Raw genomic sequence first — 59514 nt, forward strand, 5'->3', positions numbered from 1 at the left:
CCGTACTATTAGATAATAGCAGCAGCAGCAGTCGGGTTGGCGATTACATCTATGATACCCTATTTATTGGCGTGTATCATTAAGAAACCGGCATGCAGCAACATGGGAAACGGGCCTCCGAGTTCCAGCACCCGCCCAGCCCAGTACTGTACAATTCCAACCCGCAGAATGTCGTGAGCCTCTCTCGAAATGAAAACCCATAAAAAAGTAAACGCGCTGAGAAATGCGCCCCCCTCTCCCCCAAAAGAAAAAAAGAAATAAAGAAATAAGGGGAAACAAGCGAAAAAGAACAAAAGGCTGGATGGAAAAGGGAAGAAGAAGACATTGCGGATGCATTATCGATCGGCGACGGTAGCCTTAGTAGCTGTAATACAGCCGGCCAATGCCCAACGTCCGACAAGACAATACTTGTAATAAATACAACTGGCCATCAGGACAGTTATTGAATTGTCTCTCTGCTCGATCCTCTTGGTTTCATCTTTATTTTGTTTTGTTTAAAAGCTAAAATTCTTTATTTCTTTCTCTCGTGTGTTTTATCTGCGGAGGGGAAACATTTCGGGAAAAGCAATTTCATTCAAATTTCGACGTTGATTTTATTCAATTTCATCGTCCAGGGTAACAGTTTTATTTTCGCTGACATCGACTGACTGTCGGCATATATCGGGCGAATATTTGGCCGCATGATTGGCTTCATCGCCAGTCTGATATAAGAAGATCTGATATGGCCGCAGACATCTCCATTGCGCTGGTCGCGCTTCTCTCCTCAATAATTGATAAAAGACGAACCAGGAAAAATGTTGAGACTTAATCGTCTTTCGGTGGTTAGAATAAGGAGAGTCTCTTTCACTTTTCGAGTGTTGTTCGTTACATCTCCCGCGAGAGAGCCGCGTGCGTTTAGAATTCTCCGCGGGAAAAATCTCTTACGCTGATGAGGAGAAAAGGGCACGGCCCACTAAGCATTCATCACGTCCGATTGAACTCCAAGTCGCCAGTTATATATACATATGGGAGGAATCTATTCCGTTCTTTTTATATCCTTGGTATCAAATAAAAATAAAAGTATGGGGCCACGCCTAGTGCCGGTAGCAACTTTCTTTCTACATCGTAAAGATTCACGTGGGCGCTCAAACAGCCGTACAAGCAACTGTATATGCTTATTTCTGAGAATTTGATGACCAGAACAGCAGTCAAAACTAGGATATCTTGATGGTGGCTCAGACCTCAAATCTGAACACAGAAAAAGTTAGGTTACATGGTGCAAACATATTTTAAAGTGCCATGCATCGACAGGGGGTTAATCCATGACAAAGGCTAGTCAGGAACTCACAAATTCGGTACAGGTTAAACTCTTATATTTGTACTAGGTTGGTGTTCTTAGTTTTATTCAACGACTAAATCATCAATCAGTCACGTACTTTTCCGATCGTTCAGTTTTCTTTGAAATCTTTTCTCGTCTCTTTTTTTTCAAAACTTGTAAAACGAAAAAGCAGACGACACTCATCTGAAATTAAGATATCGATACTAAGAAATTAAAAATCGACCTCCCCCTTAATCAAAATTGCGATAAAATCGGTTTTCTCACCCGCGTTCGACATCCGCTGAACGGATCGGGATTATTTTAGTATCAAAAAGTTTCTTTCAAAAGTTTTACTTAACTCCCCTAGGTACAGTCAGCAGTAAAGTTAAAAGTAAAAATATAAAACCCGTAGATACTAATTACTTTAAGACCAGAAACCCACGTCGCAATAACACTTCTCGGGAGTCGGGACCGTCTTGGAAGCCAAGAGAGAATATCATGTAATACTTATAGGTGATAATCTATTTCGACGAAGTAAATTTCTTTGAGTTTTTCCTTTTTCTGCTGATGACCGTAGAAAATGACGAGGACGGCCAAAGTCCAGTCGGTAAATAAATACCGGACAATTCTCTACAGGGAATGACCATCATCGATCAGCAGGCGGATGGAATTATGTCCATCCATCATCCGCTTAGACTCCATCCTTTATTCCCTTATGAAGGCTAGTTATTCTCTACATTTCGGCTGCTTCCCTTTTCTTCCCAGCAGCAGTGATCAAATCTGCTGATGTATACGGGATCCAACTGCATTTTGTATGGTGACATCAGAGTCAATCAACGAGGTTACGTTGAGATATGCATACTACATCACTTGATCTTCAAGTTGGCTGACGTGATGGATGCAGCCCAGTCCATAGCAGCAGCAGCCCCAACAGCAGAAAACCCCCCCAAAAAGGGCAAGGAGCGTGGACAAATAGTTTGCCCAATAAATCGTTTTGGCGAGATTATAATATCCTGCTGGATGTTCTTGTTGCCATCTCGGCTGCGTATCTTTTTCTCGTACTGTATAAAATAACTATATTTCCCCTCCCGTAAAGAAAAATCAAAAATCAAAAAGCCATTCCTCATCAGTTTCACTCAACTCTCTAGAAAGTTGTTGTTGTTGGGAGATCGTGATTTCGTGAGACGACGGGGGATATAACACGCGCACGTCCTACTGCTGTAGTCCTACTGCTGTGGATAAGCTTCCTATATGTGTAAGCGCGTGTAAATATACATTCGAGAGAAGAGATATCACTATTACAACACAATGTGGAAGGACTTGTGGGTTTTGTCCCAATTATTTATTCCGCCGCTCAACCCACGTACGGGTCTCTCCTTGAGAAAATTCAAATCTCTGAGATTGATTGATTGAACCAAACAATTATAGGACCATACTTTGAATATTGATCAAATAACAACAACCACATCCAAAAAATCCAACGGAATTGAAAACAATCTATGCATTGCATATCACTTCACTTATCAAATTAAAGCAGTTCTTGGAAATGCTGTTATTTTTTGCTACAAGCACCTTTTAGCCGTTAGAGTTGGTTTTTCCCAAAAAAAAAGACGTTACCTACAACTTGTCATTACTTGTTAAAAAATATCTTCAGAAATAGTCATGTATGGTTATTGTGCATACCATTACTCGAAAGACAGTTTTGGGCAGTTGCGGGCATAGTGACCTCGAACAGTGCACTAATTACACAGTGTCCTTCACATTTTTTTATTGTTCTTTCTTCTGTTTCTCTTCTTCTTGTTGCCACCTGCTGCATTTCTTCCAGCCAAATATGCCATATTTTCATTTATATCCAAATTTTCCACACCAACTATATTTGCCGCCCTCACCCCCAACCAATGCAATCCCATGGTTATTACCCTGTCAACAGCATCCTGAATTATGCAAACCATTCCCTCCTCAGAAGCAGTGCAGCAGGTGGCAATTTGGCCTTCAAAATCGGTTATTGTACGCCGCACTTTTTCAATTCCTTCTGTTCTTATTCTAAGGGGAAGTAATCAATAGTTGAAAGCAATGTTTGCACAAATATAAGCAGGAATAACGGTATTACATACCTGGAATTGAATTCTGTAGTGGATTGCTTGAATTCCTTGCCCATATCAGAAACTTTCACCCATTCACGTTCTTCTATTCCTACCCACTTCAAAAGATAGTGGAATTTTCCGTGAAAACTTCAGTGGAGAAAAAATGAAAGATATTACTGCTAAGAACAGTACATAAATATTTAAAATTAAAAGTTTTCCAAATATTACTATTTCAAGTTTTGACAATAAGCAAAACAATCACGTTCTTTGAAAAACAGGCAGAATAAAAATGGTTTCCTTTACTTAGTTGGACTACAACACACACCATAAAATTTGTAATAATTGACGTATACTACATGTAACTTTTCAATGGCACAACAGTCATTCAAAACATAAAAACTTTTTTTCAATTACCAACCCTTTTACGCAAATGTTTTCTAACTCGTTCACTGCAGGCAACATTTTCTTGGTTGTTTATACCAAATATGGTATAAACCATATCGGTCTCCAACACCGACTGCGTTATCTTATAGCAAATAAGACGAAAGGTAAAATCGATGTAACGTTCCATTCCTTTTATGTAATTTCTGCATTATTAGGCTAGAAAATGATCTCGCGAAAGAAAAGAAGAGAGCGACAAAAGGCAAAGAAAGTTGTCGAAAGGAATTTTTTTTAAAATAATGGTAACAAAAGGGGATCGATTTTGATGGTTGAAGGTGGAGAAGAGATTGTGACATAAATGGTAGTGTAAGAGGCAGGTTCGTTAGTGGTAGAGAAAGATGCAGTTAGTGGAGTAGAGGTAGGTTCGGATGAGGAAGGATTAGGTCCAACTGAGGAAAGAAGAGGAAGGTGTAGAAGAAGAAGGAAAAAATAGAAGTAGGGTTGAAGAGGAAGAATATATCTACCTTGTGGATGAAATCGTCCTCAAACTTGAAACCATACCTTGGCTTTTCAGCGAGGGTCGAATGTTGACGCTAATTTGTACAGCGTGTTTTGTTCAAATGGGGCGAAAAGATTCTTGATAGCTTCGAGCATTTTCTTCTTCACAGAAATTAAGATAGGATGATGCTCTTGCGGGTCATCATCTTCTTCACCATCTTTTAAATGATGTTCCTCCAGCCCAAAAGGAAATTCGTCCATATCGTCGAAATCCGCGTCCATATCTCCCCTGATGTAGCAGGCCAGCTTCATGCATGCGGCCCAATGGTGGGCAGAACGCTGGAAAGGTCTGGAGTGTGGTCTCTTTGAATCAGCCCAGAGCTTTCTTTGAAAGTTTTCAGGAACTCTAGTAGCTGCTGAAGAAGTTTTCATTCTGAGTAGTTGATTTTCAGGTCGGACTTGCGGAAGTCAAGCGGCTCGTTGATGACACGAAAATTCTCTAGAATGGACTGTACCTGTATACACAGGCTATTCCATCTAGCCTTGCAGTCCGTCTTGAGCGTGGCATATTTTTATGGATGTTGGTGGTATTTCTATTTTATGGATAAACACAATAAAATAGAAAGAAAGCCGATTGGAAAACAAGTTAATAATGAGCTTTAGAAAACTGTCTTATCCTTGAAAAATCTCTCCTCTTACTTTGCCAATGTTACCTGGTCAAGCAACCATGGACACCTTGCGACTTGTACGATGTCATAGCGATTCCCTATCAGCCTCTAGTATTTCCTTATTTCCCGTGAACGACTCGGTCGTTCACGGGAACTCCAAGACCGTCAACCAAGCTGCTTTCTTCAAACCACCACACCCAAAACATGCAAAAAAAGCACATAAAACAATCAGCGTGTCGGTTTGTCGGAATGCAGTCCATCAACATTACGAACTTTTCGTGGACGTTGAGTTCCCGAAATTACGTTATCTTCAAGACAGCAAGAGAAATTTCTCCCGAACAGCATGAAATACAAGATGACGACCAAACTACAGTCGTCAGATTTTGGCGTGTAGCAACAAACGGTTCAAAAGACGGAGCAAGTATATTACGCACAATATTTTCGGACGAAAAGAAAGGAGATTAAAACATTTGGAATGGAAATGTTTAAAATCAGTCTAGATCAAATTTAAATTTCAAAACGAGTGTATTGAATTGTAATAATTAGAGACCATGCTTTTGATCAGTGTTTTGTTAAGTTTTAGGCGGAAAGTCTGCCAATACCCCCCCCCCCTGTTGTGGCCTATGAAATCGAATTCACCACAGCTTTAAGATGTGATGTGACGACAGCTGTCATCACTTATAATTTAACTACCATTAGCAATCAATTAATTGTTGCATTTCAATTGGCAACCATCAATCGCCATTGAAAAAAGCATCAATCAATAAATATTACGTTACATTGCACATGCATAATCATTAAATACTTATATTTACGGTTACCATATCAAACGAACAGAAGAGTGCAGACATATATTGAAGACACTTTATTCACCACAAAAGACAATGTCCACATAGTAATTATATAAATCCTTTAAATCAAAACGCGGTGATAGTAAAAGCAGTCAAAAGTATCCTATCAAATGGAATTGGTTCTTATAACTTAACTCATATTCTTAGTAAAACGAATAGTTTAGTGTATTTTAAGCACAGTGTATTGGAGAAAATAAACCATATAATAATCTTTGAAACAAAATATTACTTAGACCCAGATTTATCAGAGATGGTTCAAGGGATATGAGTCGTCAAACGTTGGTTCGGCCGTAGACAAAAAATTACTTTTTTTCAATTGTGATTGAGATGGAGAGTTTAGAAGATACATCGGATGGTGAGAATAAGTTACAGAGTTTGATGTCTTGACTGATTTCGGATATACATAGAAAATAAACGGCAATCAATTGATTATTCGTCGAAGGAGATTGCTCAATGAACTAGTACTAAAAGAGAAGTCTAGGGCAAAACTTCTTGTGAATGAGTTGTTGAATGAAAAATGGAAATCTGCCAGGGATTTTTGGATTCCCGACAGGAACAGTGGACGTACTGGAATGATAATCGGCAAATATGTCCCACTGATAATAGAACCCCCTGACTTCGTAGTTTAGCGAATAGGAATGAATGACTGGAATATAATTCGGCAGTTTCGGTGTTTCGAACAATTGCTGCGGTACAAGCTGCCAAAAGACGTTGTTTTCTAAATTTCTTTTAGACCGTCGCTGGTGTCGATCCCTTCGCACCTATTTTATTTCGAAAACTTGGTTAAAATTGTATAAAAAGAAGACGAAGAGGAGAGAAACTTTTCAAATGTAAAAGATCCCACCCTCTCCAATTAAATAAATAGTTTTGCAAATTGCTACAGTGATAAATCCAAGTAATGTAGTGAGAAATGAAAATATTTTAAACTTGATAACATTATGAGGATTATCAAGATAGGTCCAAATCCCAAATGATGACAAAAAAACTTTAGTTTTCAAACATAAGAAAAGCAATTGCTTTGAAAAAAGTAATGAAGACTGGTGATTACGTATTAATTCTCTGGAAAAAGATAGGTATGTTTTGTCTGCAATTTGAGATAAATATTTGTTGACTTCAATATTTGAAAATAGACAGAAACAACAATCTTTCTTGTTCAGTTCAACCCGTATTTACTGTTAAAAATCTGAACCAACTACAAAATCCACAGATCTGTGACAAAATAGAAAGCAGACTTCACAATAGGGTATCGCCTAAGGATTGTAAGTCACATATGGGTTATGTGGTTTCACGTGGTAAATTCAAAACCTATTCTCCAAAAATCAATGTGTGTTTTGTTTATAATAGGAACAAAAACTGCTTTTGAGAAGAACGCTGAAAAAACTATAGAGGATTTTCACAAATTATTAATTTCTTTGAACAATTCAGAATCCAGCAGCAATGAAGACGTCAGTGAAGAAGAAGATGACGGTGGTAAGAATCAGGGTGATGAAGAAGATCAATCCGACAAAGATGATAGTTGTATTGAAGAGAACGCAATATCAAGTTCTACTGGGAATAAACATGATCAACCAATTGAAACTTCAATTTCTAGCAGGGTAATTAAATTTAGTTGCTGGCTAATGAGATCCATTATTTAATAGTTTTTTTAGTTGATAGAAACGCTGAACAAGATTGCAGTAACCTTTCAGCAGGAGCTAAAAAACAAGTATGTTCAAACTCCCTGTTATAGCGCTATCAATTAGTTGATTTTTACTGCCAACTTTTTAAATAAATGCTTATTTATATCATATCTTTTATTTGAAATTTCAGCATCATGTTGACGGAGTCACCGATCCAAAACCTTGGCCAGTTTGAAAAGCTTTCTGGCAAAAAAGGAAGAAAAAATTGGGAAACTGGGGGATGAAAACCAGCAGTTGAAAGATGAAAACCTGTTTCTGCAAGATGGTATTAATCTTCTTTGAATTATTTTTACATGGCAGGGATAAAATACTTTGTTAAGAGCCATAGAGCAGTTCCTGATCTTTTTTAAGACTACCGCTGCTGTGTAATATTCCCTTTATTATGATTCTTATTGCGCATTCACAGGATTGCCCCAGATTATTTCCAAGTTGACGAAATCTTACAAATCTGAACAAACACCTGAAAGATGGGGAAAAGAGGAAGTGCAGAATGCATTGGTATGCAATTTATTTATTATTCATGTATATTTTTTTCAAGTATGTAATGTTTAAACTAATCTCTTTAGTCGAAGCTAGAACTGAGCTCTAGAAATGTAAAACAACTAAGAAGGAAAAAAAAATCTTCGCTCTTTGCTCGTACATGCCTGAAATTTTGTTTTGATGAAGATGTGCTCTCCTGATCTGTTGTTGTTGGGGGCAATCAGCAGAAAGATGCTGAGACCCCCAAACTGGACTCTGATGTCTTAGAGAACATATGTGGTAGGCTTTCAATTTTGAGTTATTATTAATTATTTATTCTAATGTCTTTTTTCACGCTGTAATCTATTTAGATTTGGAAATGGCACGTTTCCCTGATGCAGAGCGAAAATCTATTATGAGTACAGTATCCTGCACGGAAACTGGGACAGCCGCTAGGTGGTTCTTACGAGTATCCTACATAGAACCCCTAGCGGCTGTCCCAGTTTCCGTCCAGGATACTGTACATTTACTCTAACAACAAGAGACGGGAACAATAAATAAAAGGATAAGTGAATTAAAAGAGGTACGTGTACTCTGTATGCTGCGTATGCTATGTTTGATGTGTGTACTGCATACTGCGAAATAAAGTCAATCGAAATTGCAATAATATATGTCGATAACACTGAATAAGCATTAAGAAATATCCGAACCGTCATAGTATAATCAGCGAAAAATCAAGAGGGATACTTATTAACCATATAAATATCACAGATGTATAGGTCAAGGTATAATCACCCAAACCTCGTAACATAGATGGAGATATCAAAGATTAATCAATGAAACTTGAAGGCAACCAGTGAATAATCACGGAATAATAGTTGAGAGATCACGATTAATCACCATTTGGTCCGTTGTCGACATTCATTCCATCTTGATTTTCTGCTAAACATTTTCTTCGGTATTTATCTGGCTTTCCCTTCATCATTTTCTTGTATAATTTTCCATCTCAAATTGGTTTGGCTTACAGGAACTTGTTTGAATACCTTCTAGATAAGAAAAACGTTATTTTTTATAATTACAATTTTGAACTAACCAAATTTGGAATACATACCAAACACCGTCTAAAGTAATTATTGAATGCTGAAGAACATGTTTTTGTATCGATCCATTTTTTGGTTTTTCTTCACAGTTTACATGGGCCATAACTTTGATCGAAAAAACTGATTTCCAAGCCCGTTGTAAACAGTCACTCACAGACGTCCATCCTAGTGAACTGATCATACTGACCTATAAAGACAAGAAAATGAATTGTATCTTAAAAAATCGTATTCACTGTAATTTTAAGTACCAATTGATAATAATTGTCTTTGTCCAGTAATTTTTGTTCCAACTCTTTTATTTCTTCTATATTTTACTTTTACTTTATTTCTTCAAGGGTGCGATTTAAAAAGTGGGATTTTCTGCTGCTGGTAAAACAGCAGCCAGGGTGAGATTATTCAACTTTCCATCCATTATGTCCAGTTTGTCCATAGGATTTGTTAATGTTTCGTTTTGTTTCAATGTTTCCCTCACCAACTTTTTACAATTTTCTCAAAACCTGAAATTAAAATAAAGCATTTAATTATGAAACTATAGCATATTAGAGAAAATTACTAATAGGATATCTCGAGTATACCTTCCGTGTTAGTTAGCTGAGCAACAACAACTTGATCGATCTCACCCATTTCTCTTCTAACTACAGACGATGAACCAGCAGTTGACGATGGAAAGTTAACATTAAACAATGTAAATGTTAAATGATGGCTTTTAAGAGCATTAGCATTGGAACGTTCTACTGTAAATAGTGTGCTGTTGTCAGATATTGACGGTACAGACACGAGAGAATCGACACAATACGACTGACTGTATTCTGCGTTTTGTTGAAAGAACTGCCCGGGTATATTATAACCTTGTCTGGTTGTTCGAACAGCATTTTCAGACAATTCTGGAGGAATAGAAGGAGTTTCAAATTGAGTGGGCCCGTACTTTCCGACAGTACTTGCACCACCGCTGATATCTTGTGATTCATCAACGGTGAATCGTTTTCTTGGTCTCTTATTCCTATATGGCCTTTACCCATATTTTGTTGTGTTTGGTTTTCATATGTAGAGTTGATATCAGATTGGACAGCAGCTACATTATCTTTTGCACGAGAGGCCTGATACGAATCTGAAAAATAAATATGTTGTGAATATGAACTGCAATATAACAATAACAATAAAACAACAATAAAGCAAACCAAATGTTCCCCCGATCTTACACTGATAAAAAAACTAATCTGGTTGTGGAGTTTTACGCTTCACTGAAGCCCTCTCCCCAAGTGTCTTAGGATACCAGCACTGTGTCCCTTCGTTAACCCAAAAATCAGTGACAGTGGCAACATAAGGGTCCGTTGCAGTAGTTAAATCAACCAGAAAATATTATCCAGATTAAACCTGCCAACAGAGATGAATTTTAGTATTTGATAATGACGATGTGCAACTATGTTAAAATAAAACTGACAACTGAAGACGCCATTGAGATGCTGGTGTGTAAATGAATACTTCTTTCTTGTTGCAGAAAAAATCAGAATCTTTATTCCTTCAAATTATGGTAACCATTAGTTAGTTATCAGGTAAAAAAATGTTAATTTGTAATCATCGCGTGGTCAACAACTGAATTTCAAACATGAATAAACAAGGAATAGATACAATTATAGAAATATTTCAACTCTAAAGCTTGAATTACAAAACAAGAAATGTTAACTTTCTATTTCAGCCAAAGGCAAAAGAAAACCACGGTTTTAATAACAGAATTAAGAATTCTACAAAATTCTACATTTTTTAGAATTTACACAGTGAGTAGAAAAAAATTAACCTATAACAAATGTTTGACGTTTTGAACAAAGCGTATAACCATTGACCATGTAAACAAAACCGTTAGAGACTTTTCATCTTTCAATAAAAAAGTGATTGTTTACAACAACTTAATAGTGAATTCAGTGAACACAAAGACTATTTTCTTTTTGTATAGGACCCATTCATTGTCTGTCGATGGCACACATCAATTAATAATACATATGGAGCATCAATATATAGCTGATATTACTTGTTATATCAATCCGAAAGATGGCCGTAATAAAACTTGACTGAAATTACAAGACATCCATTGTCAACCTCTAAAATTTGAAATAGCAAGAGGAAATAGAGATTGAAAGTTCAAAGTTGTATTCTAACCACTTATCCCATTTTACTTCAAACGACTCGGAGGAATTTCCAGGATTAGAAGCGACGTCAATTTCCTTTAAAAGAATTCGTGGAAGATAACGAAGAAGACAATTCCTGCCAAAAACCAAGGAATCGTGGCAGCGAACGAAGAAGACGATTCCTGCCAAAAACCAAGGAATCGTGGCAGCGAACGAAGAAGACGATTTGTGGCAAAAATCAACAAATCGCGGCAGCTTCCAAAAAGAGACGATTTCGTGGCTAAAACCAACGAAACGTGGCAGCAATCAATGATGAATATGCGATCATAATAAACACCCATTGGAGTTAACAACATTACAACTGGAAGAATTTAAACAATAAAACTGCCAATACACCAAACCAGTAAGGATTCAGGTTTAAACCTTTGGCCACTTCGTCTAAAATAAATTCTTTAGTTGATTTAATAATTAATTTATTAGAATTGTTTCACACTTAACACAGTTATATACACTTACAATTAAAAAGTTTGATAAAAAAATTGTTTACCATAAACGTAGCCACTATAGAATCTGTGTTGTAGATGGATGGATCGCACAATGTAAAGCTGACCATAACTCAGGATTGTGTGCTTTAATGCAGCTCATAATAATTGCTTCAGGATCCAACGGGAAAATTCCATCTCAAAAGCAAAGTAGCATTGAGCTTACCACCGTTATCCACGAGATGGTAAAAAAAATTAATAAGGTATAAAAGTTAATTGGCTAAGTTCGTTTGCAGCTTGTGATTTAACTCGATATAATTGTGAACTCTAATTAATAATCTTGTACTTTAGGAAAGGGGAGAATATCAGTTAATCAGTTATGTCAATCAAGTCTTGTGATGACTTCATCTGGAACCACAGATACAATCCCCTTACAGAATCTAGTTCGGCCCTAAAGCCCCCTTTGTCAAGCAGTCTCTTGTAGTCTACTATGGCCGACGGTAACGCCTAATATAAATACAGATATTCCGTATTCTTTACATCTCGTTTAGTTCAGTTCATGACATGGCGCAGTTGGTTTGTACTCATACCTACGTTATCTGTGTTCTGTAGCTTTCTTGTTGAACAGCAGTAAATTGGCTTGCCCGGCTTTAATGTTGTGTGCCTTAGTGTGTAAAATCGACGCCTAATCGGCCGACCGCATGGCCACGCTCGACGCTACCTGTTGACTCGCGTTTTCCCGCTTTCGATCTCGACGAGTACAAAGACTCTTTTGAACTGTGGTATAAAAAATGGCAGATTTTTCTCAGTTTGTCAACGATCGCCACGGCACTTGATGAAGATGCCCGAGGTGTATACAAAACCCACGCACTGCTGTCATGTTTGATTACCGACACCCTTCAAGCTGTCCTCTCCATGGGCCTCACAGATGCTCAACTCGACGATCACACGATCTTGATCGGCTATCTTCGCTCTCGTTGCAACGCCGACCAACGCTTCCCCGCCAACCGGAACGTCATTCCTTCCGAGTTGATTGGACACAACAGCTCTGTACAAATTCCATCGTTCTGTGTCCCATCTATTTCTCTTTCCTATTCTTTGTTAAAGACGAAGTTAACACCAGTGTTCGTTATCTTTGCTCGTTGAAAGGGGCGTGTGATGACGCCATCTGGAACCACAGCTCCCATCCCCTTACAGAATCTAATTCGGCCTAAAGCCCTATTTGTCAATCAGTCTCTTGTAGTCTACTATGGCCGACGGTAACGTCTAATACAAATACAGATTCCGTATTCTCAACATCTCGTTTAGTTCAGTTCATCACAGATCTCACGAAAGAAAAGAAGAGAGCGACAAACAGGTCAAAGAAAGGAGTCGAAAGAAAAAATATGTTAAAGAATGGAAAAAAGGGGATGGAGAAGAGTAAGGGGATCGAGTTTGATGGTTGAAGGTGGAGAAGAGATTGCGACAGAAATGGTAGTGTAAGAGGCAGATTTGTTAGTGGTAGAAAAAGATGCAGTTGGTGGAGTAGAGGTAGGTTCGTATGAGGAAGGATTAGGTCGACTGGGGAAAGAAGGGGAAGGTGTAGAAGAAGAAGGAAACAATAGAAGTGAGGTTGAAGAGGAAGAAGAAGTATATGTTTTGGCAGAAAAGCAGAAAAACAAGAAAATGAAATGGCTGTGGGTGATGACTCTGCTGTTTTTCCCTCTCAAAAAAGGGAAACAGAAATAAAAATTAAAACAGAAAACGAACAATAATTCGGAATTTTAGATGTGGTAGATGTAAGCGTAAAGGGCACATCCGGAAAAAATTGTCCCCAATGAAATAAAAATTAACCAATGCCACTACATAAGCCCGTTAATCCCACGCCATCACTTGTTTCCTTATTGGAGCCTTTTTCAGTAATTTGGCAAGGAGAAGTTAATTTCAAACAACAAAAATCACTTGTTCAATTTCATTTAATGTCCGATAATCCAGCTATTGTTCACGCAATGACGTGTACCCCAATTAACATCACTCAAAAGATGAATCTGGGTGAGCAACAGATGGATTGGCCTCCACCAAAAACTGAAGAGAGCTAGTAGATTCTGCATTTTCTGTTGGGATTGCCTTGTTGGCGTGACCCTGAAGATGTTTCATAACAAAACAGGATTCTTCATTGTGGCTTTATCCGGTACCCCCATTTTAGGCGGGTTGCCGGAATTGGCAACATTTTCTTGAATGAATCATCCGAGGTATGTAATTTTTGTTTTTTACATTTTTCCAGTATCTGAATGTAACAGAGATAAAAAGATTGGTCTCAGATAGGGGGAGCCAGTGGACATACTGGACGAGAGTCTCAGGATAAGGAAGGACGGCTCAGAATTAAAAAGGCTTTTTGTCAGATTTCCTTAGAATCTGTCTGCAAAAGCCCTTGGCTTAGCAGAGCTAAAAACGGTAAACTTAGCAATGACAATAGAATCTGCTGGGCAACAAGCAGACGCGTTCTTTAAGTTGAGCACCCTCATAGAGTTGGCTAACTTCCGAAGTTGCCAAGTCGATAAAAGCAAAGAAAAAAAATTGGACACGAACTATGGGTAACTGTTCTTGCATGGCGGCTTATGGAGTTTCGCCGGTGTCATTCTAAGTTTAATGTTTACCATTTTAGTCGTCTTTAGTTTTCATTCATAATTGGATACAACTGCATTCCTTAGTTATCAGGTAATATTTTTATTTTTATTCCCCCTCGATAGTCATTGTAGTTTATTTATTATTAATTTTTTGTATACGTCCCTACCGTGTTTACAAAAAAATATCGCCATTTCCTGCCCCAAGGGAAAAATGGAAAGAAGAGACGACGGACTTTTCGGTCTGCCATTTTTGAAGGGGGAGCCCCCTTGGGGAATTCAAAAATGGAAAATCCTCCCCCTCCCATTTTGGAATAGGGAGCCCCCTTCAAAAATGGCCGACCGAAAGGGAGCGAAATAGCTCGGGGGATGAAAAAACACGCACAAAACACAACAATTTATGATTATAAACTTCTATGTATTTCACGATAAACAAAAAACACCCACCCAATTTTTTAACACATCTCTTGTTTCTCGGTAAATTATTCGATGTTTTTTTAACTTTCAGTTTATTTTATATTAATTTTTAAAGTGTGACCATTTTAGATTCTTTTTTTTTCAAATTGCGATAAAAATATTTCTTAAAAATAAAAGTGTTAAATCGGTGTAAAATTTAATTTTACGTCGATTGGGTTTTGTTTCATAAAATTATAATAACAAATAAAGTCGCAATTAAAGAAAAACCCAAAAATTAATTTTTTTCATTTCACGGCAAAATTAAATAAAAAGAAATTTAAATTTAAATATCTCCTAAACTATTAAAGCGATAATTCTGAAAATTTCAGAATCACTTTTTTTGGCCCATCTTTACCCAACCCCCAAAAATGAATCGAATCCCAATTTTGACGGTGCCATCGATCGGCAGATTTCGCGTGGAATGACCCTTTTGCAACATCTAATTGTTGTCTTTCTTTTTAGCCTGTTCTGTATGATTTCTTACTTAGTCATCCTACCACGATTTACTTTAGTTTTTTCCCGCCAAGTTTTACTTCTACCTCATTGCCAAAAAATGGGAACATGCCAAATGTTTAAGAGATAAATAGACAATGTAAGGATGCTGAGTTGCGAGGTCTGGAAAATGTCGATTAGGCTCAACATGCCTGAAATTATCACAGCCCTCTTATGGAGCTTCATTTTCGATTAAATAATACAACAAGAAAGAACAGGTTATTTTAGTGTTTAATAATTTTAAAGGATTTGTCATCATTCTGGCAAGTTACTTCTTTTTTTCTGAGTTCACTGGACATTGTAGGCGAAAAATTTTCCCTTGCTTTTCAAAATTGGCCGCTAGATGGTGCGGCAAATTGAAGTGGGGGGGGGGATCAAGGAGGTAAAAAATAACAAAATTGTAGAAAAAAATTTCAACATTCGGTTTTCCTCAAAATTCCTAAAAAAATAGTTAATTTGGGAACTGGCTGCGATACCTTGTCACCGTTTCCCTAAAAATTTAAACCCCCAAAACTCCCAAATCTGGCCTCCTTGAGTGGTGGACTCATTGTTAAAACCAAGCTATTATTTTCAAGTTAAAGTCCAATTTCGTCAAACATAACAAAAGTGTTGCAAAAGGGGTAGGTAACTAAAAAGAAAAAAGTCGCTGCTATTTCCATTCGTCGAAAACTAGGTAGTAATTTCCCTCCCGGCCATCACGTTTTTTCAATTTGTAACGCGATCAAACCCTGATTTTATTGTTGATTAGATGGTTGACTACATCTCCTTTTCCGCCTTGAATTGTGTGTATGCATGTATAGATTGTGCATTATATTTTATTCCCTACTTCCTACGGGAACCGGAACCTCACACTTCATCGTCGGAATGTCAGTAATTTTCTATTACGACAAAAAAATATGCAATTCGTATTTGCCGCCTTCACACCTCCCATCGCGCCCATCTTTCCCTACGTCATCTGCTCATATTGTCAGTCACCGCCCCATTTTTTCATTTCAGTTAATCGGCAGAATTGTTGACGTTTATATTGACAGCTGCTTAGTTCGAATTTCTTTGTTTGGAAGTTTTGTGTTAGTAACTTTTTTTTTACAAATGACGCATTTATTCAAGTCGGAAAAAGTACAATACCTATGTACTTGTGGATCTCTGAAACCTCTATGTCGTACATTTTTTTGTCGACATTGCTTAGCCTTAAAGTGTGGAGACTGTGTGTTTCATGAGGTACATCTTGTTAAAAAACACAATTAGTAATTTAATAAGAAAAATATTTACCTTCTATCTTATTCTAGGTTGATATTCTGTACTGTTCAAACTGTCTTGAAAATGTTCCACCTGGTGAAGCACGAGTTAAAAAGAATCAGTAATGCACACATTTAATTAAAATGTTTCTAATACGCTACTAAACCATTTGAAAACCATTCTTATAGGTGTAGTGAATGTTTTGAATGCCCAGTGTGTGACCAACTCTTGCTTACAAGAGCCACAAATATCCAAGTCCCAAGCACAGAAGATCCTTCTAAATTGGTGCCCAAAAAAATGTTTTATCTTGTGTGTGGCTTTTGTCGTTGGACTACTAGAGAAGCTGGTTTGCCTGACCAACCATCTGGTATTTTCATCTTTAATTGAGTCTATTTTTATAATTTTAATAATCCAATAATTTGATTCCAGCAACTGGAAGTTGGCCTGACTCAGACAATGCCAATAGTGCAAGAGTTGCAGCACTTTTGGAACATTACCGCAGTCTTGCTCAATTGGATAAATTTGAAAAAGAACAAAAAAGACAACTAAAGCGACGTAGCAATTACCTGAGCTTTACTGCTGTAAGTATATTTATTCCATTTCTACATAAAATCAAAAGAAAGTAAAAAACTTTTTTTTTTATAAAGGATAAGTACAGTCTTAGTGCATTGGCTGCAAGGAAAAGAAGTGGATTGCCTTTTTCAGGATCCCTGGGAATGAAGAAAGAAACGCCTCAGATCTACAAAGTAGAATCTGCTGTGGCATTTGAGGAAACTGATGATATGTTAGATCCTGAAATTTTCACTAAGATTCTAAATTTATCCTCTGGTAATTCTCAATAATTAGTTATATGCATAAATAATAATATATAATAATATGTAAATAGTATAAAACTATAAATTATAATAATAAATTAAAATTATGTTTGACCCATTAAAAACAGATTGCACACAAAACACATTTTCATAATTTCAATTTCTCTGTGTGTTTGTTTTAGTGACTACTATTGATCAGAGAATTCGTCAGTCAGAACGTCAACCAGTCAAATCTGAAGATCTAATTCCAATTCATAAGTTCCTTTCTGTAAGAAGATCCCAACGATGTCGATTTTGTGAACATAATCTCAGCAAGCCAGAGTATAATCCAAGTTCCATCAAATTCAAGATCCATCTAGGAGCATTGTAAGTTATAATTTAGGAACTTTTCTGATTTGTAATATTTTTACGGTCGTACTTTTTTGTTAAAATAGCTATCATGTTCCTGATGTAATTATCTTTCGCAATTCACGTGACGACATGCAACTACGGCTTTGCAACCGTAGCCAATATCCAACTCATGTTCGTTTATTGTCCCTGGATCAATTTTCGTCAGTTGCTCACTCAAAGATAGAAGAACTAGAAAGTAGCTTTGGAGAGGCGGAGAAAGAAAAAAAATCCTCCTCATCTATGGTTGGACATGAACTCTGTGAAAGCCCTTCCACTCAAGCAGCTAACTTTAGAACTTGTCTAACGAATGCCCTCAAAGAGAAAGTTAACGCTTTTTTTCAACTACCAAGTGAACAGATTCTTCTTCCTGCTAGGGATGATTTAGCCGAATACGAGCTGACAGCTCCGCAAAATTTAAAAGATGATCCGAAGTAAATCTGTTTTTTTTTTCTTGCCTATAATTAATTTGTTGTTATTAATAGTTTCTCGTTTTTTTCTTCTTTTTTTCAAAGGGCTGTCTTGTGGAGAAAGGGAAACAAAGTCGTCGTTTCCACACCTCTTACAGTCCTTGATGACGAGCTGGAAGAAAAGCGCGCTGGTTTCGTTTTTGAATTTGGAGCGGTCAGAATAATATTTTATATATTTTGCATCACTTGTTAAATTAATTATTATTTTTTGTTTAGGTGCGCGCTGGATTTGAAACCAAAGAGGTTCAACCGCAACCAACGAATGTTTACATCCCCGTTTTCATCTCACTGGGAAAAATCTGAAATCTCTGTCAACTGCTCGATAAACAGTGAAGCACTATTATTATTAGGTGAAGGTGTACGCTTTTTCCAATAAATTATATTACAAGAGGATGCTGTTCAAGTCTCTATATATTAAATTATGAAAAAAAATTTCGCTTGATTTTATTCCGAGCCAATGGAGATACTAATGTAATGGTAGAACGTGTGTAACGGAAACTAAATTTCTTAGGTCGGAATGTCCTTGGAGGCTGTATTTTTAAAATATTTTCATTTTAAGGCAGATGTAGAATTTGCTATGTGACATGCGCTATCCGCTATTCCTTACTTGAACGAAGAGAAATGAAATTAACTCAGAAAGAAAAATTGGTTCCCCGGATTTGACCGGGGCTCAGGTTACTCGTATACAGTATAATTCATTTGTCTTTTGTGATGTTACGCTAGAAAAATTTTAATTTCTTGTGTTTGCGTAACATTTTTAAGCCATCTTTGCCTCAATCAACTTAGTATGTAGTATGTACATGGGAGAACAAAATTTAGAACGGTCATACGCTAAGTGTGGATATTTTTGACGAGAATACTTTTTGGCTGATTCCCGATCCACACGTAAAAAGTCAACTGTTAGTCTTCAGTCCATAATTGAATTCATATAGGTTACAAACTTATTAAAAATAACATTAGCTGGGCCTGGGCCTGCTGGCTGACAGACAGGGGTATGGAGAGACTCTCTCTACCCCTGCTACATACATTTAAAAAAAATTTCCTGAAGAGACTAGAGGAATTTCATTGAAAATTATTCTGCAAACTAATTGTTATTCGAAATTATAATAAAGCATTTTATTATTCCAAAACTGAGGACAATCATTATTAACTTTCACAGTTTCACATTTTTTTATAGCCTATGAGTCCTATCGGCCATCCATATCCCCATATCCTATGATCCTATGTTAAAATTTAATCATTTCCAGACAGAATTTCTAAGTATCGCAAATTCGCAACTCAGAATCCATCTGGTCTATGGCGTATGGCCTTCCAATCCAATGAAATGTACTCGCTAAAACAGTAAAATAAAACCACTGAAAAATGAAAAGAACAACACGATTTCTTTGGTAGGTTTTTTATATCAGTTTTTTTTTCAACTAAACTTAAATTAGGCTATATTTTTAGTTATTTTTATTTGGTAAAAATAAATTGCGGTTTTTATGTGTTTCGTTAATTGCTGCTAGATGGCGTATACACGTGGTTGCCTATTTAAAATCGTCTGCTCTCATCTCCCAAGCAAAACGACAAAACAGCTTCAGCTAGCTAGACGATCGGAGTTTCTACGTTATATTTGATATTTCAACCATTCGACTAATTCTTTAATTCGCAGAATTCAAAAAATTCTGTTTTGGCAATCCAAATCCCAATTATTGAAAATCAAGAATGGTGTCAAAATCTACAGTAAAATCTAAATCCGTTTCCCCTGCTAAATCAGAAAAGAAGACTGTGGTTGGTAAGACATCGAAAGGTTCTATTGAGAAAAATGATAACCGCATATATATTCGCTATCGACACCGAAAACTTCCAACCCGCGATGAAATCCGTTTGCTGCACCCTAGTATAATTGATGTGAGATTCCCACGTCAGAAAACTGCTAAGTATTATTTTTATAAAAGTTAGAATTTTAAAGCACATCTTACACATACATATTTGTAGATTTTGCACCTTGGAATTTGAAAACAAAGAAGCAGCAATTGGAGCCTTCAGAAAAATTATGAAATCACACAAAGAAGAATTATCTACTATCCAGTATCTCGGAAAAAGGCGTACACAGTCTGAGTCGGCCTCTGCACCTGCACAAGACCACTCTGAAGATGACTCTTCAGATGAACAGGAGGATTCAGAGGAAGAAACTTTGAATGCTGAGGAACAATGTGCTGAAGAATCAACACCCACAAAAAATCAACCATGTGCATGGTAAGCTTGATGAGATTTTGTACTCCTTCAACTTGTTCAATAACTTTTGCTGTCATTTTAAGCCTTCATGTCAGTGGTCTGCCAGACTTTGCTGTTAAAGAAGTGGTACAAAGTCTATATCCCAGCAACACCAAACTGGAAATCTGTGACAAGAAGTTGAAGGGAAAGAGGTAAGGATTTGTTATACAATGTGGTTTTTTTTTTATAGATTGCTTATTTTTGATGATCTCTTTAGATATGCATTAGTCCACTTTGAATCTGCTGAAGAGGCCACCCGAGTCATGAAGGCATCGGAAAACGTGAACGTCAACGGAGAAAAGTTAACGGTCAAATTCCACAAATGAAATTGTGCGTCTGGCGAAAGAAAATATCTTGCTTTTTCCCCGTCATTCTTGAAATACATTTGAAAATACACGAGTGCATTCTCTGTTGCACGTCATCCGAAAAACTCGCAAGAATCTTGCGATATGGAGGTCACGGAAAATCGAGTCGAAGGGGTCGAGAGTTAAGGGAGGGAGAAAAATCCCGGCTTCCTGGAAAAGTTGTTTACAAGTGCGCACAAATATTTACTCGCTGCCAAAAACGAGAGCGAGTAGGGGCGTCAAGCACATCTTTTCACTTCGAGTTGAGATTTTCTCGCGCTGGTGTGTACGTTAGATAGAGATCCCTGGAATGCGAGTCGGAAATAACCTAGTACCCAAACCGCAGTGCAATTGTTTCGCCACTAACCCTGAAATCAAGTCTCCGCATGGAAGAATGTCAACTGGGATAAACAGGAGGGCCATGACAACAATAGGAAAACATGGCAAAAACAGGTTAAGTAAATCGTCTTAGAAATTCCGGGAAGAATAGCAAATGCCCACTACGGATTATAAAATACGCGCCTCGATAGCAGAGGTCGCCATTTCACCAGGATGTGTTAAAAATCAATGTACGTATACAAATTAGTAAAAACCTTTGGCGATAAGAAAAAAAAAATAGAAAGCTGCTGGGATAAAAACACAGCTACAAACAACTCTTGGCTTTGTGTAGATATCCGTATTGACTCGCTTTGAGATAAGACTTGTGAGGCTTGTATAGCATGGTAGCTAATTAAAAGAGATGGGGCTCATTCTTTCGCGCCTCTGAAAATGGTCAAATGTTATGAATCATTCTGGGTCTTCAACTCCTTTCCTAACACGACTTGCTATATTTGCATACAAAATAGCCTAAATTTAAACACCAGGGGATAGGTACGCTTTGTGACCGTTTTATAGCCTTGGGGGCGACTGACATAGCCCCAGAGATCAAGCCAACATTCCAGTGAAACTTTTAATTTCGTTTTTGACACAAGTCGGTCACGCTATTCTTAGTTTCGCTATATATTTTTAGTAGAGCATTGATATTCATGTGCTTAAAATAAAGAAAGTTGGATAGATTATTATTATTTTCTTTTAAAATCAGGGTCCGCCATCAAGCCACCCCATCTGTGAACAAAGATGAGCAACTGTTCTATTTTCCCCTTATCACTAGCCAAGGCCGAAGCAGGCAGCATGGAGAGCCCTCGGCGAGTTTAACTATGGTCTATGGTTGAATAGTTGCTTTTGAACCGCCGTTGTGGAAAGGTCGTTGTATTTTCGTCGTGCTCTCAGTAGTGTTGTTGTTTTTCCACATCTTCTGTTTGTCTTGTTTGTTCAAGGAAATTTAACAATTGTCAATGTTTCCATTCGCGTGCTGGTTGGGGTTGTTTTCACCTCTAGTCAGGGGCTAATTGATTTTTGATTTAGCAGTAATTCTGTGAGAGCAACAGATGCTCGATAACGTGCTTCTTGGTTTGGATCAACAAAACAGGAATAAGCATTCCACCATGGCTGCTACATTTGGTTAGTAGTGACATTTTTCGTTTGATCGTTTCTCTTTACAGTTATTTTTTCTATACAATCGTCCATTGTTTTGTGTTTCATATGATTGACTGCTTTGTGATTCGCCAACAGATAACCCTTCGTACTTCACCATATCGGGTCAGTCACCAGTCCCGACGGCCACAACGCCTACCGACATAGTCGAGTCGATTGGAGCCAAACCAAAACGGTTTAAGAGTTGGTTCAAACTCCCCAAAAGACCTTTTCGGTCTAAAGTTGCTTTAGATCAACCCGAAAATACCGACAGATGCTCAGGGAATTCTCCACCACCGGCTTCTCCTGAACCCGAACCTCAGAGCAATCTCAACGATTTCGCTCACAGTGAAGTGGTCTATTATAATTTTTGCTCGGCGACACAACAAGATCCGGCTCCGTCATCCACGGAAGTCAACAATGACGATGACGTATTTAGTGACACTTCTACCATCCGCGGAGTCGGATCAACTCGTACTCTCAGTCGGCGGAGGCATTCGTTAGGCTCGTGGTTTCGATCCTCGTTGGCCGCCGTTCGCAAACACAACACGGGTGCGTCCACTGCTTCCGGACTGGAATCTCACGATACAGCTACTGAAACAAATGAACGGCCGTCAACTTCATCTGAACGTGCGTTACTGGCCCGAAACGTGTCGACGTCAGTCAATTGCGTCTCTACCGCGTGAGTTACTTTTCTTTCTGCTTTCCATAATAGATTGGATTTTTAACAAAATCTATTTGGTTCTTTTATAGGTCTTCTCGTGATATTCGGACACCAGAGCGGGGACGGTCAGCTGAAGGTAAAACGGGCAAACGTCGGATGCCTGTGGCGGTCAAAAGTCACGTCGAATTACGGGCACGTGCCCGCTACGCACGTCAGGAGAAATCAGTGCGTGATACCAAAGCCGTTTCAACGTCAAGGATGTCGAGGGCAGTTCAATCTCCGCACCACCGACAACACCAAACGGCCAGTCTCGATCGGAGATACACAAAGAGCACCGAAGTTTTGGCTTCAAAGCCGGAAGAAGTCACGTCAACAAGCCAACAACCTTCAGTTCCGGCCGCGGAATGTCCCGAGCAGTTGGAAGAGGAGGATTCGTTCCAGAGAGAGGAGTCGTGTCCTACACGCAGGAGGAGCATTTCTTCGTCGACAAGTCGTCAGCGATTTGTCGTTCAGCGTAGCCGCACGATCGAAGATCGACATCGAACGAGTTGCTGCGGGAGAATGGCCGCCGCTGCTGCATCGTCGACATCGTCTCGCGGAGAACGTCGTCGCGCCTCATTCGACGCCGCCAGTCCGTCGTCTCATACTAGGCGCCGATGTCAGCGATGTCGCGACAAAGGTTCGTACATCTATTCCTTTGAGATCTTCGTCATTCCGTGACGACGGTTGTTGAATCACGCGGGATTATTGACAGGGACAGGAGTTTAGGGATCCTGTTTTAAAAATATAACTCACCCAAGAGGGGGGTTGGACAGAGCTTTTGGTTGTAGGCGTGGGTAACTCCTTACCAACTGGGCATGACCGAACAGCTACCATCAAATGGAACATGTAAGATCCTTTACCGTCTGCGTTCGTTAATTCCTGGCCGCAGTTTTTTTATTTTTATTTTCATGGTTCTGAATCGCAACGATGTCGCGAATGGGTTTGTTAAAAGGAATCCACCTTGGGACTGTTGTGGGGACTCGACTAACGACCCCGCGTTCATCCCTGATCTAAATATAAACGTGAGAGGAGACGGAATCGTTAGAAAACAAGAGGGTAGTAGTAGACTCCCGCACACAAGCAACTGTTGAAACATTTTCTTTGAAAAAAAAAAAGAAATTCTTGTGTTTGTCTAGCTTTTTACCCCATTTGATGGGAGAATTCTTGTTTTTTCCCCCATGATTGGCTAGTCAAAGATTCCGGCATTTTTCAAAATTTGGGAGACCTGTTGAGTTGTGTTTGACACTTGCGGACATGATTCCCTCCCACTGGGTTCCTTTAATGCCACTTTAATTCCCTGGAAGCTTACGACCCAACCGCGACGAGTGGGGAAAACAGGGACTGGAAGACAGGTCAAAATTGCGATATCGGAAGAACCCCATCCATGTTGTGTCCACCTTTTCCTTCACCTATATTTATTTATTTTGGGGGTGGGGTTTAGGGGCGGAGTACTTTTACTTTGTTGCCCGCTTTTTTTCGCCTTCATGTGGCCGCCATATTGCCAGATGGGGGAGCAGCTCGGATCTCCCTCCGCAGTTGTAAAAAAGACTGCGGCAAGAAAAGCCATGGGGAGGAGAAATAATAAACGATAGACACAGACAAACGCGCGCACACACTTTTACCGAGAAGAAGAAAGAAGGAAGAATATTAATGAAGGGAAAACATTAGCTCGGCCCTAGATGGATATACGTCCGAGCTGGCGTAAAGGTTCACATTCCATCCGGCGATATCTGTTTCTCTCAAGAATCTTGAAAGGTTTTTTGCTCTCGGCTAAGGAATTCAATGTTAATTTACAAAATTTACGCTTCATTTTTTTTTTTTTTTTTACGAAATGGATGAGATCATCGTCGCGGGGTATCGCAACGTTGATGACCGATCTAAATATAAAAATGGTGGGCGTCGATCTAGTCAAACAATTGCGAAAGTCAGAAAGAAAAAAACCTAACAAGCCAAGACAATTTTGGATAGGATTCAAGGATGTCCCTCATGGAAATATGCCTCCAACCCGCACCCTAACTTCCACAATAGATTTCGTGTCGTATCAGATGACGACGGGCTGAATTTTTTTATATTTAACCTTCGTCGTTTCCACCATTTGCCACTCAAACCGCAGCAGCGGATTTCCTCCTATGACTTCTGGGGAGTAGACCCAACAGCGCAGTCCCGTCGTTAGCAAATTAGTTCGTGACGTTGAATTGAAATCATTGCTCCTCGCTGGACATCGTCTGTTTCAGAAAGAAAATGCGGATGGGCGATTACAATTCAAAAGGTTTTCTTCTTGTTTAAACATTTTCATTAGATTCTTTTTGTATTTGCCATTTTTATTTTATTTTATAATTTTTTGTTTGTTTGCGTTAATTATAATAGCGATGATTTCCGGATGCTGTTAAAGTGTCGAAACGGCCATTTGGGCGTGGCACTTTAGCTGAACGTCATTGCTTTTTTTCTCACGTTTCATTTTCCTTTTTTTGATCCGCATTCCATCCGTTTTTGCAACCGGCCAAACGCCAGTTCACCACGTCTTTGTACCATCTATTTTTAAAAAGATGAATCGGAATTTCCACGAATATATACACACAAGTTGGTGGGGGAAACGGATCTAGAAGGAGAGCGCGGACATCTGGTCTCGCTGTTGACCAATTTTTTTCCTTTGTCCTCCAAGATGCTCTACTTGATTTGTTCTTTTTTTTTAATGATTCTAAATAAGTACAGTTTGTGTAGACGGCATGAACAAAAGAAGCGGAAGTCGTGGGCGAAGATGCTGCGTTTACTACACTTTTTCTCCCCTTGACATTCGATACCGCTTTTGCTCCCCCCTATTCGACCCCGTTGTCCTCCATCAACTTAGACTTTATCTCCGAAAAGAAAATGGTAAATGAAAAACAGGCAGGGACTTGACACGATTTCTAGTCATTTTTTTTTCTTGTTGTTTTTGGGGTGGAAAAATCACTTGCTGCGTGATATCTTTTCTCAGCAACTTCCTTAGACGAATTTACAATCTGGATCTTGATGTCAAAGTCCGATTTTTTCTTTCACCCCATCTGATTTGGCACTCACGCGTCTAACAGCAGTCGTTAAATAAAAAGACAAGTTGTCTTTCGACATCCGTCGAGAAAAATTCATTCTGTTTTCTTTTTCATTATCCGGCATTAATTAAATTTCCCAAATTCATGTATCGGATTTTAATTTAAGACTACCAGTCCAGCTTTGAGCTGAATATCTTGAGGTGACAAGTCCTTTTGTTCCCGTTTTTTTAGCCCCCTTTTTTAAAAGGAAAAAACATGTTCAGACATCTCGGAAAGATGCAGGGACTCAAATTTCACACCATCCGGTTCTCATCCGCAAGGTTAGTCTGGCCCGAGGGCTGAGGCATCTGAAGAAGTATAGCCGACTCGAGAGGGATGCTGTCAAAATCCGTCCAAATTTTCCTAAGCAATACCAGATCACCAGCAATCCTAGTGCTTTTGCTTTAAATGAGAAAGTGACGCCATCGGGGGGATAAATGTCACGAAAAATCGAATGCACTTCTCGTTATAAGTAAATATCTCAAAGATGATGATGAACCCACCCTCACAAAAAAGGAGGGTATTGAAACATCCGGCGTACGTTCGCGTGATGGATGCCTTGTCTTATGTATGTTAAGGGAACAAAACAACACGTTCAACCATGCGTTCCTCTTTTTCTTCAAACCAGATTGGTTGAGAAAGAAAGAAAGAAAAAAAAAACGGATGATGGACGTGCCCTGCCGACCGGAGACGCCTCATTTGAGACTTCGTCATGCTGTTTGAAACTTAGGAACTCTATTCATTCTGAATTTTTCTTATTTTTTCCCATTCATCCATCAAAACAGCTGAGCCGACTGGAGCCGAAAAAGTCGATGTTGTCATCATCTTCAGCAAAAATTGCGTTGTGTCCTATCAATGGATCGCTTACCTAACCGGAATTCTCGGTAAAATTTTCAGCTCTAGCGACCGACCTCCGACACGGTAAATTCACAACTTTTGGTTCCCTTCGTAACCCATTTTTAATGTTTTTCACAATTTTTTGTTTTTCTTTCTAGAGTGACGTCACGCGATGTGGAGAGCCTGGTGGATAGCACTAGCAGCAACATATCGACATCGGGCCGCCACAAGCCGCCACCAATTCCACCCGTACACGGAATGCAGAAATGCGACTATCAAAATGTGGCGGCAACGGAACAGTTGGACGTAGAAAGAGGCGCTCGTCAACACGCCGTACGCAAGACTGTTGCCACCGCTTCGCTCCAAATTGTTCTCTTATCAAAGGCGCTCCTCAATCACGTTGGCTTGCATGCCAATGATCCATTGGGTACCCTTTTGCATCCCAAACGCGTCCTCGGACTCATGCTCGGCGTTGATGAATTTAAAGATATTGTTCCGCTTCATCGATCAGGTAACTGCGTTGGTGCTGAGTTAACTACATCGCTTTGTTTACTTAACTACCTGTTGGCTTTTCATTTGGCAGCTCTGTGTTCCTTTGATTTTTGGCCCAAAATCGTTATGCGAGATCAAGACATGAAATCTGTCAATGAATTCGGAGAACGGGCCCAAAGTATTCTCGGCCGATCTCAGCCCGTCGCCCTTATTGAAGCTAATCTCCAACCAGCCCGTTTCAAAATCGCACCCAAGAAATTGCGATCGGTAAATCCATCCACCCTATTTAGTGTAAACGCCGTGTAATCAGTCTAAAACGATCGAGATTCAAAATCCAACGGTCAAAACGGAGACGATAAACCGAACTATTGAAATGAAATACGCCATCTACTCGAGGGTGAAACTACTCTTGGTTCTCCATTGACGACTGAAACATGAATCTCTCGGGCCGTTTCACCCTCTTCTCTATCCTACTTGCCCATCCTCTATTATTCTTGTTGAATTTTTTTTCCTATTGATCGCATGTGGGAAAGTGTAACATGAGATTGTCTACTCGACAATTCTCTATTTACCAGTTCATTCTTTGTACTTTTCGTAAGTGTGTCGAACCAAAATTCCGTACCTTCAAGTAGGTTCTGCATTTTATTTTCCAGGGTGAAGAACGGGTGACATTGATTCTGATGGAAACCACAGAAAATATCAAGCATATGGCGACCGTTCAAGTCGGAGTCGATTTGAACAATCAGTTGAACAAGTCCGTCCACATCGAGAGACTTTGCTGGGTCAATCCCTATGTTATTACCTTCAATGTTCCCAGTAAGTTACTAGACATTTTTCTTGCTTAAGTTGTTGACATTCTAGGTCTAAGAAAATAAGCCACGTGTTTATCACACGGTATGTGTTGCCCTTGAGTCTGTTTACTATCCATTCTATTGTATGGAGCTTGCATGAGGGGAGGTGGGTTGGGGAGGGGGGACTTATCACCTTTTATTATTTGAAAGTGCAGATAAACGTAGACAACTAGAACCTAACTAATACATTTTTGTTTTTCCGTTTTCATTTATTTTTTCGTCGTCAAGAAAAATTTCTCGAGCTTGATGTTGTGGTTAAAGTTCAATTAAAAGTGGGCAATCATTCTTGGGGCGTTCGCGACTTGAAATGTCAAAGCAAATTGGGCGAAATTGGCGTTTTGCTATCTAAATGCCAGTTAATGGGATCCCCCGCTGAAGTAATGTGCCAGGTAAAACAAATTTTTAATATGGCAATGGTTTTAAACATTTAAAGTTAATTGAAATTTTTCGTTCAATTCAGGCTTTAAAGATTAGCCCAGTCGACACGGAAAAACTGGATCAAGTATTGACTCGTAGCCTTGACAAAGCTAAAATATCTCTGTCGGCTTTTGGTCTCGAACAAACGGAAGATGAACTCAGTAAGAAATCTCGGGAATTATTTAGTTATTTTTTCTTTACCGGAATATCTATTTTCTCTGTAGGAGATGAAGAATATCCTACTCTGTTGCATTTTGCCGCACGTTGCGGCCTCAAGAATTTGACTTGGGCCTTGTTGGAGTGTGTTGGTGCCGTTCAGGCCATATATGTCCGTAATTGCAATGGGTTAACTGCTCTTGAATTGGCTGAGGAAAACGGCCATAATGGCGTCATCAACTGCTTGCAGAGCTTTATACAAATATTGGTATGGTTTTATAGTTTTCAAAAATAATTGAACTCGTTTCCGGTTCTAATTCACTTGTTTTCTTTCGTAAAGGATGCAGCCAATAGTCAGCCACAGACGGGGCCACAGAGTGATGACTACGTACAAATGAATAGTAAGTCGTAACTTATATATGATAATTGTTGAAGTAATAACTTTTATAAGTGTTCTCCTAACCATTCGTAAAAATTCTTTAAATTGTTCTTTTCCAGAATCCACTACAGTTGAAACTGAGATAAATGACTACGACTTCGTGCCCAAACCCAAACTTGTCAACTCCGCTACCCATGGTAGGTTTTATGTTTTAATTATTTTGAAGAAAGACTGGATTATTTACAAACGTGACCAGACTCGGTGCTTCTTTTGAAGTCAGTTTCTCAAAAAAATTGAAGCTGGTATTGATAATGTGGCCATTATTATTTCGTCTTATCTAGTGGGCCTTAGCTTATCTCAGTTGAAATCATTAGAAAATATGTGCCATTTTATATATTTATTTATTTATTTTTTCAAATAGATGTTGAAACAAAGCAAAAATGCCAAGGGGAACAGGAGATAATCCGTGGTGCTGTTGGTGGATCTGGGCCTGATGAAGAAAAAAGTCCGGAGAAAATTCACAATACAACAAAAACCGGACTGACAAAAGAAGACCAACTAAGAATGCAAAAACGAGATAATAATATAAATCCAGCTCTTCAGAAAATGCCTGGCCAGTCACCTGAAAGTATTAATGGACAATCTTTTCACATAAGAAACTTCGTTAGTGATTATTTTTTGTAAAAACAGATGAAGAAACGATTTCTGAAGTCATTCTTACTTCGGGATCTCCTTTCACAGTTATACCGTCTCGTGCGTCAAGTAGGCTATCTAGTAAGTAGCAGTCCCAACTCCCAAGTCGTACTTCGGTCTTTCTGTAAATAATGATTTCTAATTTGAAGGTTGGTCATCGTCGGATCGTTCTAGTGTCGCCAGTCACTTGAGTCACGACAGTGGAACTCATTTCGAATCATCAGAAGAAAGAAAAGTAAATTTTCAATGTCTTGTTCATGGTGGGCTCAAGTAAAATTTACATTTTCATTGTAGGTTCTGGGAAATATCCGTAATGACTATGACGTTCCTCCAGCAATTGTGATCCCGCATTTTGCGATGTCGAATTATGTTGTTCCACCACCTCCCAGACCAATAGATGGAAGAGAAGATGACGATTATATTCCTATTCTTACTGGAATCCGATTCAACAGGGATTTGTCCCCTAGATCGTCGCCCCGTCCCCCTACCATATTTCGGTATCCATTTGAAGCGATTGAACTTAATCCGCCAGCTAGTCAGGTACTTTGGTAACATACACAGTGCACCCTATAAACACTGAAAATATAACATTTCGTTTTAGGCGGTTTTGGGTGAAGATCTTGGGTTAATAATACCGAACGGAGAACCCGAGTTTATGGAACAGGCCCCTATACTATTGCCCTCGTATTCACAAAACGACCCTAGTCGCGTTGAAGGGGAAGAACCGGTTTATATGACGATGACTCCAAGGTAAACAATCATTAATCAAAATAAAATAATCAGTAGTATTTTTTGTAACCTCCTGTCATTTCATTAGGTGTGGCCGGAGGAACGAGGGTCGTTTAGAAGCGGCCACTTGCGAAGGGTATGCACTTATTTTTTGTAAATAGTGACCACAGAGATGATGACAGTAAAAATATTGAATCTTCTGCAGAAATTCGGTGTCTATTAGCAATGTAATAGAGGAGGACGATTACATCGCAACGGCAGAATTGAACATGCCTACCGCCTATTTGGCTAGCACAACTCCTCGACTCACAAGGGGAGGGGCGATAAGACAGCGGGAAACGCTTAGAGTTTCAAAAAATTTGTCTAATTCGGAGAACCAGCTTTTGGCAAGCAATCGTAAGTTACGAAAATATTTATTTTATTAACTTCTTTTTAAATTTATTTTATTGAAATACTTAGTGGATGCTCCATTATCTGATTGGCAGTCGTATCCCCTTTTGGACATAAATACCCCTATACCTGCACCACGGTGTATCGGTGTAAATTGTGCTGTTCCAAAAGTACCACCTCGAAAAATATCGACACCTAGTCCGTGTCGTAGCCCAAAGTCCAGCAAACACAAGATCTAAACAATGTATATTTCAGTTTACCCATTTTCTGTTTGGCCAGAATCTTCATGAGACAGTTTCCTTGTTTTCTCACTCATTTTTGTTGAAATAACAGTTGATAAAATGTATTTTCATTCACGACTTTAGTTACTTTGGTATCCATGAACTGAATTCTTATTTATCTAGTCTCCCAATGGATACAGCTAAATTGGTATCTGAAGAAAAGTAATTTGTCCCATTTTCGTAATATACGCAATACTTCGAAGAAATCGACAGGCGTTGTTCTTATTTTTCTCGCAATGCTCCCAAAATGTAAAATATTAAATGTCATGCACTTGGACAGTGTAGAAGATTGATTTGGATTACCTCGAGTACTGTTATCAAAATGTAAAAGAGGATGAAATATCTTGTAAACTGTTCGAAGATGAAGTATGGGATGAACGACAGCATGCTGTACTTTGTCGTTGACACCCGATTACTGCAGAAACGCTGGCCCATCCCCTGGACGTGGATGGCCCGCAATTTGGCCGCCTCCGATGTCCGGGCGATGTTGGCCGCATTCAAAAATAAAGGAACATCACTTGTCAAATTGGATATTCACTTGAAGCCGAAGGATAGGGTTTCGTTACCGTTGATTCGACTAAAGAAGCCACCCATTTCTTCTTCTCCAATGGCGCAAAAATTGGGCAGTGTGAACAGCAATGCCACCCTGGGTGTCGTGAAATTTTGAGGCTATCCCATGAACAAAAAAAAAACATTATCAAAATTCTTGGTGTCAGAAAATCTCGATCTGAAAATAGTGGACATCACTTGATTCATCGATATGTTCAAAACTTCAAAAATAAAGAAATAATAAAACCAATTTTGTGACTGGCTGGTGCCAAGCGTTTCGATAGGCGTAAGCGCTTACTTGATAACTTGATGATGCAGGAATGCCCAATTCTCGAGAGGATATCGATTTTGTTTCCTAGCTCTTCTGCGCCACTCCCACGTGTGTCCAATGCAGTGTAAAACGTCCACTTAGAAGTGGTAGAGTTGAAAAGTTTTCAGAACCAGAATAGTGTTGTTGAGCATCGCGATGGCTCAACACATTTCGCCATGAGCCCTGCACCATCAAAAGTAAAGGGAAACTAAAATGAACTATTCAAAATAAGATTTTTATAGCACACTTACGCACCAGCCACGACGTTCTAGACAATTTATCTGTTATTGTTGAGGTGTCAGAGTCAGCCAAATAGGTGGTAAGCTGTTGTCGAAAATTCTTGTCCAAAATCTATTGATGAATAAAATTTTTTTTCTATCTAGTAAATCTAACTTGGAGTACAGAATAACCTGTATGTCAATGCCATCGCCTTTGGATATGCTGCCAAGTTGAAGCAATACCTCAGATTTATTTCAACTTCATGAAAAGGAAGGCTTTATTTTTTATGTGACAACTCTTTCGTTGATCTTGTTCAATTTTCTTTTGCAGCAGTGAATTCTAATGCTTTGGTTGCTCAGTCTAACCTTACTAAATTATTGCATTTTGAAAAACCGTTATTGCAATCAGGGAACGACAATAAACGAACTTTGATTTAGTTAAATGTTCCCATTTTTACTTCTCAGATCAGTAATGAAGAGATCAACTAGGACAAGTAACAAAATAATGTGGGACTATATAGCTTTCCCAAACGGTGCCAAACATAAGACTATACCAATCATAAAACAAATTTTATTCCATCTGTGGACAATGACGAATCGACATATCTACCAAACAAACTATTACAGTATAACATGTGAAATATTTCGCATATATATTTTAAAATATTTCGAAATATTTTTTATTATAGCCACTCATAACATTTTCCAAAGTCAACGTTTTTGGCTCATTATCCATTACTCGGGTCAATCTAAAAATTGACCTAAGTGGATTAAAAGTCGATTTTAAAAAGTCGGTACAATAAATCACTGTCCATCTTCGCCATCACCATTCTTACCTTATCTTGTTCTTATCATTTCAAACCGTTTTTACCTATACAGCATCGGGTTTGATAACGCAAGGCCAAATTTCATATAGACCTTCTTAACAAGGAAATCCATTCAACATCCAACAATAAGATCACCGAATTATATTTCAAACGTTGAGTTTGGTATGTATCTATTGCCATTCACCCCACATCAAATATGGCATGACTGTAGCAAAAGTAATCACCACGTGTACGGTAGATAGCGTTTGGAATTATCCAAGGTTGATTGATGTACAGTCGGATGAATTGTGTCAAAAAATATGTACTAGGTCCTCAAACGGTCGACTGTGTCTCGTTTGCTTTCCAATTAGACTTAGGTTCGACAGTTTTTCAAAAATGTCCGCATAGATCAAATTCCTTTTTCTTATATTGTCAATTTGATGACGCATTTGTTGAGTTAGTTGAAATTGTATATGGTACGAGAAGTCTATTGGTCAAGTTTACTGGTTTTTCCTACAGCGTTGCTGTAAACGAAATGAAGGACGAGGACAATTTAATTATTTTCGACGAAGATTATTACGTCCCACACTTCGAAGTTATGTATAACGATAAGGAACTCTGTCAAAAGTTTCGGAAACAAAACATTCGTTTTGCAGGCGTCAGTGAAGTAGCGGAAGGTGTGGCCGGGTCACGCCAGTAACGGAGCCAAGCGCCCCATAATCTGTTTTGAGTTTTGGAGTGGAGGAACGTGCTCCAACAGGTTCTGCACATCGAAGTATATGTGCACCAACATTTTTACTGCCTCACAAGTTAGAATGGAATAAATTTAAATGAAATCTACGGACTACCACTTCAAGATTGTTAAATTGCTGGAAGACTTGTTTACGGCTAAGTCACCGATAAATCATGTTGGTTGGCCAAAGTTGGTAAAGATCTCCAACCTATTGTTCAAAGCGTTCACGTTTGCAGGGAAGGATGCCTGGTTTCGTAAAAAAAAACGTTTCCCCCTATTACCTCCAAAATTACACGTAGTTCAATTCATTTCTGTAAACGTTCACATTCAATGTTACATGTAAGGTACCCTACAAAAAATTCGACAACGATTTTTTTTCAAAAAGCCCCACAAAATATGGAATAGGCGGCTGTTTGAAAAAAATCCCTGTTCGGATTTTTTTGTAGGATATTGTACGCTGTTGTAGGGGGTTAAAAGAAGAAAGTTCAATCTCTGAGAGAGAAAGAGAAGATTTAAACAATACAATTTTTTATCCTCAATATGGATAGGGGGATTTTTAAAGAAAAATTACATTCGGAATTATTTTGCTAATGTCGCTACACTACAGCAAACCACTGTTAGGACACTTCAGGTAGATGTAGGGATTTGAATGCAAAATTTTTAGGACAAGGAATTTAACCTTTCTCATGGAAAGTGTGAAAAGCACTTAGAATGGTGCAAGGTGGAAGTTTGTTAATGCAAAATGCTGCTACCATCACTGTCCGTGTCTTGTAGAAAAAGTTGAAAATCAGAAGAATCACTGGTGGTGGTGTCCGTGGACTGATTTTCAACCTGCGTCCTGTGTTAGCAGTAAATGGTTATGTGAAAAAACTTTCCTTTTTGTTACACTCGTCCAGGTAACACGGTTATCTTATTCCAATGTTAGACTGACATCGTTTTATTGTAGCCGATGCCCTTACTTTTTCAGGATAAAACCGATGTATCCGTGCGATGTTCCATTGTCACATAAGCAAACGAAATAGATCTTACATTTATCTGATCTATTTTCGACAATGATAGATTACGAACTTCAAAAAATATCGTTTTTGATTTAATTACTACCAAAAATTTTGTCAAATTTGTTTTCAAACATGATAAATGAAAATAAACCAAGCGGAACATTCATTTCAAATCTTAAATTTAGTTCAACAATTATTAGCGCTGCTTGTTTTTTGGGTACTATGACATCTTTCGCTTCAGTTAACCATCGTTTTATTTTGGATAAGATGTTAACGTATGTGGCATTAATTGTTGCCTGAGTTTTATTGCATTCTTGAGGGGGTACAGACCTATGTTGAACTGCAACTACAAATAATAATGAAATCATAAATAGGTTTTTTACCATATACGAAATAACAGAATTTCATACTTTTCATTATTTTAGCCAGTAATTTCTTACCAAAGGCTTTTCCTCCTAATTTCCCATCGAAGGTATATGCAGCAGCTATTGACTATTTCAAGGCAATTGGAACCTTCAATAAGAAACAATTCACGAACATGTGAGATCACTGATTTAATTCAAGATCACTGATTAATAGCAAGACAAGTTTTCTGCTATCGAAAAACGATTGATACATGTATGAAGATCTTTTTACACTGATAATTTTTAATATAGGGTTTAGCGGCTGAGGTTGAGCGGCGGGGACTGCGCGCACCCCTGGGAGAGGAGTGAGTGAAAGGGGGTATACCTGGGCCATACCATCAACGGCCATGTTTCCTCTATCTCACCATATCAACGGTGGTCTAATGGTCAGAAGCCCGGGCTGTAATGGCAATGGTCCGAGTTTCGTATCACAGGCAAGTCGAAATAGAAATTTCGAAATAATAAAAATTTATAAATTTTATAATGACAACTGCAATAGTCATTGCTGTATCATGCGATCACATGTTGCATTACATTATTCAATGTCTTTAATCCATGGTTAGCTACCATAAGGCTCATGCATTCCCTTTATTCTTACAGGTCAACGGTAGTCTAATGGTCAGCAATCCGGGCTGGCATGCCAAAGGAATGAGTTTCGAATCTGGAATCACATTAGGAAAATAAAATGGATCAGGAAAATAAACTTTAATTTTGACAAATTAAACTTAAAAAGCTTCCGGAGTTAATGGAAGTGGAAGATCGGTGGTCGAACATTTCAAAAAAGTTAGATTACACTCATTTTGAAGCTCTAGGTGCTATTGTCTTTTTAAATTTTAAAAATATCAATTATTTCGAAATTGCTCGGTTGACATTCGATCCGCGGTCTTTCGACGTGTCAAGCCGGGATGCTGAACATTAGACCACCGGTGAAATGTTAAAAGACGGGGAAACATGGGTCCGTATAGTTTTGCTGAAAATTTCTATCTCGCATTGTCTGAGACTCGAACCTCGGTCCTTTGACATTACAGCTGGAGCTTCTGACCATTAGACCACCGTTAATATGTTAACCAATGGAGAAACATGGGACAGAATGGTATGGACTCGATAACGTCGTCAACTTATTAGTTTGGTCTCATTTCCACTCAACCAAACCACTTTTTGAAATATCATTGCAATTCACCGTATTCTTATTTGAATTTTCTTATGCTCTTCATATTTGTCCAGGCCGACTTCTAGGACTTTCTAAAGGGATATCCGAAGCTATGTTTGTGGATCTGTAAGTGTTTTATGTAGTAGCGTGTGAACTGTATACGTGTAGTGGTAGTGCCCAGGGGTGGGAGAAACTAGGCTCACTAGGGGGAGTCGTCGGATACCCCAATTTTTTTTTTAAATTTTATAAAAAAAAATCTTGGGCCTGAATGACGTCAAAATTGGCCCTGAAAGGCACGTAAAAAAAAAGGTGGGCCTGAACGTCGCGGGCCTGAATGACTGGGCCTGAATGTCGTACACCCGTTTTGGTGTTTTTCTTACTCGTGTCATTTCGGCCCCCATACTACAGTAGGCAATTTAATATATGTTAAATTCGTGATTGAAATTAACTTTTTTTTTAAATTGCGCCAAAAAAATCAAATCAAATGTATTTTTTATTACTGATTTTTGTTTATATCTTTTTTAAAATATTAAATATGAATTTTAAAATATTAAAAATGAATTTTAAAATTCATAAAAAAAATAAACAAAAATCCTATTGGCAATGACAGGAATCTGAGTTGCAGAGATTTTTTCCCTTTGTGGGTAGATGGCAGGAATTGTTTTAATTTTTAGCACAATTTTTTAGCACAATTGGGTAATAGCAAGCGGGTCTTCCTGCAAAGGGATGACTTCGGTCACTGTGGGTGGGACATCAGATAGGTATACATATTTTTGGGACCATTCAGTAAAGACAAAATATTTCCCCGCCCAAGTGTAAGCCTTAGTTAAAGGTTGGTAGGATCTTTTCGAAACATCTGAATTTCAATTTTTTTGCGCCGTTCGTTTTGTTCTCCCTCCCCGTCCTCTTGCCACTTTCGCTGACGTTCCCGACGTGCTTGATGGTGAATGACGAGACGACGGCTGTTCAGCCGTCGAAACTGTTGAATGTGGAGACGAAGAGCCTGATGGTATTGTAGTCATCGGTGGTTGCACAACTGTTGAATGCGAAGACGGAGAGCTGGATGGCATCGTCATCAGCGACGTCTGTAAAACTGTTGAATGTGGAGAGGGAGGGCTTGATGACGTCGCACCCACCGACGGCTGCAGGAGTACTTGATGTGGAGAGTTGGATCGCTTCATGGACGTAGATGGTTGCGTAGGTGTGGGATGGATAAGTTGATCCAGTGGCAACAGACTGGATGGGTGCTGTGACCGTTGCAGTAGAAGAATTGGGCGATTGGGCTGAGGAGTCGGTTGCCTCATAGGAGTTGGCGGCCTCACAGGAGTCGGTGGCCTAAAAGGAGTTGGCGGCCTCACAGGAGTCGGTGGCCCTAAAGGCGTCGATGGCCTCACAGTATTTAGTGGCCCTACAGGCGTCGGTGGCCTCACCAGCGTTGGACGACACAGTGTGGATGGCTGCGGCAATTGCACCATTCGAATTGGTGAGACGCCTGGTGGAAGGTTAAATGTGTTCTCGAAATTCATCAGAGTATCAGCGTCGACATCAATTGTAAGAATATCATCTAAAAAAGAATAATAAAATTTTTTTTATTAGGGAATTAGGTTTGGCTACGTTAAAATCTTACTGCTATTGTGGCTCGTTGGTAGGACATTTTGCCAATAACTCGAACAGCCCATTCTACTTTGAGCCTCAGTAGATTTCATCAGCGTACCAGTTTCAACATCAACTGGAAGAGTTGGAGTAATATCATCTAAAAACAGGGAAATAAATGATAATATTAAATAATTGAGCTTGGTGAATTTTATATCTTACTGTTGCTTGTTTGTAGCCCATTTCGGCCTTCATTGGGATCTTCAATAATACTTTGAGCTCCAGCAAAATTCATCAGCGCACAAAAATCAAAACAACAACTAGAGGAGTTTCAGTAATAAAATCTACAAACAAGGAAATAAAAGATTGTATTAGGGAATTAAGTTTGGTTGTATCAATCCTACTGCAATTGTTGCTTGATTGTATCTCATTTTGGTCTTCATTGGGATTTTCGATACTACTTTGAGCCTCAGCAGATTTTGGTTTTCGAAATTCTATCTTTTGATCACCTGAAAAAAATATTGTGTTACCAAGATGCATGTCTCAAGAGACATTGAATTTAAATTGCAATACAATTCTTTTTAATCCATAGGTGTTCCCACTTATCGAAGAACTCTCTCACAAATCCAGTCTGAGTTATGGAATCAGCCTTGGGTCCAAACCCAAATACGTTTGCATATGGCTTTCGCAAGGGAGGTACATGGCAATAAACATAACATTTTCCTCTCCACTGTCTCTACCAATTTGGAAACCCTTAAATGAGAAATGATTAACATTAAAAAACATTAATTGTTCGTTCGATTGCCAGACAACTCGGCCAAAACCAACTCGGCCAAGCCAACTCGGCCAGACCTTTTTTTCTGTTTTTTTCTGGTCGAGTCGTCCGAAATATTGACAAAATTTTTCGGTCAACTGGGCCATCATCAAACGTAGTAGGTACAATAAATCGGACAACACGGCCAAATAAAAAAATATTATTTATCACTTTTGTATTCTATTTATAAGTTTTTAGATATTATTGACAATTTATACAACATTGAAAATACACAGTTAAAATAAATAAATCATCGAAATTGCAGTTATCTGGTTCCACTCTTTGGTCCACGCTTTGGTCATCCACATTTTTCTTAACACTAAATTTAGCGTAATATGACATTCTCATGGGCATAGTTTTCCAAGAGCGGCCTTAAAATGTTGCTCACCGAAACTGCTTTAAACTTAAGACCAACAGCTTTGGCTTTTCGAACTATTTTATCTCTCTCATAAATGTTTGGCGCAAGCTTAACTATACACGTGTGATCATTGCTGGGTGTGTACGAATTACTGGCTAAGATGACGCGCGAAAGACATTCTTTTCCAGTACCGTCAACTGATCTGCAACGGAAAACCTGGGAAGAATCAGTTTTGCGCTCGTATTTGAAAGCGTAAACGTAGCCATGAGAGTTGTATACTCGACGCCCTTTTCTAAAAATAAGACAGACAAATCAGGGTATTATAACAGATTCCACAAAAGATTTGATATACCTTTCGCCGACGCCAGTCTCTTTCCACCAAGTAAGTGGATGGTGATCTTCGTCTATCATCGGTGTCGGTTGCCATAATGTATCCTCATTTACAATGACCGGCAAAGTGTGGCGACTACTGCGATCTTCGGCTACTCTTTCCATCATACTGCCACTCACCCTGTCTGTCAGGTGCCCTTCGGTTCCTAGTGGTACCATACTATAACACATACAAAAAAAAATATTCAATACTAGCTTAAACTGAAATGTTAATATAATAACAACTCACCATATCACCAGTAAAACTCACTCAAGTGAAAACGTGAAAGACCAACTTAATTCAGTGAACAGCGACTTAATTGGACTTATATCACTAACACTGACAGCTTGGCCGAGTTCACAATTACCTTGAATAGTAAATCTTCTACTCTTTGTCTTTGTGTTCTCGACTTTGATGAATTTTTATCCCTCTTTTTTCTTTTCCCAGTTTTGTTTGCTCTAATTTTGGTTTTAAAAGCAACAACTCGAGAATCACTGTTCCCTTCTCTGTACTGCTATTCTGATTTTCTCTCAACATGCCCTTGAACAATTCTGTTTCAAAATTCAATTAATCTAGATGTAATTTTTTTTAAAATTTTACGCCATTCGAACATTTTTTGGTGAATTTCAAGTGAAATGGGGTTACGGGCATGGGAATTAAATAAAAAATCGTAAAAACTTTAATTATTTTACAATAAGAAACATTCCGGACGTAAGATAACTTGATGACAGGGAATACGCAATAGGGTCGGCGCATGAAATTTCGATTTGTTTTAAATATACTGGTTAGAATCAGTTTTTTACGCTGATTCTCATGATATTTTATTTTTTTTTCAATCAACCTATTTATACAATTTGCTAGGTTGCTTAATTGTTACATTGTTGCAAGAAATTCTTTCAACCAAACCGAAGAGCAACAAGGAATTATATTTTTCAAGTAAATTTGACCCCGGATTCACAGGTGATCATATGTTAATCACCATTTGAGTACTTCATTTCTGGTATTTGCTGGTTTTCGAAGTACTTTTATCATAATCATATAATCAACAGATTTTATAACAGTTAAAAAAGCAATAATCACATTCATTTAAATTTATGATCAAGTCTTTTCTTTAATTTACCAGATCATATCTATATGAAGGTGCTCCGTTTGCTCTTAACATAAGATGTTTCTTCCTTATATCCTGATTTTGATGAAGGGGTCCAGCTAGTAAGTTTAACATGGGACGCATTTGTTCTTCCATGTTACTTAAAAAATAAGTACTGCATTCATTTCGCAGTTGTGATCTCTGTAAAAGCTTATATGGCCGTCTTATTACTTACGATAATTCTGATTTTTGTAGGTTAGGGAAAGGCTTAGAATACTTGTGATTTTTTTTCGGGGAAATTCACAAGGAAAAGAAATTTACAATTTAGAGCCAACCTCTATCAGAAGATTTTGTGACTGTTTAGTTCGTAAGTGTGTCGGATCTTCCAAAGCAATAAAGTTGTCTTATCACCATCTTAATGTTATTTATATCAATTTATTTCATTTTGAGTTTCCATGACATATACATACATACATACATAAAGAATAAAGCTGCATTATGCCATGCCCAACTGATCAAAAGAACTTTCATTGTCCGCCCGGACAACCCGTAGGACAATGAAGAGATTCAGTCAGCCAGGAGAAGTGCTAGAAGAGCTGAGCGTCGCTGGAGGATAACCGGTCTCAAATTTGACAAGGAGATAATAAATCAGACGTTATTGAACCTCCATACAATGATTTATGAAGCAAAAGCTTCCTTTCTGAAATCGCAAATCCTGGAGGCAACAGGAAAGAAGTCTCTCTCTTCCGCGTTGTCGATTCGCTTCTCCCTGTCCAACCCGGTTTCCGTTTTCCTTCACGTGACTATGCCTCTCTTCATTGGATGAACAATTCAGCAGTTTCTTTCCTTGTAAGTTCCAGGATATACGGACGAGCCTCGATGCTGTAGCCGATGGATGGTTCCTGAGATCAGGAAACCAGTCGTTCCACTCTCATCTTTTCTACCTAAACCTGTTGACGAAGTTTCTGCTCTTTTTCTAGCCTCCCCATCAAACTCGTCTCCACTCCAATCATGAAAGAATGTTTGACTATACTGGCTTGGCTTCACCCATAACTGATATTATCAATCTTTTTTTTATCTCATGTGTATTCCAACTCACAATGAATTTTTCTTTAATCCATCCTCTGTTAAAGAAAAATGATCTTTATCCTGAAGATCTTTCTAACTTTTTTACCTGTATCAAACCTCTCATTTCTTTCCAAACTTTGAAATTAGCTGTCAAACAACTTTTTAGTTATCTTAACCTACGATCTCTTTTTGTCCCTGTGCAATCAGCTTTCAGAGCAGCAAATTCTACTGAAACTGCCCTTTTTCAAGTATTGAATGACACAATATTGGCCGTTGATAAAGGTGATGCCGTAATTCTTGCTTTACTTGATCAAAGTGCTGCTTTTGATACAATTGATCGCATGACATTCTTCTTAACCGTCTATCAGCTCAATGTGCTATCTCTGGAACCGCTCTGTCCTGGTTCACATCCTTCCTTTTTATAGGAGGAAATCTGTCAGTGTTAGTGGTTTTTCTTCCTCTCCATGTCCTTTTCTCTAACAAGGATCCTTGCTTGGCCCCATATTGTTTGACGTCTACAGATCTAATTGCCCCAACTGGAATCTTCGATCCCTATTTCTCGGATGATACCCAAGAATATTATTACTTTCATCTTCTACAACATCTGCAATTTTACCAGCAACTAACCTTCTCTTGCCTCTTGGCGTCCATCATGGAACCAAATAAGTGTTTTTTAAACAATGCTAAAACTATATGCAGAAAAAACTGAAAAGTCCTCGCCTCATCAGCATCCCATGTCAAGTCCTTGGTACCCTTTTCCTCTTGAGCTAGACGATGCCCTTATCACCCCATCTCCTGTCGTTCGTAACTTTGGCGTACTGCTTGACTCTCATCTCAGATAGGGATCTTCAAATACGCTCCACCTGTAAGGAGACGTATTTTCACCTCCAATGGATAGCCAGAATAGAGAGATTCCTATTACGTCCCAAAATTTGTCAGTCGGTGCGGCCGTTTTTCATCTCCCAGCTAGACAATGGAATGCACCTTGGTCGATATATGTCTATATAGAAGATATATTTGTCTGGGCTCTCAGGCTCCCTACAGTTTTTATTTAAAAATTGCTTGCTAACGGTAAACGCGTTTCAAAAACTTTGGGTTGTAGGGATGAGAGATGTTTAAATACATTGCCTCATATGAAACATTTTATTTTTCTTACCGTTTCCATAATTTTTATAGTTTTCCACCATTATTACATGCAGCCTTTTAAATGTGTAAAGGTTAAATTCAAGGCTACATTCAATTTATTTACCATTGCCGCCGACGGTTTCATATTTAAATGCCGTGAACTACAGCATACTGAGAGCTGTTTTTAAGTCCTAGGATGCATTTTGATTGATGAACATTGCTTTGTTTTTAAATCGTTTCGCTCAAGGTGGTAAAAGAGACGATTACGGAGCAGTGAGGATTTGGTTTGATTCCCAAACCAGCCTCAAGCTTATTCCCTGGCCAGGCCCAGCTCATAAAATTTTTCCAGTGAAGAAGATTTGAAAAGCCTTGTTGGATGAAATGAATCCTCGTTTTCTTTGGGGAGCCACCTTTTTTGGATACTATTAATGATAACTGGATTTAAAAAATAAATCAAAAATGTCTTAACAATGCAATTTTTTCTATTCCTGATGTATGTGTGGACATATTGTTTTAATAAACAAAAAAAAAAATTTTTCCTTTTTTACAATTCACTATTATTTTATTTCGTTTTTTAAATTACTTTCATAATTTTTCAAACAAGAAAAACATTTTCTTCCCCATTGATGCATTTAAAAAGTTTTCAGCTATCGTAACTAGATACCAATGCTAATTTAAACTTAATTTAACTGCCTTAACTGTCCTGCTGCGATTTGTTTACAGTATACTGTACCAGATGCATTCTCCGCCCATCCGCTCACCAGCGAAAGTACCGAAATGGTACTTCGCGTCGTCCGGGACACGAGTTTTGATTCGCTGGGACCGAGTTTTCAGATGTGAATTTTACACGAGTGAGTTTGGTTAGCAGGGTGGCTGTTTTTTTATCCGTTGTGGACTGCTTCACCTTTGATCGTCAAAGCCAAAGTCCATTTGAGAGTATTAGGTCTCAAAGGATTCGGGTGTACCAATGTGATTGTTGGCGACGATGAAATTTGGCGGCGAAGCTGGTTTCTCGCTTTAGATAAACTCAATTTACTGAAGATTCCGCTTTGTTTATTCCCTCTAAGAGCCCATATTGTCACAGAGGAGTTCCAATCTGGAATAAATTGCTAGGCTTCTTTGCACGGCCCATTATACCCTAAAACCAAAACTCCGGCGACGGAACTTTTGGGACAGCAGCATGGCTTGGAATCGGATTGGGGCCACTACTGCCTACTATCATATTTTCTTGAGCAACCGAGTGGGAGATATTCAATCCATCACTTAGCCAGAAGAATGGTGCTTTGTTTCGTGAATTAGCATTGAATTAGAAATAGCTGATCTCGTTATCCGCTCCTCCCTGGATGAGCAGCCAATTCTGTCCATTTTGGTTAAATAGGACAACTGGACAAGTTTATTACTTCTAAAAAAAACTGACATTTTTCTCACAAGAGTTGTGTGAAAACATTTTCTAAGTTTCTAAATTTTTTGATGTGAAGATGAGATTGTCAAGTTAAGAAACAAGACTCACGCTGCCAAGTTCGTTAATTTATTCACAGATTATTATTATCCCTAAACCTGATTAACCATTTTCTTGTGGAAGATTAATTATTACAAGATAATTTCTTTGGCGTTAGAAGATGGCGCAATTCCCAACTGGAAGCCACCTAAGCAAGTCGGTAGTAACGGAAATCCTCGTCGGTTGATGGTAAACATTTTTCTCACACGTGACGTGTGACAATTTTTTTTTTTTTTTCTAATTTAATTCTAATGTTTAAAAATGTTAACTCACAACTTGTGGTTGTAAAGTTTAGAAATAAGACTCACGCTGCGAGGTTCTGTAATTAACTTGAAAGATTGCTATTATCCTTTATTCCGGATAATACTTTCTTTAATTTGTTGAAGATTATTAATTTCATTTGATAAATTCTTAAGCGTTAAATTCTGGTGCAAATCCCACAGTTTTCTCAGACGTACTAATTTATATGCAAAATAGCATTTATATTTTTTTATTTCCAAAAGCCAAAAATTGTTTCCATTGCAAGCTCTCTGGTCAGATAAAAAAATTTCATCGTAGACGGCGAGCCCGAGTGTTGCGTAACTTGGAGCTGATCTCCAAGCAAAGGAGCCTTTGCACTAAGAAGAGGCACACTTACATCAACTGCACCATCGTTAATTGTGGATTTTGAAACTTTCGGCAAACTGGAAAAAGAATACGATATATTTTTACTTCTTCATAAGTTTAATCTACGCAATTTCTTGAATGTAACATCATATCAACCAGTCTTTCTTGTTACCATGTGTTAGTGAACATATAATATTGTGACCCTATCACCGAGAAGAGTTTATGGATTTTGATACGTTTGGAAGTAATACTTACAAAAACCAATCGCGTTATTAGGGGGGTTATTGTCGTAGTTTCACCAAATATAGATTCTTTTTGGTTGGTCCAATTTGTCAAGACCATTTGCCAAATTTCCCCACCGTTTTTTTATTTTTTTTAATTTCTTTTATTCCTTAGACTGCACTCTACTATGCAACAACAAAGGAAAGTATCTAAAGTAATTTTTTTTATTGTTTCGTTTATCTCTAGCCTTGTTCTTTCTATAGATGGGAAGAACTGCTTAATACGCCAATAATTGATCAAAATTGCCAATAAACATCGGGGAACGTCTTTGCACAAGAATCCAAACCGGCTAACAAAATGTCGTAAACGATAAAGAAGTGGTGTCGAAACAGTCACACCAGCCAAAGAGGCAAAATGGAAGTGACAAAATCTATCACTCTCTCAGTCAACTGATTGTCAGTGATGCATAGGGAGTAAAGGAAGCTGATTCATCCTTCCAAATTGACGTGGTAGTTGATGAACCTAAACATATTAAAATCTTGGATTCAAAATAAGATAACAGTTTGTGTGTGTATGTAGGCTATTGAAATGTTGTAGTAATTTATTTGAATTTTTTTTGTTAGCTACAAACAAATCGGAAAACAAGATTTTGTGTTCGTTTGATCTGCAGTAATAGTTTTAGATAAAGGAGCCATTGACATTTCAGTTAACATATACAAGAATTGCATCTCCAAGTCTAAGTTAAGATCATTTTCAATAGTCCAGCTTTACTAGTTTCTAGTGGATAGATTAAATTAAAATAGTAAACGTAGAACTTGCATTACGTACCATTTCGAGGATTCGTTAACTTAACATTAACGTAACAACTGTATTCTGAGACTTTCATTTTTTAAATGATGAATAAGACTTGATTTGGTACTTTGTATTTTAGGATTGGGCAACTCAAGATGGCGATATTATCAACTTTGAAGTTCTCGGGCTAAGCCTTTCTGGAATTGAACATTCCGAAATGGCTCAAATCGAAAATTAAGCAAGGCTAAAAACGTTAATTTACATTCTAATTTGAGAATAATAGGTATAATAAGCCGTGGTCCTCCAAAGACGATTTCATGCGATCCAATAACCGTAATCAAGCAATCAATCAATAGTCAGTGACAATTTTGACCATCCATGTTAACAATCATTTTAGAAAGGAAAAGGCTTGCTCGAGGTACCAACAAAGACATACAGTAATGTATTTAACAAATGTATATTTTAAAATCTATATGATTTTTAGGTTAAGCAAACTATAGCAACCTTAAAAAAAAATGAACCAAGCACAATAATATTTAGTGAACAAACATTTTTTTCTCCAAAAACCCAATTAAATCATTACCTTAACAAAACTATTTCTGTTACGTCATATAGTGGAAGGAAACATGCTGTAACACAGTTTCAGGTGAGCTTGACATCCGTGTGCGACAATAGCTTGTGCATACCCACGTCTTGCCATTTAGTGCCTTCCCAGAGAACGGTATGGAGCGAGTAGAGTAAAGCCCTGATATTACGCTGATTTCCATCTGTCCATTCCATTTTTAGTATTGAAATATTTAAAAAAAGTTACTATCGTGTATGAAGTTCACTGAAGAAATGTGTATGCCAAGCTTAGACAGTTGAGATCAAGAGAATTTCTGACATGCACATGAATGATGTTGGAATGGCAAATATGAGTCACCGAAGAAAAGCAAATCAAAGCCCCTTCTGTCCCCTTTCCCTGGTAATAGAACAAGTTGTTAAAGGAACAGAAAGGGAGGTCTATGTTTCAAGTTTTAACTTCATGCAATATTTCCCTAAGTTTATATGTCTCGATTGATAATGTAACTACACAATTATTATTGGAAAACATTTTCTGTTGTGTATTTTTTTCTTCTTAAATTATAATTTGTCAATCGTCAAACGGAAGACAAATTACGATTTACGTCCACGTCGTTGTTTCGCAAAAAAGATGGCGATTTATGCTCATGCAGAAAGAAGCGTTGGCTCCTTACTGGATCGCCGAAACCCCCGAAACCTGTTCAACTGTAATCTGGCAACCCTTAGCCATTTTCTGCTTTTCTTTATTGCCTTCCCTCTCTTTAGCCCTCCTCTGCTCTCTGACGTCTTGGTCTGCTATATAACTCAATCTCCTTATTGTAGGATTTTGACAAGAAGAAAAGTAAATTGATATGCCTATTCGAAAATGGCTGAAAAATACTTATCAGAAATGAAAAAAAGATTATGTAATTGAATGTTGTGAAGAAAAGTAGGCTGAACTTGGGAAACTTCCTAGAAAGGTAATATTTTAGTGCTAATTTTGTGTGCTTCATAACTTTTTGATTAACGTGATTTCATTATTTTTTAGATTGTTAATATTTTCAAAGAAATCTTTGAAATAGATTTCCAAATTTATACTTTTAGACAAAATATACTTGCAGTATACCATTTAACTCCATTTGGAGTATTTTCATTGGAAGTAAAAGTATCTGATAGAAGTGATACAATTGAAAATGAACCCGAAAACAGGAAGTTTTTTGAATACCTTGTGGTAAGAAATTATGGTGATATAATAAGGCATAATGCATCTCATCCATTATTTAAACTTTTTTTAAAAATGTAACAGAGTACCGATGAGGATTTTCTAAACATGTGCTATGTGTTTTCAAATTGCACCAAATTAGCAGCCATACACCGACGTAGACAATTGTTGTATAGGATTTCTAAATTGCGTGAAAAACGTCAACACTTCTTTGGTTTGAATAAAAAATCTTTTTATCTCAATTATTTCTAAATATAAAGGTTTCCTTTTTTTAGATCAATTGAAAGAACATGACTGTTGTGTCTGCGTTAAGATCTTTATTAAGACAGCACAACTAAATTAGACAACGAAAATTACACACAAGGGTAAGATGCGGACACGAAGGGAGAACCTTAACGCGAGGAGTCGCGAGCCCGAATGTCCACCTCTCATCTCTCTCTCTAGCCCGTCACTGCCACGACCGTCGCGACATCTCCCGTACACGGAGAATGTCATCGATACACAACAACTCCTCCCGAGCCGACGTACGCTGTCGACGGCTGTCGACGTACGGGCGGCGGCTTCAATATCTAGATAATGAGGGTGTGGTATGCGCGTACACAAATAAGGAACTGATTTGGGCACATGAGACACATCATAATCCACGACGGTTGGCGCGTTGAACATGAGGGACATGGAGGACATTGAATGAAACAAATCGATGATTAAACATGAATTGACACCGACATGGATGGCATTAGACATTAAAGACATGGAATGACACAAATCGATGATTAAACATGAATTGACATTAACATGGATTGCTGTAGACATTAAGGACATGGAATGAAACATCTCAATGATTAAACATGGGACGTTAGACTGAAAACATAACCCGGGGCTTGCGTTGACGGGCGCTTCTGCGGGGAGCTGGTGGGATGGTTGCTGCCGGCTGCCGCCCGTCTTCCGGGCGGTCCATGGTCGCCGCTGCGTGTTGGTCGCTCGTCTCCGTTGACTCCGGTTCTGCGCCGCCCTCTTCCTCGGCCGTTGAAGGTACCATGAGACGGATGAATCGCCTGTTGCGCCAAAGCACGCTGCCGCTAGCGAATTTGACACGATATGACCGGTATCGGCCAACCGCGACGATCACCCCAATGTGGCTCCATAATTTTGTCTTGTTATCCTGAACACGCACCGGCGCCCCGACGGGGAGGGGGCAGAGTGAACGGGTTCGGGAGTCAAAGCGGAATTTCGTGGCCGCGTTCGCTTCAGCCTGTCGTTCTCGCGCCGCCATAACCTCTTTCCATTGGCTGGCGTAGGATGAGCGGTGAGCTGGAACGATAGAGCGGAGCTGATGGCCAAAGACGATTTGAGCCGGCGACAGTCCCGTCTCGTGCGGAGTATTCCGGAATTCCAGCAATCCGGCGAGGAACTCCTCCGATGATAAATCTCCGGATGGGGCCAGCTTCAGCACCAACTCCTTCACCGCTTTCACCGCCGCCTCTGCATGCCCGTTACTTTGGGGATAGTGCGGGGTGGAATTGCCCCACGCTACTCCCCAGCGTTGAAGAGCCGCCTGAAAAATTCCGGCATCAAATTGCGGGCCGTTATCCGAACGAAGGCGCATCGGAACACCCAATTCCACGAAGTTGCTGATGACGGCCTGCATCACCTCCCGGGCCGTCGGGTCATGCTTCCACTGATGCACTACCGGCCACCCTGACAGACGGTCGGCATAAACCAAGACATGTAGAGACCCATGTTGGAACAAGTCCACGGAGACGTCTTCAAAAACATACGTTGGCATAGGATCGGCCAACAGCGGTTCCTGGCCTTGGCTCGCCAAGCGTTCCTGGCAGGTGGCGCAGCGCTCCACCAACATCGTGACGTCATTGGTGATTCCCGGCCAATAAACGGTCTGTTGTGCGCGCCGTTTTGTCCTCACGATCCCCTGATGAGCCGCGTGCAATTTCGTGAGGATTTTACGGCGTGATGCGAGAGGGATAACGATGCGCGAGCCGTACAGAACGAGGCCGCCATCTGTGGACAGCTGATCGCGAATTGACCAGAATTGACGGATGTGGGTCGGAATGAGCGCACGATTCGTAGGAAATCCGGATTCAACTGCAGCGATGAGGTCAAGGTAATGAGGATCGGCTGCTGCTCCCGTGCGTAAATCGTCGAGAAGGTGATCCGGCAGATGACTCGGTGAAACTGCTTCGTCTTCCGGTTCGATAATTGCGTTGACGCTCTGAATAACTACATGACGCACGGAGAATGCTAGTTCCGTCCCAACGCATTCATCGTCCACTGCCGGGTCGTTCACGGGTGCTCGTGAAAGTGCGTCCGGTATTGCAAGGTCTTTTCCCCTGCGCCACACGGTGGTAAAAGAATATGGGGACAAGCGCTCCTTAAGTCGCTGGATTTTTGGATTGTCGATTGCGTCGAGGGTATATTTGTCAAGGATCGCCACCAGCGCTTGATGGTCGACCATCAACGTGAAGTTAGGTAGGCCCGACAGGTACAGGCGGCACTTCCGGATAGCCCATTCTACGGCGGCCAACTCCAGTTCCACGATGGCATATCGGGATTCGGTGTCCGTACACCAGCGTGAGTTGGCGTCCACCAACCGCCATGAATCGCCGTGGCGCTGTAGTAGGGCGTATCCCATGCCATTTTTCCGCGACGCGTCGACCTGAATTGTAGTTTCTCGTCCCGGGTCGAAATGAACGAGCACTGGAGGAGAAACGAGGGCTAGCTTCACTGCTGCGAAGGCCTGGTCGTGGTCTGCCGTCCAGACATATGGGTTGCGAGTGCTGAGCAGAGGGCGTAGAGGGGCTTTTGTGGCAGCTACTTCTGTTGAGAATCCCGCCAACTGTTCTACCAAGCCCATAAATGATCGGAGCTCCGAGATATTGGTTGGGCGGGGGAACTGTGATAATGCCTTCAATTTACCTTCCTCGATTGTGATGCCGCCGTATTGAATGTCATAGCCGACCCAAGAAATTCGGGGTTGGGCGAAGCGAAACTTTTCCTTACTAAACGTAATCCCAGCTACACGGGCGGCTTGCAAGATCGCGCAGACGCCGGCGACATGTGCTGGAAACGAGCGATCAAAGCGCAGCAAATCGTCCACCACTCTTATGGTGTTGGTCATGGCTGCAAATGCCGCGTCCGCCCGCCGGTTGTACTCAACGCCGGAACTGCATAGGCCCATGGATGCGCGCAAGAATTTATACCGTCCCCATGGAGTCATGAACGTTGTGAGGTGCTGGCTGGATGGATGAAGGGGGATTTGGTAGTAACCGTTCACAGCGTCAAAACTAGTGAAGAAGCGACATTCGCTGTCAATTTCGGCCACTGCGTCCCGTGGCGTGCGAGTCGGGTGTGTAGGCCGTTTGACGAATTTATTTAAGCGCGTGTGGTCGACACAAATCCGAAGCTTACCTCCTGGACCGCGGATCACTACCAACGGTGCGGCCCACTCCGACGGCTCACTGACAGGCACAATCACTTTCTTCTTGACCAGTTCGTCCAACTTATTCTTGACTTCGACGCGGTCGCCGAACGCAATTGGGTGCGCGCCATTGACGTAGAAGGGGACAGCATCATCGCGTATTTGTATCTCCATGTCTGGGCCAACCATCTGACGTAACTCGTCGTCTTGGTCGAACACTACATCAAATTCTGCCATGATGGCCGATTCGACGACAGAAATCTGTTCCGCACTAGGCTCCACCGGAATGTAAACGCCGCGGAGAAAGGGACCGCTAGAAGGGGCTACCGTGTCGCCCGGATGTAATGGAGCGTCCGTCGCCCTTAAAGAATTTATCGGCACCAACGGTTTAGGATAATCCTGATGTAGAATGTTCAGACTGATACAGTCTACTCGGCATAGCAGCATTCCACTAATCTCAGGGCAGAACACGACCGTGATGCGGGCACTTTGATCACTGTACCGCACTGTCAGATCCCGTTGCCCAATAGACAACAGTGGCGACGAGCGGTCTGCCATAACCAAGTCGAACGATGAAGCTGCCAACTGACTTTCAGATATTCCGATGGCCTCCATGACGTCCTTTCCGCACACACTGACTTCAGCGCCAGGATCCGGAATTGCATTAGTAAGCAGTGCTGCTACTGCGCCGTCTTCTTCCAATATTTCCAGGGATATAGTAGGGGACCCCCGGCGATTTTGGTTGGCCTGGATGTTTCCAATGATGATATGCGCCATCTTAGATTTGGCGCCACCACTAGCGCCACCGCTCGTGCCGGTTTTTTCCTTATTCCGGTTGGGACATTTCGGGGAGAAGTGGTTCGGTTTTCCACATAGATGGCACGACTTTCCAACCGCCGGACAGCTTTCTTCTGGAGCATGAGATGCCCGGCCGCATGATCCGCACTCATTTTTGTATGGGCGACGGTCTGATTGACCTTGTTTCGTCAAGATGGCTGCCACTCCGGATTGCCCACTGAGAATGCGCTCATTTTCCCGAGCCGATTCTTCGCTCCGACAAATGTTGACCGTGGCTTGTAAGGTTGGGAACGGACTAAGAGCCAGCAGTTTCTTTTTCGTTTCCGTGTCCCGAGTTCCGGCAATGATGCGCGTTACCAATCTCGTTTCTGTGCATGTTCCGCACAAGTCTGCTGCGTCCGCCAGCCGACGCAGCCCGATATAGAAGTCGTCGAATGATTCTGACGGTCCCTGCTTCCGCTCTTCGAACGCCACGCGGTCCAGTGCAACATTCCGCTTAGCACGAATATAATCCGCGATGCGGTCGAGCACTTGGTCGGGAGTGGTTATAGTCGCCGGAGTGATGTTTAGTCCAACCTCCACCACTTGTTGCATTGTGGGATCCAGTGACATTCGGAATGCTGCCATCTGTTCCGTGATAGGTTAACTAGCCAGCTGACTTAGTTCCAAAATCATTCCACCGATTCCTCCATGATTTCAAAAGCGGAATAGATATATCGCTGTGAAGTTTGTCAACTCCGGATGGATCCAGTCGCCGTCTTTGGGGGGGTAATGGAGGCAACAAAGGTCCACCGCCACCAGCGCCACCGCCTCCACCAGCACCGCCACCTCCACCAGCGCCACCGCCTCCGCCAGCACCAGCACCTCCGCCAGCGCAACCGCCACCGCCTCCGCCAGCACCCCCACCTCCAGCACCGCCGCCGGCGCCGCCAGCTTGAACGATGGCCAAAAGTTGGGCCAATTGGGTAGCAATGGCCGTCTGACCGACTTCAATGGCGTCGATCCGTGCGTCGTTAGCCGCGATAGCTGCTGTTGCTGCGTTGGCTGCTGCCAACGCATCCGCTGCCGACGTCATGTTGTTGCGGGATAAACTGGGTGAACGTGGACGACGAGGGTGTCTGAAAAAATAGGGATCGTTCATGTACACCGCCCCACGATGTGGTTCAAATACGTTGGCCGATCACGCCACTAGTAAAGAAGGAGAGCGGCTACACTGCAATGTCAGATGTACTAAGGGGGCAGACACGCGCACGAAAATAAATGAAGTAGCGGCACGCCCGATCACACGATTGTAATAGCGTCACTATGTGAACGCACACACCGAAAGAATTACCAATAGGATGGGAGAATCTCCACACAGATGCATGGCGATAAAAGCGAGGCAGAAATGGCTACGCTACGACGTCAGATGCGAAAGGGAGATGGCATCCAAAATGGCGGCGATCACAGACCACGCGACTGCGAGAGACGCACGGTATTAGGAATCGCAGCACTAGTTAGAGGGGAAAAGGTTAAACCAACTGCGCCATGTTGTGTCTGCGTTAAGATCTTTATTAAGACAGCACAACTAAATTAGACAACGAAGATTACACACAAGGGTAAGATGCGGACACGAAGGGAGAACCTTAACGCGAGGAGTCGCGAGCCCGAATGTCCACCTCTCATCTCTCTCTCTAGCCCGTCGCTGCCACGACCGTCGCGACATCTCCCGTACACGGAGAATGTCATCGATACACAACAATGACTTGGTGACCGCTCTAAATGTTTTACCTTTTGAAGAATCCAACATAAAGAAATTGGAATCAAAAGTGAAAAAAACTAACCAACTAATTTTCTGCCAGTATTGCAAGAAAATTTTTATTGTATCCAGAAGTTTTTCGAGACACTACCAAACTCACAAATACCAAGAGTATAAGAAGGAAATCAAACTGCATTTGGATGAAGTTACCAGATTGTCGATTATTCGTCAACTGGATCATAACCATGGCGCCGGTGATGTGGCCAATCGTTCCTTTCCTCGCAAAATTGGCCCAGTGCAGCAGCGTACCCTGTTCGATCCTGTCAACCAATACGATAATTTGGTCAGCAAACAGTCTGGACTAAGTCATCAATAAGTGGAAGTCATTGACATATCCAGTGAATTTCAAACTCCTTCGGTCTCATCGTACGCCAGCTCGTCGTGTGAGAGCCTGATCAAATTTGTACGGGCTTTTTAACCGTCACTTATACCCATAAAACGATAATCGATCGTTATTCCGTTATTTTGAAGAGCAGTAAAAAGACGAGTTTCATTGTGTTTCTTTCTGCATACTAAAAATATATTGATAGATTTCCTCTGGATGCGTTCAGTTCAGAAGATAAGATCAGTTCCAGGACAATTTTTTTTTTCAAATCTGAGTTTATGCATTTTATTGCTTAGGGGAGGGCGGGCAACACGCACACAAAAGGCTTTATGTAACACGCACTAAACTCAGATTTAATTTTTCAAATTCTAAATTCTTTTTTTTTCCTCTGCTGTTTAATTGCCTCGTATATACTAGTACACAACTACTTTCCCTGACAAGTAAACTGCCCGACCAAAACACTACTAGACCCACCGGAACTAAAGAATTGTTCTACAGAAAAATTTTGTAAACAAAAGCGCTATCATTTGTATAAACACAAATTTCGGTAGGTAGTGGTCTATGATGTCATATTTAAAAAATTCATTTCAGCGGGATATGGGTAGATGGTAGATAAATGCAATTTTGGAAAGAAAGGCCCAACAATAAGGCAATATTTTTCTACAGAAATAGTTTACAAAGAAGAGTTTTACTACTTGTATATACACAAATTGCAGTAGCCAGGGGTCTTTTCAAAATTTCACCTGTATTAATTAAAGAGTATATTGATCAAGACTTTTAGCAGGTTGGGCACCGACCGTATTTTGGGTAATGCATGTAAGTACTATCGCTTCATTCTGCGAATTGAACATCGTAATCATTGGGAAAATGGCGATAATAATAATCAATTTGATCAGAACTCTACTGACGTACATTTCATAACCAATTAAGGAGTGGACCCTTTTCCCGTGGCGATATTAAGTCCCAAGCCACTTGTTGTCCTTTCAATGTGAATCTCGTATTGAATCTCAAAGACTTCCACCTGCTGTTCTTAATCGACAGACTCGCCCTGGAAACCAAATTACAAACAAAAAAGGTTTAATCATTTGTTTTCAAAACTGAATAGTAATGATGGCTTACATCAGGGAGCGGAGGCGGCGTAGGAAGTCGATCTTCCTCATCTTCAGACTAGTTTGATGACGTAGACGGCTGCTGTGGCTGTTGCTGGGTCATCTCATGTTTCTTGAGATCTCTTGTAATCAATGCCATAGCCTCCTTGTCCATTGGTTCGTGAATTCGTTTGTTTTTCAAATAGTGAGTTGTATCACGTCTTGACAGCTTAGACTTTTCATGAAGAACTCGTTCGTCTCCTCCATCGAAATCCTGACAATAACCCCACCCCAAAAAAATCGATAAGATTCCAGACAACTGTATAGGTAACAAAAGAAAAACACACTAAATGCCTCTTCATTTTCATCGGCTTCTTCTATGCTTCTATGTCCTTATTGGTCGACAAAGACAACAGCTTTTTCATGAATCTCTAGTTCAGTTTGTTGCTTTTCTTTTTTTTGTTTTTGTTTTCTAAAGAGTGTAGGGTAGTTAGAGCTAGTGGACCATATATGAGCCATGTACTGGAACTAAATCACGTCTTCTACGAATTTATCTTATGTACAACTAAACTGTTACTGATATTAATATTGGTATTGAAATCAGACGGTCACAGCAGCACAAGGCTGATTGCTTTTAAGCCAAAGAAGGTAAAAACGACCAAGTTGGACAGGAAGGAAAAATTAAGAAGAAATATAAAAAATTCTAAATCGGAATCCAAAAGTAATCCCAAATCTGCACAGGCAAATGAGGAAGTCAACAATAATCATTTTTAAAGGAGGAAATCCTTTTTGAATTAAATCCATTCGCAAAGAAGCAGAATTTGAAAAAATATGAAACTGGGCATCTGGAAGAACAGAAAGAAAATCATGGAAACTGCAGTTCTCGAAAAAAAAGAAGACAAATAAAGTGAAAATGAAAAATCCGTTCAAAACGAAAGTGCTTAATTTCTTTCGCAGCTAAAAAAATTGCAACTAAAAATATCCATTCAAAAATGCAGTCAAAATTGTAAAAGTATTTTCTCATTTATACAAGAATAGCTCTTTTCACGGAGTAAGAGATGAAGGATATACATCGCTTTGTAAACAGAATGACTGCGAGCGGTAGCATCTTGTCTTAAAAGTTGCCAGATAGAAAAAATCTTCACCTGAAGACCAGGTCACCAGGGATGACAGTCGTAAAAAAGAACAGTCGTAAACTTCTCTATCGATTTTGAAGATTTTGGTTTATTTGATTGAGGTTTTCTTCATAAATTTAGACAGGTGACATCTGTTGTTTTTTTTGTTTACGCATAGAGCAGGCCGGATCGTTTCAATGAATTTAGCATAGTTTAGCAGACGACGATCGTAAATGAAACATATTTTTTTAGCCCTTTCCCAAACATATGTTTTTATAACTTGCGACCCTTGTCAGGTGTAGTTTCCTAAATAGGTGTGTTTCCAGGCGGTATACGACCGAATTGGTCACGTAATCTCTAAAAACTCTTTTAGCATTGCCAAACTCCTTTTTAGAAATCTTTAAACACATTTGATAGCATTTAGAAAGCATTTGACACAAATTTTTTCAAAGTAGAGTAGCATAAATTTCTTTTAAAACCGAATTTTTGAACCATGGGATCGAATCTCCTGTGGAATAAATATTTACAATATATTTATTGTACTCGAGCTTTTATCTACTCTTGTTTGGTGACAACATCAGGACGAATTTCGGACAAGTCCGGACAAGAGGGCGTGGGCGCCTCCTTTCACTCTCTTGAAGCAGGACGAATTTGATTGCAATGAGGTAATCCATAAATATAGAAGTATAAAGAAATTATCTAATTCGGGGACTACGTGCTTTGCCTCATCGTCTTCACTGTATGCAGCAATCGCACTAGAATAGTCTATTGCTGCTGAATAATCTTTGGCTCCAACTTCTCCATTTCTCTCTCGGTCATCTATTTTTCTTTCTCTTTGTCTTCTTCTTTCTTTCGTTTTCGGTTTCTTCTTCTTCGTCATCTTCTTTTGCTGAATCAGTACATCTGTTTACACCGATAGGACTGGGCCGTGGACTTGCCTAGGGCTAAATGATGGACTTGCTGAACTGTCACTATCATCACTGTCGTAATTAACGTCCTCGGAAATGGCAGGTAATGGAGCTTTATAGTCTGGAGTAGTAATAATAGTCTCTGCGTTGCCGCTGATCACGTCTATAGCCTGAACTATTTCACCTCTCTTTTGTGGCTGCTTCTTCCGCACAAAAAAAGGAACCTAATATCGATCCATTGCCTGGCTCGCCTTTCTATTTTCAGGATATCCACTTACTTACTGTACAGTTACATTCTCTACATACATGCGTCCATGTAAAATTCTCTTGTCGCTTATATTTGTCATGAATTTACCGAGACATTCAGAACGTTTCACGCACGGATCATCCAGTTTCTCCCAAGGCAGGAAGGGAGACAGTTAATACTGACAATTGAATATTTAAATGTATCAAATGTGTGGAAGGAGTTGAATATACATATCATAACATACATAACCCACATCATTTTTTTTTCTCGGCTCGATGCGATGGTCTTTTTTATTCTTTTCTGGATGACATCAATGTGCTTCTGGCCAGTTACATGAACCATACTGACATAATTAGCATTTTTTCCTGTTACTGCTAATAAATGACTTTAGATAAATGAATAATGTCCACAAAGCAATAGTACATTAATTTGTATAATGGGGATTTATTAATTCCGCAATACGCGTTGATAGTTTCAATGTGCATAGTTGTCTAGCCACTGCCACTGTATACTAGAAATATTTAGAAATTCTTCACATTTTATAACAACGGTGCTTATCAGAAATTGTGGTAATTGTGTGTGTCCCAAATCTAAAAGTTGACGCTCACTTCAACCTGAGCAGGAAACTGAAAACATATCCCGATTTTACACTTAAAATTGCGGATTACGTTTCCCAGCCTTATCTTTTAGGTTTTTTGATTGCCGATATTCAGTTCTGTACTTAAATTGAAAAGAAACTCTCTAAATATATGTTTATACTTAGAAAGGTGAAGTGGCTAGATAACTAGTGTGCCTACTGTAGTTATATAGGTGCACCTGTGGAAATATGAAAACTTTATTGCACCTTTATGGAAAACTCCGTTATAGACACTGTTCATTTTTCTATATTTTTATCTATAGAATAAGTTAATAGCAGCAACAGTAAAAATGCAAATTATGTCAGTATATTTGCATTATTTATTTTGGCTACAGTGATGCTTTTCGCCAAATAATAAAGCTAGGCCATTTAACTGCACAACAATCAATCTCTATCTCAATTTGCTCATCCAGGCGGGAATAGGACTCGCTTATGCACAGCAGAGTAGACACAGCACGTCCATCTCTTCTCAAGCGCCGGTAGAATGCTTTGGTAAATGATAACCAAATTTTACTTGGGCGACGCTTGTTTGTCGCTTGTTTTAAAGATTCAAAATCTTCGAATCTTTCGAATCTTTCTTAGCCTACTTATCTCAATGCTTCCTTTATTCGTTCCAAGTCAATACATCAATTAATCTCTGTCCGAATCATACAAATTACTACAACAGATTCGTAGAATATTTCAAGAAAGAGCACACTGTTTGGAAGGGGAAAGAAACTAGAAAACTAAAGAAAGGGAGAAAATGATACGACTGGAACGAGTTCAGCCATATGACTAGTATATAAACGGCATGTTCGTGGATCGTGGATTCATTCCTCCCCCTTCTTTTGGTCATTTTTGGTCTCCCTCCCTCCCAACCGAGCAGCAGTAGTAGGAGGAGTGAGAGAAGCTCGCAGCACGGGAAAGTTGGCATATGTGATTTTGAAATGTTGTTTTAGACAATTTCGACTGGTGGCACCGTAAAAGAATATTGCGTCATTGTCATTTAGAAATGATACAAAAATGAACAGAAACCAAATTATTGGCCATTCGACGTTATATTATTACAAACTGCGCCCCACCCTAGCAGAGACGCGTCGGAACAAATAATGAGTAAAGGTTCAGTTGTGGCTAGAGATTTACCATTGCCGTTAGGTAAATGAGCAACCCACCACCGAAGGTCTATGATGGAATCTTCTGAAAGGCTTACCTTTGCTATAAAGATCCGCCGTGTGCTTTAAATAGTCGTTAAAAAGCCATTGCAAATTGCGGTAGTGGGCTTTAGCAAACCGCTAGTATCGCCCACGAAAAAATTCCCCATCACGCTAGCAATTTCCCTCAACGAGGATTTTGATTGAGAAATGAGTTTTTTGCAAGAGGTAATTAACGAATTTACTTTAGGTTGAGGAAGCGACCAGGACATTGCAATTTTGTCGACAATCAGTCCTAGGAATTCAATTTCTTTGGAGGGCTCACAAATCGATTTTCTTCATTTACAATAACCCCACCGACTCCAAAACGGATCTGACGA

General features: G+C 39.6%; 7 protein-coding genes across 8 annotated transcripts; 3 read left to right on the forward strand and 4 right to left on the reverse strand.

Annotated features, from left to right (window-relative positions):
* The first annotated feature begins 15995 nt into the window (after positions 1-15995).
* LOC124202385 (dynactin subunit 4-like) lies at positions 15996-18472 on the forward strand. The gene is made up of 9 exons (XM_046598729.1): positions 15996-16391; positions 16460-16530; positions 16598-16776; positions 16839-16990; positions 17057-17237; positions 17407-17590; positions 17659-18045; positions 18127-18235; positions 18298-18472. Exons 1-9 carry the CDS (start codon positions 16038-16040, stop codon positions 18382-18384), a joined length of 1704 nt encoding a protein of 567 aa, XP_046454685.1. The 5' UTR covers positions 15996-16037; the 3' UTR covers positions 18385-18472.
* A 1112-nt stretch (positions 18473-19584) lies between these two features.
* LOC124201688 lies at positions 19585-20767 on the forward strand. Its single transcript, XM_046597849.1, has 4 exons — positions 19585-20000; positions 20059-20319; positions 20382-20489; positions 20555-20767. The coding sequence occupies exons 1-4, from the start codon at positions 19786-19788 to the stop codon at positions 20661-20663; spliced, it is 693 nt and encodes a 230-aa protein (XP_046453805.1). The 5' UTR covers positions 19585-19785; the 3' UTR covers positions 20664-20767.
* Positions 20768-21833: 1066 nt separating this feature from the next.
* Positions 21834-31396, forward strand: LOC124201687. Of its 2 annotated transcripts, XM_046597847.1 has the most exons (20): positions 21834-22181; positions 22293-22875; positions 22947-23536; positions 26750-26885; positions 26960-27312; positions 27385-27560; positions 27947-28109; positions 28373-28533; positions 28605-28722; positions 28786-28985; positions 29058-29118; positions 29216-29293; positions 29518-29724; positions 29787-29870; positions 29939-30024; positions 30084-30329; positions 30391-30539; positions 30607-30654; positions 30724-30914; positions 30978-31396. In XM_046597847.1, exons 1-20 carry the CDS (start codon positions 22109-22111, stop codon positions 31145-31147), a joined length of 3873 nt encoding a protein of 1290 aa, XP_046453803.1. In that variant the 5' UTR covers positions 21834-22108; the 3' UTR covers positions 31148-31396. The 2 variants fall into 2 exon arrangements, with proteins under 2 accessions (XP_046453803.1, XP_046453804.1); XM_046597848.1 differs by lacking the exons at positions 21834-22181; positions 22293-22875; positions 22947-23536 and adding an exon at positions 24738-25168.
* A 3141-nt stretch (positions 31397-34537) lies between these two features.
* On the reverse strand, positions 34538-38245 carry LOC124201650 (selenoprotein V-like). The gene is made up of 5 exons (XM_046597812.1): positions 38173-38245; positions 37985-38110; positions 37282-37921; positions 34765-34845; positions 34538-34643 (listed from the first exon to the last, which is right to left on the reverse strand). The coding sequence occupies exons 1-5, from the start codon at positions 38243-38245 to the stop codon at positions 34538-34540; spliced, it is 1026 nt and encodes a 341-aa protein (XP_046453768.1).
* Positions 38246-38914: 669 nt separating this feature from the next.
* On the reverse strand, positions 38915-40272 carry LOC124201883. Its single transcript, XM_046598140.1, has 3 exons — positions 39860-40272; positions 39475-39672; positions 38915-39414 (listed from the first exon to the last, which is right to left on the reverse strand). Exons 2-3 carry the CDS (start codon positions 39669-39671, stop codon positions 39090-39092), a joined length of 522 nt encoding a protein of 173 aa, XP_046454096.1. The 5' UTR covers position 39672; positions 39860-40272; the 3' UTR covers positions 38915-39089.
* Positions 40273-48508: 8236 nt separating this feature from the next.
* Positions 48509-52513, reverse strand: LOC124201651 (uncharacterized protein K02A2.6-like). The gene has a single exon (XM_046597813.1). The coding sequence runs from the start codon at positions 52511-52513 to the stop codon at positions 48509-48511; it is 4005 nt and encodes a 1334-aa protein (XP_046453769.1).
* A 19-nt stretch (positions 52514-52532) lies between these two features.
* LOC124201652 (glycine-rich protein DOT1-like) lies at positions 52533-52961 on the reverse strand. Its single transcript, XM_046597814.1, has one exon. It carries the CDS (start codon positions 52959-52961, stop codon positions 52533-52535), a length of 429 nt encoding a protein of 142 aa, XP_046453770.1.
* Positions 52962-59514: the final 6553 nt, after the last annotated feature.

Source organism: Daphnia pulex, chromosome 9 (genome assembly GCF_021134715.1).
Source record: "Daphnia pulex isolate KAP4 chromosome 9, ASM2113471v1".
Taxonomy (NCBI): Eukaryota; Metazoa; Arthropoda; class Branchiopoda; order Diplostraca; family Daphniidae; genus Daphnia; species Daphnia pulex.

Excerpts from the sequence above, each read along its gene's own strand:
- LOC124201687 (XM_046597847.1), top strand. The coding sequence starts at position 22,109 with ATGCTCGATAACGTGCTTCTTGGTTTGGATCAACAAAACAGGAATAAG. Across the intron at positions 27,313-27,384 it reads TGTTCCGCTTCATCGATCAG|CTCTGTGTTCCTTTGATTTT; the intron begins GTAACTGCGTTG and ends TTCATTTGGCAG. Across the intron at positions 27,561-27,946 it reads CACCCAAGAAATTGCGATCG|GGTGAAGAACGGGTGACATT; the intron begins GTAAATCCATCC and ends TTTATTTTCCAG.
- LOC124202385 (XM_046598729.1), top strand. The coding sequence starts at position 16,038 with ATGTCAGTAATTTTCTATTACGACAAAAAAATATGCAATTCGTATTTG. Across the intron at positions 17,591-17,658 it reads AAGATCCATCTAGGAGCATT|CTATCATGTTCCTGATGTAA; the intron begins GTAAGTTATAAT and ends TTGTTAAAATAG. Across the intron at positions 18,046-18,126 it reads AATTTAAAAGATGATCCGAA|GGCTGTCTTGTGGAGAAAGG; the intron begins GTAAATCTGTTT and ends TTTTTTTCAAAG.
- LOC124201883 (XM_046598140.1), bottom strand. The coding sequence starts at position 39,671 with ATGGTACCACTAGGAACCGAAGGGCACCTGACAGACAGGGTGAGTGGC. Across the intron at positions 39,415-39,474 it reads GAGACTGGCGTCGGCGAAAG|AAAAGGGCGTCGAGTATACA; the intron begins GTATATCAAATC and ends TCTTATTTTTAG.
- LOC124201650 (XM_046597812.1), bottom strand. The coding sequence starts at position 38,245 with ATGAATTTTGCTGGAGCTCAAAGTATTATTGAAGATCCCAATGAAGGC. Across the intron at positions 38,111-38,172 it reads TGGGCTACAAACAAGCAACA|ATGATATTACTCCAACTCTT; the intron begins GTAAGATATAAA and ends CCCTGTTTTTAG. Across the intron at positions 34,846-37,281 it reads CCATCAAGCACGTCGGGAAC|ATCAGATAAATGTAAGATCT; the intron begins GTCAGCGAAAGT and ends TGTCGAAAATAG.
- LOC124201688 (XM_046597849.1), top strand. The coding sequence starts at position 19,786 with ATGGTGTCAAAATCTACAGTAAAATCTAAATCCGTTTCCCCTGCTAAA. Across the intron at positions 20,001-20,058 it reads CCACGTCAGAAAACTGCTAA|ATTTTGCACCTTGGAATTTG; the intron begins GTATTATTTTTA and ends ACATATTTGTAG. Across the intron at positions 20,320-20,381 it reads AAAAATCAACCATGTGCATG|CCTTCATGTCAGTGGTCTGC; the intron begins GTAAGCTTGATG and ends TGTCATTTTAAG.
- LOC124201652 (XM_046597814.1), bottom strand. The coding sequence starts at position 52,961 with ATGACGTCGGCAGCGGATGCGTTGGCAGCAGCCAACGCAGCAACAGCA.
- LOC124201651 (XM_046597813.1), bottom strand. The coding sequence starts at position 52,513 with ATGGCAGCATTCCGAATGTCACTGGATCCCACAATGCAACAAGTGGTG.